Below are 72,089 nucleotides of genomic sequence, written 5' to 3'. Positions count from 1 at the left end.
TAGGTGGAAACAAGGTATGAAGAAATGGAGCAGCAAGCCCTCTCTTTGGTGTTTTCGGTTCTCGGGGGGGTCACTCATCATATGTAACCCTATCACGTGAGTTCAACAGAAGGATTTTTTTTATTTCTAAAATTTACATAATTAAATATACATAAGGGTTTATTTAAAATAGTTTTGGAAAAAATTTACAGATTTGTATAGAAAAGGGGTACATTTTATTCATGAAATTTTTTACAGATTAGGGACTTTAAATATAGGCCTTGAACGCACATGATATAGAGGGTTTATGTGAAGATTGTGGGAGAGAGGGAAGGAGTCTCACTTGCGGCTTTCTCACATGCACAATGGTGGAATACACACAAAGGTGGAGGCTGAAAACAGTTTTCCTCTTCTTAGTTGTGAAAGCCAAAAGAACTCTAGTACAAAGAAATAGAAGAACCCTATATGTGGGTCTCAAACCAAACTCAACTAACTAAGGTGGCATACTAACTGAGCCACGAACTAGTGTAGATAAGGATAGCTGTCATCCAGCTATTATTCGTGGGCGGTGTACCAACCACATCTCCAGCTAACAAGTCGGTGACATAAATGCACAACAGTCACCCTGGCATATCGCGAGTGGAGCTCGATATCTCAACACTCCCCCTCGAGCTCAATCCCAATTCCTGCACACCAAGCAGGTCTGTGAACTTGCGCAGCTTCTCTGCGCCCAATGCTTTTGTGAAGATGTCAGCTACCTAATCCTCTGTGCTGACATAAACTAGATCAATAAGACCTAGTAACACTTTCTCTCGCACATAGTGATAATGCACCTCAATGTGCTTTGTTCTAGCATGAAAGACTGGGTTCTTTGCCAAGTGTATACTGCTCATGTTGTCATAATAAATGACAACTGGCCCATCTGTAGACTGATGCATATCATAGAGTAGCTTATGCAACCAAGCTACCTCACATGCAGCCATTGCTGCACCCCTGTACTCAGCCTCTGTGCTCGACAAGGCAACTGTAGGCTATTTCTTGCTGCTCCAAGTGACTGCAGCACTCCCAAAAGAGAACACATATCCACTGGTAGATCGTCTATCAGAAATACTACCAGCCCAATCAGTATCAGTGTATCCATGCAACTGTATCTGAACCCCAGCCTCATAAAATAGTCTATACTACAATGTGGACTTCACATACCTGAGTATGCGTCTAGTCGCATCCAAATGCCGTTTCCTTGGAGCCTGCATAAACTGACTTACCAACCCAACAGCATAGCTCAAATCTGGCCTGGTAATAGTCATGTAAATCAAACTTCCTACTTTGCGTCTGTACATAGTAGGGTCTTCCAGAAGCTCACCTGCATCTGCGCTCAACTTCACATTCTGCTCCAAAGGAACTGAAATAGGCTTACAGCCTGTCATCCCATATTTGGACAGCATGTCCAGTCCATACTGCCTCTGCAAGAGCTGTATCCCACTTGGTGATCTAATCACCTCAATGCCCAAGAAATAATGCAGCTCTCCCAAATCCTTCATCTCAAACTTTTGCCTCAATAGCATTTTCACATGAAGGATATCTTCATCACTATCACCTGTGATGATCAAATCATCAACATAAATGACCAGCAGCATAATCCCTTTCTCTGTTTTTCTCACATAGAGTGAGAAATCTGCCTTGGAAATCTGAAAGCCAATAGTGACAAGATACTGTCCTATCTTATCAGACCATGCTCTAGGTGCTTGCTTCAAGCCATACAAGGCTTTCTTCAACCTGCAAACAAACTCAGGATGAGTAGCATGAACATAACCTGCTGGCTGCTCCATAAAGACCTCTTCTTGCAAATCACCATGCAAGAAGGCATTCTTTACATCCATCTGATGTAAAGACCATCCCTTTGATGCAGCCATAGCAATGGCTGCTCTTACGGTTGCCATCCTTGCAACCGGGCTAAAAGTTTCTTCATAATCAATGCCATATGTCTGTGCATACCCCTTGACAACTAATCTTGCCTTGTATCTATTCACAGAACCATCTGCATTGTGCTTGATCTTATAAACCCACTTACAGCCAATTGCATTCTTGTCTTTAGGCAAAGGCACCAATTCCCATGTAGCATTTGCATCCAAGGCATCCATTTCTTCATCCATGGCTTTCTCCCATTTTTCATTTCCCATGGCTTGCTCAAAAGAAGTGGGTTCTGGTTCCTGTATCACTTTGATGATATAGGCATAGTGAATGGCTGTAAATCCATCATATTTCAGCCTATCCACAGGATACCTGACCCTGGTAGACCTGCGCAAAATAGGCTCACTTCCAGGTGCTCTCAAAACATCCCTGGTCTTCCTTACTCCAGGTGTAACAACAGAAGGAATACCCAACTCATCATCAATTCTCTGTTCTGAGCCACTGGATTCACCATCCACACAAGAGTGACCTGCATTCACATCAAACATGGGCTGATCTACCTTCTCTTTTCCTTTTCGTGATACTGCGTACCACTCTCTGCATTGCTTTGAGGGGATTCTCCTGATCTCAAACTACCTATCCATGGCGAAGTATGTGAACCACTGGTAGAGGACACTCCAGGTCCACTGATATTTTGTGATTGCTGCTGTGCATTCTGTGCAGCATTACCATTTTGTGCATCTACATCAATCATCACATTTACTGGTTTATACCAGCTACTCATCTCATCAAAAACAACATCTCTGCTCACTGTGAACTTACGTGTAGAAGGGTTATAGCATCTATACCCTTTTTGCTACAGAGAATAACCAATAAAGATGCACTTCTCAGCTTTTGGATCCAACTTGGACCTCAACTCATCTGGCACATGGACATAGGCAATGCAACCAAAAATCTTCAAATGAGAAATATCTGGTTTCCTACTAGTATACATCTCCTCTGGTTTCATGCCATGTATTGCTGCAGTGGGAGTCCTGTTCATTATATAGACTGCTGTAGCAACTGCTTCAGCCCAATAATAATCTGGTAGATCTTTTTCATTTAGCATAGCCCGAGATACCTCTCCAATATGCCTGTTTTTTCTTTCTGCAATTCCATTTTGCTGTGGGGTATGACTGCATGAATATTGCTGCTTTATACCATGCTCCTGCAAGAACCTTGCAAACTCATTTGAGAGGTACTCTCCCCCTCCATCTGACCTTAGGCATTTTATTTGCAGGCCTGTTTCTTTTTCAACCATAGCTTTGAAAGCTTTGAAGTGCCCAAACACTTCACTTTTCTTTTTCATAAAATACACCCACAGTTTTCTGCTGAAGTCATCAATAAATGTGACAAAATAGTGACAGCCTCCAATAGATGCAGCTTTTGTAGTCCACACATCAGAGTGGATTAATTCCAATGGCTTTTTACTCTCTTGAACATGCCTAGGAAATGGTTTCCTTGCCTGTTTCCCAAATTGACAGGCTTCACAGACCTTGTGCATTTCTGCAACCAATTTAGGCAATCCTGCAATAATATTTTGGGCTTGCATTGATTTAAGTCGCTGTATATTAACATGACCAATGCGTTTGTGCCAGATATCAATATCTGCAACTACATCGGTCCCATGTGCAAACATTGCTACACTCAATTCAGGCATGTCTACATCCAACGTAAACATCCTGCCCTTCTTCTTTCCTTTTGCTATCAAGCGACCATTATTTTTCATATCCTCAACAAAGCATCCATGAGGATTAAATCTGACCTGCAAGCCCTGCTCAACCATGTGACCAACAGAAACTAGGTTCTTGGTGATGTTCGGAACATGAAATACATCAGACAAGTATTTCTTTTTCCCATCCTGCATAGACAAAGGAATTTTGCCAATCTACACAATAGGATGTGCAGTATCGTCACCAGTCTCCACAAATCCTGGTTTTTCCATTTTTCTTGCATCTTGCATCCATTCAGCATGACCTGTCATGTGGTTTGATGCACCTGAATCAACATACCACACATCATTGCTTTCTTCTGCACTTGTTACAGAATTTGTCATATGCTGCACCATAAACAAATGCTCATTTCTGTCATCACCCTGTCTACTAGAGGATGCATAATTGCCTTGCTACAATTTTCCATTCATAATGTCATTCTGCTTTTTGTAGCAGTCTTTAGCCATATGACCCATTTTGCCACAAGAGTAGCATTCAACATTGCTGTTTGCATTTTGGCCTCTCTGCCATCCACCACGGCCTCTTTGGCTCCCCCTACCTCTAGAGTTACCACGTCCCCCTACATAGGACTGGTTTTCTTGCGTTTGCTGCATATTCTGATTTCTACCATGACCTGCAGATCGGCCTCCTCTACCTCTGCCTCTACCTCTGCCAGCATTTGAGTAGAAGACAGTTTCTTTTGAAGTTCCTGCTGAAGAAGATGCACCACCATTTCTCTGCTCTTCGGAAATTAGAAGAGCAATCAACTCCTCAAAATCAGGAAATTTTTCACGGACGGCAATGGATGTCCGGAACTGTGCATAATCCTTTCCTAGACCATTCAAGGTCACAGAGACCAAATCGTCATCATCTACTTGCGACCCAATGGAAGCAAGTGCATCTACAATTTTCTTCACTTTCATGTGGTAGTCATTTATGCTCAAATTTTCTCTCTGCACATTGTGCAACTCCTGTTTGAGTTGCATTTTCCTGGCTTGCGTATTTGTGCTATACATTTTTGCCAAAGTATCCCATGCCTCCTTTGGCATATTTGCATCCTGAATATGCACAATCATGGAGTCCGAAATACTGATAGACAGCCAGTACATAACTTTCCTGGCTCTCTCATGCCATCCTTTAAATGCCTGCATTTCCTGTTGACTGGGAACATTAGGAAGAACAGATTCTTCTTCATTTCCTGTAATGAACTCCCAATAGCCTTTTCCCATCAAGAAATTCGTCATTCTAAACTTCCATGCCTGGAAGTTGTTCTTGTCAAGCTTTTCAGTGACAATTTGTGAAAGAGAATCAGATGCCATTACAGAGCACTGCAAAATATTATGTCACTGCAAAAAACATAGCTTTTGCCTCACACGGGCAGATCTGCAAAACTGACGAAAGTGGTATTTCATGACACAGTCACTTCCTAATGACGATTTTGCATCAACAGGCAACAAGCATGAATCTGCAACTCCCAATGTCTCTGCGCACAGGCATACGATGCAATTTCTGCGGCAACTTTTCACCGACCTGCAGAACAGTGGTCGCACAGCAAAAACAGGGCCTTTTTCTAAGCGCCTGCGCAGAACTTCCGCCTCCAAAACGGGCCCCGAAATGACCTCGAATCAGAAAAATAAAGTCACACCGAAATGTACCAACCGCATCTCCAGCTAACAAGTCGGTGACATAAATGCACAACAGTCACCCTGGCATATCGCGAGTGGAGCTCGATATCTCAACAGTTTATACATAGTGACCCCCCCGAGTTTCGGTTAGAAAGTTTCACTCCTATTTATTACCTCTGCCATTTTTCTTCCTTAACTCTTAGTTTGTATTAGCATATCTAGTTCACAAGCCTAATCCTAGGGGGAGATATGCGAGATGGTTGTCAGAGCTTTAAGAGCTCTCTCTCTTTTGTCACTGAAAATACCACTAGGTCCACTATGGCAGATTTGCTCACAGGACGGTAGGATCTAAGAGAAGAAAAGAAATATAAGGAGCCTCAAGACATTAATGATGAAAGGGAGACACCACCAACAGCTTTTGTCTTGTATTTTGATGGGAACCACCTTGAGGGCCAGCAGACCCTCTCTATCATCACTAGAGAGGATTTGCTGGGGGGGAAAGATGTGATGCCAAAAACTGATATTTTTTATTTGGCATTGGTATTGTTTTCTTCTATGTTTGAAAAGAGTTTGAGTATCAAGTGATAGCCTAGCAGCTCTCACTTATTTCTATTTTCTAAGATATTGTATGGGAATGAGAGGATGAGTGGAATGGATCATTGTAAATACCATGTGTATGAATGATACATTACTTGGTATGGGGTGAGAGTTATTTGTGTATGGGATATTATGGGGTTTTTAAAAAATAGGAAGAGTGAGTCATATAAAGACTCGGTGGGCTCATGTCCATGTGTTCCAATAATATAAGACCTCCCACAAAGCTTACAAGCTTACAAGTGTCATGGGACACATGTGCGAAACGCCCAATCATAATTTACATGGCTGGTGGATATATAACACAAGCAAGCACATCTTGAAAAGTGCTAAAATTGTGCTTCCTTAGCACATGATTTTAAGCACAAAAGGCGTACCGACCAAACGTGCTACCACCCATAGCTGGGCTACTAGAACACCCATGCAGGTATTTAAAAGTACTTAAAAAATGCTAATGTTGTAAATAAAGAAGATTTTTCATACATTGATACTTGTTGTCCCTCGTTTACAAGACCCTGGGAGTATTGAGGAGGAAGAAGGCAATGAAGAAGGCTCCAAGGGTGGCAGGAGCGGTGACGGGAGCGATGATGAGGATGCCTCTGATTAGTCATAGAGGTAGTGCTAGCTAGCTAGTATTGTTTTTTGTACTTGAAGCCACAAGTGGCTTGGCTTCATGCTATATGTATATCCAAACACTTTTTGGGCTATGAATTAATATACACTCCTCTTATTTTTATGGCATTCAATTTCCTTGTGCAATGTTTTATCCATGAATTCTTTGTGATGTAAATGTTTTGGAGTTGTAAGTTTTATTCAAAATTATAATCATCGGCTTGTATATGACTTTAAATTTCAGTACTTCGTCCCTTAACTCGTTTAATAATATACAACAAATTACCAATAGTTATAGATGTGCACGGAAATGTGCAAATTAAAATGTTGTTGGCTATAGGAATTCCATTTCACACTGTAGAAATGGGATTCTTGCAATCACATAGCATTCTATTGTTTCAATAAAATTTTTCTGCAGAGCGTCTATAAGCACGGCTAATAGCGCTATTATAAGTGCATCCTCGTGTTTTTTAATTTTCCATAGAGTCTCTATAAGGGTTTCTATTACCACGTACTCCTATTATATAAATGCACATTTAGACGCGAGTTTGTGGATGTGCTAATAGACATGCCCATCACATTTTATTTTAATTCAAAAAATGTGTCTAAAAATGTGCCTATGATCCCTTTTTCTTATTGTGATGTCTACGTCTCCAAGGTAATGTTTTGCACTCTTATCTATGTTGTCGTGCATATGATTAGTTTGGGTGAACTTATTTGCATTTCAGATTCATTTCTTTTGATTAGGAGGGGACTTTCAATGACTCCTTGTGTGGAGCATAGGTTTCTCACTAGTCTTCATAAAGAAGAGCATTTAAAAAAAAAAGAAATTTGAAGTTATTTTCATGAAAATTTTAAAAATAAATATGTTTTTATAGATAGTTTTTAAAATTTAGTGGAAAAAAAAGATGTTATTGGTAGCCAGAAGCCATATAGTTTTTAGTATTTATAAACTTGTAAAGAAATCACATGCCATAGTAGTCATTAGCTATATAGTCTACAAAAAAATAGTAACAAAGATAGATGGTTTGGAAAGCAAGTAACTACTCGCATATGGATACATAATATCTTTGAAACATGTGCCAATGGGTGGTCCACATATGTAGACCAGTAACTACTCTCACATGGATGTGAAATAGTAAATGATATATTATATTTTTATAGGTACTTATTAGGAAAAAAGAAATACTTAGCTTTGATCGACATTGTGGCTCGCATTCGTTAGAGCTGATAACAACCCATTGAAATTATAGCCGGTTGTGTAGCTTACAATTGCTAGCTTGTATCAACCCACAAATTATGTGCTAGAGAATGTTACAGAGCACACTTATTTAGTTACTAGTAAGATGAAACTTGTGGTATACTATACCATGCATTTATGTGTAGTTTGTAATACTTTCTTTTTCAAAATAATTAGTTGAACTTATGTAGGTATGTTATGTATGTCTAAACTTGTGTTAGGAATGTCTAAGCTAATCTTGCAATTGGATGGAAAATGCAAATGAGACATTGCAATTCACACTTCTTTTTTTTCATCAAGTGAAATGTTGCAATTGTTTTAAAATGCAATTTATTTAAAAAGATATTGTTCTAAAATGCAAATACATGACATTGCAAATAGTAGGTGGTGGAGCGATGTGTGCTAGCCAGTGATGAAGTTAAAAATCTTTCCTAACTCAGGGAGCTTAAACATCATCAAAGTCTGCAGGAAAGATTTATACTTTCATGAATGGATAGTTTTTAAAGGAAAACTTGCAACTTGTCGAACAATTTGTAAAACAAAATCAGACTATATTTTTAAAGTATAGGTTAAGTAACCATGCCAATTTACATTCTAGTGGCATTCAATGGGCATGTAAAAGGGGTGGATCTACCGATCGACATGTCACATGTGCATTACGATAGTAGAGCCTAAATTGCTCCTTGTTCAAAAAAGGAATGCGCCAATGAGGTTGAAGGCCGGCGTCAGAGTCCGTGAGGGGGGCAAGCACATTGGGAGCAAGGTGGTACCCTCGATGCGTGTGCGCTTTGGATGGGTCTGTCACCAATCTCGTCGTTGAAGGAAAGTGTAGTAAACTAGGTAAGGGGGAAAACTTCCATAATTTCGTAGAGGTGGAGGCAAGAGCCTTTGATCTGCATCTTCCAGTAATACATTTGGGCATTGTTGGGTGGCAGATCTTGGAAGGACTGCACATCGGGTCACCATTGGACATCTTCGAGTGGGGAGGAAGGGGGTGCTAGAGGGACATCATCGTCGTCCATAGGCATGGGTTCCTCTTTAGTAGTCTACATGGATCGATGGGCGTATAACACTTATTTCATTAATTTTTGACTTGTCAGTATACAAATTCATTTTTACATATGCGTTTGGACTAGTGTCTGGATAAAATTTAAGAAAAAAATCCAATCTTCAAATCACATATGAAAAAATAAAAACAAGCAAATCTTTAGAGATTTTTAAAGGAGATGAAATTAAAATTATAAAATTTAACGTGACACAGATAAGTTACACAAAAAATTAAGATTCATCAGTTGTAAACTCTCTTAATATTTATAATGGTGTTAACAAACACCTTCAAAAGTTACAGTATTAAGCAAACTCTCACAATATTTATAAAGGTGTTAACAAACACCAAAAGTTACAATAAGCCTCTCACTGGAAAGCATTAATATTTGCTATTGATATCCTAGATTCAACCCATTCAAAGGCTGAGACCATCTCATCATGATCAATGTAGTTAAAACTACAGAGAAGAGAAGTAAGGAATTATAATTTTTCTCCTGTATAGCACTTTCTTGATTCCGTATGGCTTGCGCTTCTTGGGTGGAAATCTCCCATAATGAGCCACACGTGAAGTAGCCTCACTTAGATATTCTGTTAGCTCTCTCCTATATGAAAGTAATCTATCTATTTTGCTAGTATACCTACTTATTTTTCCTCTCTCCTCCTTCTCTAGGTGCTTCTGAGTAGCAAACTCCTCCTTTTTGTTCTGGGTTAATGGGGCTCGCTGCCTCTTTCTCTGCTTCTTGTTCGCCTCGTTCTCGGCGATCCAATCTTTGTTGGTGCAAATGGCTTCCTCCACAGAATTGATGACTTCAAAAAGATCCATAAAGCTTTAAGGTATGGGAATATAGACCATAGGAACAAGAGATAGTGAGGGAGTAAGGCAAGATGGAAGAAGAGTTTGAGAGTAAGGCAATGAGATGAGTGCAAGAATGATAATGGGAGTAGAATCAAGTTCCAGAGTAAGGGTGCGGGCAAAGATGGAAGGAGTAAGCTTGAGGAGAGGAGGAAGGTAACAAGAGCAAAATGGAAGAAGTATTTAGCTATAAGGCTATGGGCAAGATGGAAGGAGTAAGCTTGAGGAGAGGAGGAAGGTAACAAGAGCAAAGTGGAAGAAGTGTTTTGCTGTAAGGCTGTGGGAAAGATGGAAGGAGTAAGCTTGAGGAGAGGAGGAAGGTAATGAGAGAAAAGTGGAAGAGGTGTTTGGTTGTAAGGCTACGGGCAAGATGTAGAAGACAAAATATTAGAGAGGGATTTATAGAACTGTAAATTCATAATGTGAGATGAAAGATTTAGAACAAAGAATTGGAAGAGGCTAAGATGTCGCTAAGATGATGGTTGGAGAACGCTAGACTACTAGATTGTGTGAAGTGTAACAGATGATTAGATTCTCATCATGAGATATTATTTTACATACATTAGGGGAGAATTGGGGTCTCAAAAGGGCCTCCAATTAGTGTTTCCTAATTTCAAGGGATTAGAGAGTGATTTGAGGTGTAACAATGAGAGTGCTAGAAGGTGAGGGGCAATGGTATGTTGAATTTCTCCCCTTACACTAGGGGCCACCCAAACCATCCCTCCCCCCTCTTAACCCATGTTTGACCCTCCTACTAGGTGCATCTCCCCCACATGAGCCCAAAACTACCTTCAATGGGATGGTAGGTCCCTTCTGGTGAATTTTCCTTCTCCCCTCCCTCTTTCTAGGGCCTCTGCCCCCCACTGTTTTGGTCCAGCCTGCCAAATCACTCCATTTGAACCAAATCCCATCCATTTTCCCTCTTTCCCCTCTTTCTCTACTCCCTCATGCTTTGGCCTGCTTGCTGTAGCTCCTCTCTCTCTCTCTCTCTCTCTCCCCTCTCCCTCTCCTGTGCCTTTGTTAAAGCTACTCTGTCCCTCTCCTTCTCCCTCTCTTGTGCCTCTGTTGTTGCTGTTGCTCTGTCCCTCTCCTTCTCCCTCTTTTGTGCCTCTGTTGGAGCTGCTCTATCCCTCGCCTTGTCCCTCTCCTATGCCTCTGTTGCTGCTGCTCTATCCCTCTCCTTCTCCCTCTTTTGTGCCTCTGTTGGAGCTGCATTGTAGGAGCCCATTCTTGCTGTTGCAACCTCTATAAGCATGGTGAGGAGCAAGGCTACAAGACCACGCAATGTTGTGACCTCTTCTGTCTTTCACAACATCAGAAAAGCATTGGATGAGTGGATCCCTTGCACCTATAGCTTAATGATTGGATAGTGATGAAAGGATCGACCAAATGTCGACATACGCTTCTCAAACTACTCCAAACAATAGACCAAACCCAACCCAACCACTCAAACACTAATAACTTTTGTTCTACTAAATGGAACTAATATCTAAATACATCAGTAGATATATCTTGAAAAGAAGAAGATTCTGATATAAGTTTCATTCAAAACGGAGCTTGGAGTAGAAAGTTGTGACCATTTTACGGAAGACTGTCAAAATTGTCCATACTCGACTACAGTTATGGAAAGGGCAATGATCTCCTTCAGCAGAGAAGTACCTTCCAAGATACATGGCAAATTGAGGTCGCCCAGGGCAGCAAAGATATTCTTAAAACAAATCTAGAAATGACTCACTCATGTGGGTACACTAAGCTTTAGAGTGAGGAGAGAGGAGATGGAAGAAGGATGAGGAAAAAGAAGCATGAACTTTATTCAAAACATCAGAAGCAAGAAGAGGGATACAAAGTGAGAGCCTAATGCTCTAGGGAGAAGGCAAGAGATAGGCAAAGCTAGATACAAGTGATGGCATAACTACAATGAGAAGAATTAGATGCTGGAGAGGGAGGAGAGAGGTCTCTTTTATAGAGCAATTCTCACCCTCCTTCACCTTGTTACATTTTCAGCCAGTAGATTCCTTCAGCCCCTGGTGACATAAGGACATGGGTCACCATCAAATGTCCTTTTGGGCACATTTTGACAAGTTTCCCATCGCAAGATCCTCATGACTCTTTAAAAATTGAGAAAGTCAAGAGTCTTTCCCCTTGGAGCCCATAGGGACCCTCTCTTTTCCATATGTCAACATCCTCCATATACCACCTTGGAATTCTAGAAGGATTCCTCTTGACTTTACACTCTTTCACACTCCTCCACATGCCCTCCATGTGCTTGGCATGTGCTCTCTATATGATTTTAGTACATTATGGAGGCCATGCAATCATCTGGCCAACTCAAAATACATGACTCATTTCTATTTTCCCAATTACAAAGCAAATAATATATCTCTCAAACCATTCTATCCCTATACCAAGGTATTTATAATTCATACCCGTGGTATTTACAATGATGCACTCCACTCATAATCACAATTGCAATCATTTTCACTAATTATTATAATTAGTGTCAAACCTACATTAATGATTACATGAAATAAAGTAGTCGACATCAGAAGATTGACAAGCTGCAATGAGAGTAGCCGCAAAGAGCCGTCTCCCGCCACCAACTTCTCCGTCACACTTCTTGGTTCTTTGTCTCCATGGCTAGCTTTTGTCACCTTGCAGGCCCCACAAATTCTCCCATAGGTTTCGAAACAAAATATCATATTTTGTTGTCACACTATCATTGTTGTTAATTGATCTCTCCACTGCATCGTATTTGTATGGCCTCAGACAAGCCACAACTCCCACGACCTCAAGCGCTGCCTACCTACAGCTCATAGGCCTCCCACCTCAAGCACCTATCTATAGCTCGCAGGCCTCCCATCTCATCTAATGCAAATGGTGATGCACAAGCCTCCGATTCCATTGACGAAAGCTTAAGAGCTTATGTCAGAATCTCTACAGATTTTGGTATACCTACATGGCAGAGAGGGAGGATCACCCTTATCCTCAACCTCACCACACACTGAGGTGTGGTCAGCCAGCTGTGACACGACATACTGCTGCATTAGTGCCACATCAACAAGAAGGCCCATAGTGCCATGTCACCATTGCCACCACCACGTCAGCATCATCGGCATGCTTTGCCACATCAGCATCGGACACAGTGCCATGTCACCATTGCCAACACAGACTACCACATCATCATGGTGCCACCTAAGATACTAGCTCATCAAGCCACTGCCATGTAAACCCTAGAGCCACATCTGTGAAGATAGTGGGAGAGAGGGAAGGAGTTTCACTTGAGGCTTTCTCACAAGCACAATGGGGGAATACACACAAAGGTGGAGGCTGAAAACAGTTTTACTCTTCTTAGTTATGAAAGCCAAAAGAACTCTAGTACAAAGAAATAGAAGAACCCTATATGTGGGTCTCAAACCAAACTCAACTAACTAAGGTGGCATACTAACTGAGCCACGAACTAGTGTAGATAAGGATAGCTGTCATCCAGCTATTATCGTGGGCGGTGTACCAACCGCATCTGTAGCTAACAAGTCGGTGACATAAATGCACAACGGTCACCCTGGCATATCGCGAGTGGAGCTCGATATCTCAACACTCCCCCTTGAGCTCAATCCCAATTCCTGCACACCAAGCAGGTCTGTGAACTTGCGCAGCTTCTCTGCGCCCAATGCCTTCGTGAATATGTCAGCTATCTGATCCTTTGTGCTGACATAAACTAGATCAATAAGACCTAGTAAAACCTTCTCCCGCACATAGTGATAATGCACCTCAATGTGCTTTGTTCTAGCATGATAGACTGGGTTATTTTCCAAGTGTATACTGCTCATGTTGTCACAATAAATGACAACTGGCCCATCTGTAGACTGATGCATATCATAGAGTAGCTTATGCAACCAAGCTACCTCACATGCAGCCATTGCTGCACCCCTGTACTCAGCCTCTGTGCTCGACAAGGCAACTGTAGGCTGTTTCTTGCTGCTCCAAGTGACTGCAGCACTCCCAAAAGAGAACACATATCCATTGGTAGATCGTCTATCAGAAATACTACTAGCCCAATCAGCATCAGTGTATCCATGCAACTGTATCTGAACCCCAGCCTCATAAAATAGTCCATACTGCAATGTGGACTTCACATACCTGAGTATGTGTCTAACCGCATCCAAATGTGGTTTCCTTGGAGCCTGCATAAACTGACTTACCAACCCAATAGCATAGCTCAAATCTGGCCTGGTAATAGTCATGTAAATCAAACTTCCTACTATGCGTCTGTACATAGTAGGGTCTTCCAGAAGCTCACCTGCATCTGCGCTCAGCTTCACATTCTGCTCCAAAGGAACTGAAATAGGCTTATAGCCTGTCATCCCATATTTGGACAGCATGTCCAGTCCATACTGCCTCTGCAAGAGCTGTATCCCACTTGGTGATCTAATCACCTCAATGCCCAAGAAATAACGCAGCTCTCCCAAATCCTTCATCTCAAACTTCTGCTTCAATAGCATTTTCACATGAAGGATGTCTTCATCACTATCACCTGTGATGATCAAATCATCAACATAAATGACAAGCAGCATAATACCTTTCTCTGTTTTTCTCACATAGAGTGAGAAATCTGCCTTGGAAATCTGAAAGCCAATAGTAACAAGATACTGTCCTATCTTGTCAGACCATGCTCTAGGTGCTTGCTTCAAGCCATACAAGGCTTTCTTCAACCTGCAAACAAACTTAGGATGAATAGCATGCACATAACCTGGTGGCTGCTCCATATAGACCTCTTCTTGCAAATCACCATGCAAGAAGGCATTATTTACATCCATCTGATGTAAAGACCATCCCTTTGATGCAGCCATAGCAATGACTGCTCTTACAGTCGCCATCCTTGCAACTGGACTGAATGTTTCTTCATAATCAATGCCATATGTCTGTGCATACCCCTTGACAACTAATCTTGCCTTGTATCTATTCACAGAACCATCTGCATTGTGCTTCACCTTATAAAACCATTTACAGCCAATTGCATTCTTGTCTTTAGGCAAAGGCACCAATTCCCATGTTGCATTTGCATCCAAGGCATCCATTTCTTCATCCGTGGCTTTCTCCCATTTTTCTTTTCCCATGGCTTGCTCAAAAGAAATGGGTTCTGGTTCCTGTATCACTTTGACCATATAGGCATAGTGAATGGCTGTAAATCCATCATATTTCAGCCTATCCACAGGATACCTAGCTCTTGTAGACCTGCGCAAAATAGGTTCACTTCCAGGTGCTCTCAAAACATCCCTGGTCTTCCTTACTCCAGGTGTAACAATAGAAGGAATACCCAACTCATCATCAATGCTCTGTTCAGAGCCACTGGATTCAGCATCCACATAAGAGTGACCTGCATTCACATCAAACATGGGCTGATCTACCTTCTCTTTTCCTTTTCATGATACCTGTGTACGACTATCTGCATTGCTTTGAGGAGATTCTCCTGATCTCAATCTACCTATCCATGGCGAGGTATGTGAACCACTGGTAGAGGACACTACAGGTCCACTGATATTTTGTGATTGCTGCTGTGAATTCTGTGCAGCATTACCATTTTGTGCATCTACATCAATCATCACATTTACTGGTTTATACCAGCTGCTCATCTCATCAAAAACAACATCTCTGCTCACTGTAAACTTACGAGTAGAAGGGTTATAGCATCTATACCCTTTCTGCTGTAGAGAATAACCAATAAAGACGCACTTCTCAGCTTTTGGATCCAACTTGGACCTCAATTCATCTGGAACATGAACATAGGCAATGCAATCAAAAATTTTCAAATGGGAAATATCTGGTTTCCTACCAGTATACATCTCCTCTGGCATCATGCCATGTATTGCTGCAGTGGGAGTCCTGTTCATTATGTAAACTGCTGTAGCAACTGCTTCAGCCCAATAAAAATCTGGCAGGTCTTTTTCATTGAGCATGGCACGAGATACCTCTCCAATATGCATGTTTTTCCTTTCTGCAAGTCCATTTTGCTGTGGAGTATGACTGCATGAATATTGTTGCTTTATGCCATGCTCCTGCAGGAACCTTGCAAATTCATTTGAGAGGTACTCTTCCTCTCCATATGACCTTAGGCATTTTATTTGCAAGCCTGTTTCTTTTTCAACCATAGCTTTAAAAACTTTGAAGTGCCCAAACACTTCACTTTTCTTTTTCATAAAATACACCCAAACTTTTCTGCTGTAGTCATCAATACAGGTGACAAAGTAATGACAGCCTCCAATAGATGCAGCATTAGTGGTCCACACATCAGAGTGGATTAATTCCAATGGCTTCTTACTCTCTTGAACATGCTTTGGAAATGGTTTCCTTGCCTGTTTTCCAAATTGACAGGCTTCACACACCTTATGCATTTCTACAACCTTGAATTTAGGCAATCCTGCAGCAATATTTTGGGCTTGCATTGATTTAAGTCACTGTACATTAACATGACCAATGCGTTTATGCCAAATATCAATATCTGCAACTACACTGGTTCCATGTGCAAACATTGCTGCACTCAATTCAGGCATGTCTGCATCCAGCGTAAACATCCTGCCCTTCTTCTTTCCTTTTGCTATCAAGCGACCATTATTTTTCATATCCTCAACAAAGCATCCATGAGGATTGAATCTTACCTGCAAGCCCTGCTCAACCATTTGACCAACAGAAACCAGGTTCTTGGTGATGTTCAGGACATGAAATACATCAGACAAGTATTTCTTTTTCCCATCCTGCATAGACAAAGGAATTTTGCCAATCTGCACAATAGGATGTGCAGTATCATCACCAGTCTCCACAAATCCTAGTTTTTCCATTTTCCTTGCATCCTGCATCCATTCAGCATGACCTGTCATGTGGTTTGACGCACCTGAGTCAACATACCACACATCATTGCTTTCTTCTGCACTTGTCACAGAATTTGTCATATGCTGTACCATAAACAAATGCTCATTTCTGTCATCACCCTGTCTACTAGAGGATGCATAATTGCTGCAATTTTCCATTCATAATGTCATTCTGCTTTTTGTAGCAGTCTTTAGCCATATGCCCCATTTTACCACAGTAGTAGCATTCAACATTGCTGTTTGCATTTCGGCCTCTCTGCCATCCACCACGACCTCTTTGGCTCCCCCTGCCTCTAGAGTTACCACATCCTCCTACATAGGACTGATTTTCTTGATTTTGCTGCATATTCTGATTTCTACCATGGCCTCTAGATCGGCCTCCTCTACCTTTGCCTCTACCCCTTCCAGCATTTGAGTAGAAGACAGTTTCTTTTGAAGTTCCTCCTGAAGAAGATGCACCACCATTTCTCTGCTCTTCAGAAATTAGAAGAGCAATCAACTCCTCAAAATCAGGAAATTTTTCACGGACGGCAATGGATGTCCGGAATTGTGCATAATCCTTTCCTAGACCATTCAAGGTCACATAAACTAAATCGTCATCATCCACTGGTGACCCAATGGAAGCGAGTGCATCCTCAATTTTCTTCACCTTCATGTGGTAGTCATTGATGCTCATATTTTCTCTCTGCACATTGTGCAGCTCCTGCTTGAGCTGCATTTTCCTGGCCTACGTATTTGTGCTGTACATTTTAGCCAAAGTATCCCATGCCACCTTTGGTGTACTTGCATCCTGAATATGCACAATCATTGAATCTGAAATACTGATAGACAGCCAGTACATAAATTTTCTGGCTCTCTCATGCCATCCTTTAAATGCCTGCATTTCCTGTTGATTGGGAACATTAGGAAGAACTGGTTCTTCGTCATTTCCTGTAATGAACTCCCAGTAGCCTTTTCTCATAAGGAAATTTGTCATTCTAAACTTCCATGCTTGGAAGTTGTTCTTGTCAAGCTTTTTAGTGACAATCTGTGAAAGAGAATCGGATGCCATTATAAAACACTGCAAAATATTCTGTCACTGCAAAAACACAGCTTCTGCCTCACAATGGCAAATCTGCAAACCTGACGAAAGTGGTTTTTGACCACACAGTCACTTCCTAGTGACAATTTTGCATCAACAGGCAATAAGGATGATTCTGCAACTCCCAATATCTCTACACACAGGCATACGATGCAATTTCTACGGTAACTTTTTACTGACCTGCAGAACAGTGGTCGCACAACAAAAACAGGGCCTTTTTCTGAGTGCCTACGGAGAACTTCTGCCTCCAAAACGGGCCTCGAAATGACCTCAAATCAGAAAAATAAAGTCTCAATCTGAGACAGTGCACTCTTGCACTTCCGGCTCTGCTACCTGCAGAGATTTGCTCCCAAACTCAAAAAAGGAAAGCAACACTGGTCCTCTTACCAGGACACTACGAACTTGGTTTGCTTTCTTGAGCTCCTTACCACGAACAAGGCTCTAATACCATGTGAAGATAGTGGGAGAGAGGGAAGGAGTCTCACTTGAGGCTTTCTCACAAGCACAATGGGGGAATACACACAAAGGTGGAGGCTGAAAACAATTTTCCTCTTCTTAGTTGTGAAAGCCAAAAGAACTCTAGTACAAAGAAATAGAAGAACCCTATATGTGGGTCTCAAACCAAACTCAACTAACTAAGGTGGCATACTAACTGAGCCACGAACTAGTGTACATAAGGATAGCTGTCATCCAGCTATTATTCGTGGGTGGTGTACCAACCGCATCTGTAGCTAACAAGTCGGTGACATAAATGCACAACGGTCACCTTGGCATATCGCGAGTGGATCTCGATATCTCAACAACATCATCATGCCCAATCAACATGCCACATGGTAATGCCATGTCATCATTGTCTTTTAGGCATAGTTTCCTCTATACAAGCACATTTTGTATTCTGCATGTGACACTCAGTGCCATGTCACTACAGTCCAGTTAGCGTCCAGTTAGCTTACACAATCACCATGTGCCAGATAAGTAGTATGCCATCTTAGCTTGCACAGTCTTAGCAATGCCACATGGCACACCCTCCTACTAGGCATTGTTCTCTATCCACATGCACACAATGCATTTAGCATGTGACCTCCATTGCCATATCATCATTGGACACATCATCATTTTGACCACTCCCATTGATCAAAGTTTGGCCTATTATTCTGAGAGCCATAACTTTTGATCCAAGTGGAATTTGGAAGTGATCCAAATGCAAGCATCTCAAATCTTCATCCTAGATTATTCATAGGTCGACATCGTTGAATCTTCATCATTGGAATGCCATGATCCAAATACTACCAACTATGAACTCTATTGGAGGACTTCTTCCAACCCATAGACCAACTAAAAGGGTGTCATTCTTCTGCTGACTTTGTACCCTGTTCAAAATGCCCACAATACGAAATCAAGCTTAGTGTCCCAATCCATCTTGTTTTCTATCATATGCATTGATGTTAGTTTCTTCATTGATCTTCCTAGGAAGTGGCTGCCCTGATCAAGCACCAACTCAATCGAACATCCAAAATGAGTGATGATCTTTTGATACAAAAATTTTGCCGTGCTACTCGCAAAATTGTCCCTGAGTGCTTGAGCCTCCACCCATTTCATGCACTAATCGATCATTGCTAGGATATATTTGTTCCCCTTTATACACTACAAGGCATAGGCCCTTTTTCGATGAAAATATCGACGCTTTTTACATTATTATTATTTTTTAACGGGCACAAACATCGTTATTAAAGTCGTTAAAAGCGTCGGAAAAGAACTGTCGCTATAAAGCATCGCTATATAGCGACGCTGATAAACGTCGCTATATAGCGATACTGATAATCGTCACTATATAGCGACACTAGTAAACATCGCTATATAGCGACGATTAATAGAACTAAAAAAAAAGCATTAGTGGGGCTAAACAGGGCCATAGCAAGCCCTGTTTTGCCCCACTCATGCTTTTTTTTTTTGTAATTATAAAAAAAACTTTTTAATTATAAAAATTCCCTTGTGAAAAGGGTGATACAAAATCGCTCAAATGAAATGATCGAGCAACAAAAGCATATACATGTTGAACATATACAACATTGTTTGCTACAAGATTACCCTTTCGAAAGGGTGATACAAAATTACTCAAACGAGTGGATATACAAAATGACATACATGGTGAAGTATATGCAAACTGCTACTACTACTACTACTACTACTACTACTCATTCAAATCGTCCTCATTGTCCTCATCTTATTGGTCTGATCCTTGGCCCTTGTGAGTTGCACCTTCTCCCTGATCCTCATCACGTGCGTCTAATCCCTGGCCTTGGTGATCGCTCGCCTCCGGTGATGGGACGCTTGAGCTTTGACCCTAAGAGTGAACCATATAAATTGAAAATTAGATTGAAACTTAAAGAATAAAACAATTTAAAAAGTGAGATTACAAGGAGTAGACTTATACCATGTGAGCAGCCACCTCAGCCCAATCGACCGTCGCTCCCATTGCCTCTTGCTCAATAAACCACGGCTTTGTTCCTATGTGAAAATGCGCGTCGCGTCTCTACATCTGTAGGAAGACGACCCATCGTAGCTTGCTGTGGATCCAATTTACGAGAGTTAGAGTTAGCTAAAGTGCATGTAATATGTAGTAAAACAAATAGAACAATACATTAAATGAGAAGAAGTAGACTTACCACGGTTGCCTCGAACGCCAACCGTCCGCTTGCACCAAAGTGCGAAGTACCTACGATGTCTAGCCGTCTCTTCGCAGCCCTCCTCTGACCCTCAAACATTTCAGGATGGTCCCTATTCTGCTTCTTGAAGAACTTCCAATCAGCTTTGTCTACTCAGCTGGGTTTATCCAACCCCTTTGTGATGGAAGTATGCAAGGTTGATCTACGATGCTTCAAGACCAAACCCATGCGCTCTCGCATATAATTCTCATTAGACTCTCGATTTGGCGGGTTAGGGTATTTTTGTTTTAATTCATCGATGATCGCCTGCTTCTTTTGGTCATCTTGATACTTCCAATCGGTAGTAATGCCGCTCTTGAAGTGATGGCTCATCAACTACCTCATGGTGGCCATCACTGCTTTGCCCTTTCTATCTTCTATTATCTCTCTGGAAGTCATGATTTGATAGGATAGATCCTCTGATGAGTAAGGAGTACTGATGGTAGCAAAGTCAGAAGGAGTGGAAGCTGTGCGAGTGCTTCCGGAGCAAGGAGTAGCAGTGGGAGTAGGAGAGGAAAAGGGATTTGACTGATACTGTGTCTCCAGACCAAGTGGAGACCTGTAGGGATGTGAGTGTGTTGACTCGTCTACATCTCCCAAGTCAGCAGAACATAAGTGGCCCCTCCTACTCTTCCTTCCCTTTTGAGAGGCACGTGCAGGTGATGACCCCTCAGTCGAAGGGGCATGAGGGGACGGCTAGGCAGTAGGTCCAATCGTCGGTGTAGGGGAGGGAATTACTGAGGTCCTTTGAGATAGCAGAGAGAAGAATCTCGCTGCCTCCTCATCGCTCATCTACACTACAAACTCATCGGGACTCCCGACAAAGCCATGCACGGCTAGCAAAGGAGTTCCCCAAGGGGTAGTCGCAGTGCTACGTCCGAGAGGAGTCACTTGTACAAATGTTTACCCTACTATTCTAGGAGGGGTATTCCAGTGATCATAGGAGAGTGGTGTCGCATTCCATTCCACATGTGAGTTTGATGATCTCAGTGTCATTATGTAGTTGCCAACATGAGATTGGCATCACTCCCATTGTCTCCTAGTGGTAATCTAGAAAAACTGAACCTATAGATTGACATTCCACTGATTTTATTGGCTGCAGTAGGATAATGGCAAAAGTGCCAATGCTTATGTGAGTTTAGGATTCCTTGTGCATGTTTTTAGGTCCTGGTATTAGATTGGCACCACTGCCATTCTCCATTGGTGGCATTCTCCACAGAGATTGACACAAATCCATATGATCTCGACAAAGCGGAGATAGTGATCACTACATAGAAGAATGCACATGTGAATTTAGGCTTCTCAATGCCATTTATTAGGGCCTAATAAGAGATTGGCACCACTGCCATTCTCCACTTGTACAAATGTTTACCCTACTATCCTAGCAGGGGTATTCCGGTGATCATAGGAGAGTGGTGTCTGATTCCAATCCAAATGTGAGTTTGATGATCTCAATGTCATTATATAGTTGCTAGCATGAGATTCGCATCACTGCCATTCCCCACTAGTGGTAGTCTAGACAAACTAAACCTATAGATTGACACAATTCCATGTAATCTCTACACAGCGGAGACAGTGATCACTTCATACAAGAATGCACATGTGAGTTTAGGATTCTCAATGCCATTTCTTAGGGCAAGCATGAGATTGGCATCACTGCCATTCTCCGCTAGTGGTAATCTAGACAAACTAAACCTATAGATTGACATTCCACTAATTTTATTGGCTGCAGTAGGATAATGGCAAAAGTGCCAATGCACATGTGAGTTTAGGATTCCTTGTGCATGTTTTCAGGTCATGGTATGAGATTGGCACCACTGCCATTCTCCACTGGTGGCATTCTCCACAGCGATTGACACAATTCCATATAATCTGTACACATCAGGGACTATGATCACTACATAGAAGAATGCACATTACCACTAGCTGAGAATGGCAGTAGGATAATGGCAAAAGTGCCAATGCACATGTGAGTTTAGGATTCCTTGTGCATGTTTTGAGGTCATGGTATGAGATTGGCACCACTTCCATTCTCCACTGGTGGCATTCTCCACAGAGATTGACACAATTCCATATGATCTCTACACAGCGGAGACAGTGATCACTACATAGAAGAATACACATGTGAGTTTAGGATTCCTTGTGCATGTTTTCAGGTCATGGTATGAGATTGGCACCACTACCATTCTCCACTGGTGGCATTCTCCACATAGATTGGCATAATTCCATATGATCTCTACACAGCGGAGACAGTGATCACTACATAGAAGAATGCACATGTGAGTTTAGGATTCGTTGCGCATGTTTTCAGGTCATGGTATGAGATTGGCACCACTGCCATTCTCCACTGGTGTCATTCTCCACAGAGATTGACACAAATCCATATGATCTCTACACATGTGAGCTTAGGCTTCTCAATGCCATTTCTTAGGGCCTAATAAGACATTGGCACCACTACCATTCTCCACTTGTACAAATGTTTACCCTACTATTCTAGGAGGGTTATTCCAGTGATCATAGGAGAGTGGTGTCCTATTCCATTCCACATGTGAGTTTGATGATCTCAGTGTCATTATGTAGTTGCCAGCATGAGATTGGCATCACTGCCATTCTCCGCTAGTGGTGATCTAGACAAACTGAACCTATAGATTGGCATTCCACTAATTTTATTGGCTGCAGTAGGATAATGGCAAAAGTGACAATGCACATGTGAGTTTAGGATTCCTTGTGCATGTTTTCAGGTCATGGTATGAGATTGGCACCACTGCCATTCTCCATAGAGATTGACACAATTCCATATGATCTCTACACAGCGGAGACAGTGATCACTACATAGAAGAATGCACATGTGAGTTTAGGCTTCTCAATGCCATTTCTTAGGGCCTAATAAGAGATTGGCACCACTGCCATTCTCCACTTGTACAAATGTTTACCCTACTATTCTAGGAGGGGTATTCGAGTGATCATAGGAGAGTGGTGTCCGATCCCAATCCAAACATGAGTTTGATTATCACAATGACATTATATAGTTGCCAGCATGAGATTGGCATCACTGCCATTCCCCACTAGTGGTAGTCTAGACAAGCTAAACCTATAGATTGACATTCCAGGCCCTAATAAGACATTGACACAATTCCATATGATCTCTACACAACGGAGACAGTGATCACTACATAGAAGAATGCACATGTGAGTTTAGGATTCCGTGTGCACCACTGCCATTCTCCACTAGTGGCATTCTATAATGGCAAAAGTGCAAATGCACATGTGAGTTTAGGATTCCTTGTGCATGTTTTCAGGTCATGGTATGAGATTGGCTCCACTGCCATTCTCCACAGAGATTTGTTTCAATCTCTGTGGAGAATACATAGAAGAATGCACATGTGAGTTTAGGCTTCTCAATACCATTTCTTAGGGCCTAATAAGAGATTGGCACCACTGCCATTCTCCACTTGTACAAATGTTTACCCTACTATTCTAGTAGGGGTATTCCAGTGATCATAGGAGAGTGGTGTCCCATTCCATTCCACATGTGAGTTTGATGATCTCAGTGACATTATGTAGTTGCCAGCATGAGATTGGTATCACTGCCATTCTCCACTAGTGGCATTGTCCACAGATATTGACACAATTCCATATGATCTCTACACAGCGGAGACAATGATCACTACATAGAAGAATGCACATGTGAGTTTAGGCTTCGCAATCCCATTTCTTAGGGCCTAATAAGAGATTGGCACCACTGCCATTCTCCACTTGTACAAATGTTTACCCTACTATCCTAGGAGGGGTATTCCAGTGATCATAGGAGAGTGGTGTCCGATTCCAATCCACACATGTAAGTTTGATGATCTCAGAGATTGACACAATTCCATATGATCTCTACACAGCGGAGACAGTGATCACTACATAGAAGAATACACATGTGAGTTTAGGATGCCTTGTGCATGTTTTAGGTCATGGTATGAGATTGGCACCACTACCATTCTCCACTGGTGGCATTCTCCACAGAGATTGACACAATTCCATATGATCTCTACACAGCGGAGGCAGTGATCACTACATAGAAGAATGCACATGTGAGTTTAGGATTCCTTGTGCATGTTTTCAGGTCATGGTATGAGATTGGCACCACTGCCATTCTCCACTGGTGGCATTCTCCACAAAGATTGACACAAATCCATATGATCTCTGGACATGTGAGTTTAGTCTTCTCAATGCCATTTCTTAGGGCCTAATAAGAGATTGGCACCACTGCCATTCTCCACTTGTACAAATGTTTACCCTACTATTCTAGGAGGGGTATTCCAGTGATCATAGGAGAGTGGTGTCCTATTCCATTCCACATGTGAGTTTGATGATCTCAGTGTCATTATGTAGTTGCCAGCATGAGATTAGCATCACTGCCATTCTCCGCTAGTGGTAATCTAGAGAAACTGAACCTATAGATTGACATTCCACTAATTTTATTGGCTGCAGTAGGATAATGGCAAAAGTGCCAATGCAGATGTGAGTTTTGGATTCCTTGTGCATGTTTTCAGGTCATGGTATGAGATTCGCACCATTGCCATTCTCCACAGAGATTGACACAATTCCATATGATCTCTACATAGTGGAGAATGTGATCACTACATAGAAGAATGCACATGTGAGTTTAGGCTTCTCAATGCCATTTATTAGGGCCTAATAACGGATTGGCACCCCTGCCATTCTCCACTTGTACAAATGTTTACCTCACTATTCTAGGAGGGGTATTCCAGTGATCATAGGAGAGTGGTGTCCGATTCCAATCCACATGTGAGTTTGATGATCTCAGAGATTGACACAATTCCATATGATCTCTACACAGCAGAGACAGTGATCACTACATAGAAGAATGCACATGTGAGTTTAGGATTCCTTGTGCACCACTACCATTCTCCACTGGTGGCATTCTATAATGGCAAAAGTGCCAATGCACATGTGCGTTTAGGATTCGTTGTGCATGTTTTTAGGTCATGGTATGAGATTGGCACCGCTGCCATTCTCCATAGAGATTTGTGTCAATCTCTGTGGAGAATACATAGAAGAATGCACATGTGAGTTTAGGATTTTCAATGCCATTTCTTAGGGCCTAATAAGAGATTGGCACCACTGCCATTCTCCACTTGTACAAATTTTACCCTACTATTCTAGAGGGGTATTCCAATGATCATAGGACAGTGGTGTCCGATTCCATTCCACATGTGAGTTTGATGATCTCAGTGACATTATGTAGTTGCCAGCATGAGATTGCCATCACTGCCATTCTCCACTAGTGGTAATCTAGACAAACTAAACCTATAGATTGACATTCCACTAATTTTATTGGTTGCAGTAGGATCGTGGCAAAAGTGCAAATGCACATGTGAGTTTAGGATTCCTTGTGCATGTTTTCAGGTCATGGTTTGAGATATGCACCACTGCTATTCTCCACTGGTGGCATTCTCCACAAAGATTGACACAATTCCATATGATCTCTACACAGCGGAGACAATGATCACTACATAGAACAATGCACATGTGAGTTTAGGCTTCTCAATGCCATTTCTTAGGGCCTAATAAGAGATTGGCACCATTTCCATTCTCCACTTGTACAAATGTTTACCCTACTATTCTAGGAGGGGTATTCCAATGATCATAGGAGAGTGGTGTCCGATTCCAATCCACATGTGAGTTTGATGATCTCAGAGATTGACACGATTCCATATGATCTCTACACAGTGGAGATAGTGATCACTACATAGAAGAATGCACATGTGAGTTTAGGATTCCTTTTGCATGTTTTCAGGTCATGGTATGAGATTGGGACCACTACCATTCTCCATTGGTGGTCCCAATTATTAGGCTTCTCAATGCCATTTCTTAGGGCCTAATAAGAGATTTGCACCATTGCCATTCTCCACTTGTACAAATGTTTACCCTACTATTCTAGGAGGGTTATTCTAATGATCATAGGAGAGTGGTGTCCGATTTCAATCCACATGTGAGTTTGATGATCTCAGAGATTGACACATTTCCATATGATCTCTACACAATGGAGATAGTGATCACTACATAGAAGAATGCACATGTGAGTTTAGGATTCCTTGTGCATGTTTTCAGGTCATGGTATGAGATTGGGACCACTACCATTCTCCATTGGTGGCATTCTCCACAGAGATTGACACAATTCCATATGATCTCTACACAGCGGAGACAGTGATCACTACATAAAAGAATGCACATGTCAGTTTAGGATTCCTTGTGCATGTTTTTAGGTCATGGTATGAGATTGGCACCACTGCCATTCTCCACTGGTCGCGTTCTCCTCAGTGACATTATGTAGTTGCCAGCATCAGATTGGCATCACTGCCATTCTCCACTAGTGGTAATCTAGACAAACTAAACCTATAGATTGACATTCCACTAATTTTATTGGCTGCAGTAGCATCATGGCAAAAGTGCAAATGCACATGTGAGTTTAGGATTCCTTGTGCATGTTTTCAGGTCATGGTTTGAGATATGCACCACTGCCATTCTCCACTGGTGGCATTCTCCACAGAGATTGACACAATTCCATATGATCTCTACACAGCGGAGACAATGATCACTACATAGAACAATGCACATGTGAGTTTAGGCTTCTCAATGCCATTTCTTAGGGCCTAATAAGAGATTGGCACCATTGCCATTCTCCACTTGTACAAATGTTTACCCTACTATTCTAGGAGGGGTATTCCAATGATCATAGGAGAGTGGTGTCCGATTCCAATCCACATGTGAGTTTGATGATCTCAGAGATTGACACAATTCCATATGATCTCTACACAGTGGAGATAGTGATCACTACATAGAAGAATGCACATGTGAGTTTAGGATTCCTTGTGCATGTTTTCAGGTCATGGTATGAGATTGGGACCACTACCATTCTCCATTGGTGGCATTCTCCACAGAGATTAGTGGAAGAGGAGAGCACACACACAAAGGGATAGGAGACACCAAAAGTGGTGGAGCAAAAGCTACTCCAGCTTATTCCTCTTTCATATATATATATGAGTATACATGGGCACTGTACAAGTGGGTGGGCACACTGCTCTTTACCCCAACAACCTCCCACTTAAAGGCAGTGTGCCTTTAAGGGAGTATAGTACACATATAATACAATCAGCCATAGGCTGAGAAACAAGATGACCAGACCGTCATCCTATGCCCATCGGCACTTTACAATGTGCAAAGTGCATAGAGGATAAGCTGCTAGCAGACATCAGGTTTGCAGGATAGAAAATGACAAGCTGTAGATGCCTGTCAACCAAGATCTCATGCCAGATCTCACTGGGAGAGTGAACTCTCACCACCACGTGCTCCTGTGCTAAGTCCATAGCACCCGAAGTGTCACTGTGCAAAGAAAATGTTTCTGTACCACCTGTGACCATAAGCACATGCCCTACAATAGACCTCTGCTGGTCTACCCAACCTGCATCACCTGCATGCTGCTCCTCGAAGCATAAGGACCTGATGTCCACAACCGCTTCCCTACTGCCAAAATCTACCATAATCATGCTACCAACTCCCACTGCAACGGAAGCAAGAACCGGAAGTGTAGCCCCAATGGCAAACATGTGAGAACCAAGTCTCAACACAGTCATGGATGCATGAAGTACTATGGCTACCATATCAACCATAACTTGCTGCTCAACTGATCTATGATCATCAAACCTACCTTGTTTCAAGTATGGAGCCAATACAGGCAATGGAGTACTCAGTAACTTCCCCCTGTCCATACTGAAATAACCAAGTATCTGACAAACATCATCAAGATCATGCAGCTCCCACTGGAAAGCATCCCTATCCATAAGGAACCATATGGCAAGTAACCTCAGAAGGATAGCAACCTCCTGAATACTGAGACCATAACCTGTCTCATTGCGCATCACATCCTAAGCTCTCATAACGGTATCAAACCTATGAAGCCAAGCTCGAGGGGATTGCTTCTGGCCATGAAGGCACTTATGAAGCAAACATATCAATGATTCCTGCCCATGCACAATATGACCCGAGTCAATAACTGCAGAAACCACATCTGTCCTGGCATAACCAGCCAATGGATCATACCGGGCATCATTAGCCAAGGTATCCTCCTCACCATGCATAGCCTCATCCTCATCTGCAAGAGGCACTCGGCATCCTGGGAGTAAACTGTAACTGTCCATAGAAGATGCATCAACAATCTCCATAGGAGTATAAACCTGTGGAATACTTGAGACATCTGATCATCTCTGACCAAAATCAGGAAGTAATCGTGGCTGTCCCAACTTTATAACCTGCTCACTGTGGGAAAAACCTCCCACTCTAAGGGATATGGGCTGTCCCTGCATAGAATTCAAAGGTATCAGTGCACTTACACCCTCCTAGAACACCACTCTCCTGCTATCCATAGTCCTGGGTTGTCCAAACATAGCATCCTCTCTAAAATAGACATTATGGCTGCGTATCAACTCTCTAGTTGAAGAATCCCATAACCTGTAGTCCCTACTGGACTCACTGTATCCAAGAAAGATACACCTCCTCAATCGGGAACCATGAGCATAAGCCTCGCAGCCAAACACACGTAAATGCTCATAACATGGTGCCCTGCCTGTCAAGAAGTCAAATGGCACTCTACCATTTAGAGATCTCCTGGGTGACCTGTTAAGCAAGTATGCAGCTGTCTTACATGCCTCAGCCCAATAGCATTCGGTAAGACCTGCATATCGTAGCATGCTACCAATCCTGTCCAATAGAATCCGATTTATGCCTTCTGCCAAGGCGTCATGAGCAGAAAGAGGAGGAATGGTCGACACCCTCCTGATACCAAGTGTATCACATAGATGCTGAAATCTAGAAGAGGTAAACTCTGCATCACCATCAGTCATCAAGCTCAATAGCTTCTTTCCTAACTGATTTTCAGCATTACCCAAGAAGCGCTGAAATATATCATATACATCATGCTTCTGCCGAATCGGATAGACCCATATGTATTTTGTAGTAGCATCAATAAATGTCACAAAGTAAGAGGCGCCACCCAGTGAAACAGTAGGCATAGGCCCATAAATTGCACTATGAACCAATTGCAATGGCTCAACATACCTCTCACTGACTGTCTTCCTTACAAAAGAGGATCCTGATTGCTGATCATCATCACAATCATGACATAAAATTTGAGAGACATCCATAACAGGAATGTATCTCAATGTTTTAAGGGCTTCCATACCTACAGTAGACATATGTCCAAGTCTGGCATTCCATAAACTAACCGATGGCTGCTTACTAATCATAAGCATCTTATCCTGGATACCTGATACATGCAATGCATCAGAGAATCCAACCCGTGATCCCCTAGCCATAACCAGATTGCCTCTAGCAATCTTCCATGCACGATCACCCAAAGAGACATGATAACCTGCCTCAACCAACTGTCCAGTACTGATCTTGCTTGTAGCAAGTCCTGGTATATGTCTAACCCTCTGTAGAACAAGAATAGAGCCACTAGGCATAACAAGGTGGATATCCCCATAACCATAGACATCCATAGAATGATCAATGCCCATCAAACTACTCTCCACAATGCATTCCTGATATGCACTGAACCATGACCTATGAGGGGTCATATGACATGAAGCACATGGATCTTATTTCCAATCACCAAGAATGGGTACATCAGTGGCCAAGAAGGAGGTGTCAGACATAGACAAAAGAATGCCTTCATCACTGCTACTGTCAGTGGAAACCCTGGCATCCACGCCTTGAAGCTCAACATGCTTCTTCTCCTTCTTCCTGTCATTCTTAACCTTGCTCTTCTTCTTGCATTTTCTTAGCCATTTCCAGGGCCATACTTTCCACAATAGAAACATCTTACACGAGCTAGACTTGCTCTTGGACCCCCCCCCTTTAACATGACCTGTTTCTACCAAATGATCGACCTTTGGAGTGCATATCAAGGCTGTAATTCAGCCTATCAGTACATTTCAGCCCATCATGTCGTAACATAACACTATCATGGTCATACATCCGGCATATACGAGTATAAAACTCATATGCATGGTAGTCTACACCTTGTACACCATCCTGTACCTGCAAGTAGACTGACTTCAAGAGTGATGACTGAATGATAGAGCATGCTTGCTCATCCATGTCATCCCAATCACTCTGTTTAATGCTATTAGGCTTGACACCTTTGCATTGAATGGGCTTATGCTGCCTCTTCTGCACTAACACGTCATAAATCTGCTCTTTCCAATACTGAAAGTTTGATCCATCCAACCTCTCAATATCAAAGAGGGCACTACCAGCTGTAGATGCCATATCTGTGGCACAATAGGTCACAACCAAAGAGCAGTATAGTGCAATAGGCAACCCAAATGACCAAAAAATATAGTGTTGTCCAGACCAATCAGGTCTCCAAATAAATTGGCTGATCCAATGCTCAAAAGCACTCAGCCATAAAGAGGCATAAACAAGAATATATGCAGCCCAGTAACTTGCTAATGCCTGGCAATCCAAGTAAGAAATGCACTGAACCAAATGAGCAATGCCTGCTCAACCAATGGCAATAGGAGCCCAGCTCAACTATCCATACACATCAGTGCGGCATCCATTAATGCAAATCCATAATGCATCGAAATGGCATTTACTGCAACACCAATGCATCACCTCAAGTGTGCAATCCTTTGGCAACAAAATCAAGCATTCACCACTTGCCAAATGTGCCAAAGTGATTTGCCAAAATGCCAATAATGCCCTTGGACTGAAGTGAGATCCCAATCACTTTCTGTAATTTACTGTGAGTTCCCAATTCACTGTTGTGCAAGAGAAATCCCTACAACAATACCTCACAGCCACTTTGGGCAAAATAACACGTTGTCCCTGTTTTTGAACAGTGATATCTTTTCATTGAAAGACCAGATGCCAAAGTTGTAAACAGAAAAGTTGTAGCTGGTAGAAAGACCTACAACTTGTCAGTTGACCTCAAGAGCCAAATCCTTGTGGATTCTCATATATTCTCACCTGAAAAACAGCTTCCTGCACATTAGTCACAAATAGACAGTAGACTGCAACTTTTTGTGGTTTTGCAGAGGCTGTAACTCCTGCAGCTTATACCAGATCAACTTGTTTCCAAAAGCAAAGTTGTAGTATGCTCTGTGAAATACAACTTTCTAGTTCGGCACAAAGTGTAATTCCGCACCAGGAAAGAGATATTCAGTCCTGAAAATGACTGTTTTGTCATAAAAACAGTAACAACAGCTTCCTTGTATGTTTGCTGCCCTTTACAGCACTCATCTGCTCCAGCAAAAAATAGCCCCAAAAAATGGTCAAAATACATCCAGCAGATCATCCCATATGTCAACTGCAACACCAGCAAAATGGCAAGTACAATGCCCAACCAAATCAGTGCAAAGTGACTATCAATGTCACTGAACGCAGCATCAAGACACCTCACAAATGTTACCAAGGCTGTATTTTCTGCTCAACCTTGAGACCTCTCACAGCATGTGAGGGATGATGCATCCAAAATGTGTCAATTGACAACCAAAATGGCATCCAAATGGCATGTACCACTATATCATTTGTGCATCCAAGTAAGCGACAATATCATGCATCCGTTGTACCCTTGTGACATCTGCAAAAAGAAAAATGGCATTGTACTTGTGCTGTCACTGTCTTTAAACAGCAATATCTTTTGATCCAAAAATTGGATCAACTTGCGTCCAACAGAAGTTGTAGTGTTTTAAAGGATCTACAACTCTCTAGTTGAACACAGCGGTAGATTCTGCACAGGTGAAAAGATATACAGTCTGCAAAATGGCTGTCTGCACACTGATCACGAACTGTCCCTATTTTGGACAGTAAATAACTCTGTACTGTAAACTCGGATGACCGAGCTGTCAACAGAGAAAACGTAGCCCTTCCAAAGTTCTCCGACTCCTCTGTTGGGCACCGAGCCTAAATCCTTATGCATTTGCAAATACTTGCTGTCGAAAATGGCATTCTGCTCACTTTTACTGTCTGAAATACTGTCAGATTTCCAGACTAAAAACAAAGAACTCACTCTTTTTCTCCAAAGTGGATGCTATCACTGGGCTGCTCTTCCTTTGCTCACGGGAAGGATAAGGGTATGGAGAGAAAGAGACTCCTATCTACTCCATCTAGGAGCTCGCAGTGGCTCATGAGCCATCTACAGCAACTGCATCTACAAAGAGCTTCCCTACAGCCCTCTCCAAACAACGCTCTCCAATGAAGGCTCAGCCTCAAGAGTGCATCGCTCAAAGCTCCAGCCTTCCTAAACGGTGCTTTTACGACCGACCTCCAAGACACAAGCTGCCTCTAAGACTCATACGACAGCTTCCAACGATATCCACTCGTGAGTTGCGAAACACCAATGTCAACGATCTCCAGCAAGTATCTACGAAGCAATGCCTCCAACAAGCACACAACAGCCAGCCACTTGCTGCAAACGATGCATCAACAGCCAACGATAGGCTCCCATGAGACAACGTTAAGACCAATGAACAGCGGTCTCCTTCCAACGCTAGGTTGCTAGAGCACTGGAGCGCTTGAAGATAACCCAAAGTGATTCTTGCAGCTGCATTGTAGAGCAAACAGATATGATGTCTACCCAATCTCTCCATGAATGAGAGAATAAAGCTCTCCAAAGCTCCCGTAGATCTCTCGAAGCAGTGCCCGTTCTTCTCTCACCGAGCTCCTCGTAGATCAAACGCCATGGGCTCTGATACCAGTAGTGGAAGAGGAGAGCACACACAAAGGGATAGGAGACACCAAAAGTGGTGGAGCAAAAGCTACTCCAGCTTATTCCTCTTTTCATATATATATATGAGTATACATGGGCACTATACAAGTGGGTGGGCACACTGCTCTTTACCCCAAGAAGATTGACACAATTCCATATGATCTCTACACAGCAAAGACAGTGATCACTACTTAAAAGACTGCACATGTGAGTTTAGGATTCCTTGTGCATGTTTTTAGGTCATGGTATGAGATTGGCACCACTACCATTCTCCACTGGTCGAGTTCTCCACAGAGATTGACACAAATCCATATGATCTCTGCACATGTGAGTTTAGGCTTCTCAATGCCATTTCTTAGGGCCTAATAAGAGATTGGCACCACTGCCATTCTCCACTTGTACAAATGTTTACCCTACTATTCTATGAGGGGTATTCTAGTGATCATAGGAGAGTGGTGTTAGATTCCAATCCACATGTGAGTTTGATGATCTCAGAGATTGACACAATTCCATATGATCTCTACACAGCGGAGACAGTGATCACTACGTAGAAGAATGCACATGTGAGTTTAGGATTCCTTGTGCACCACTGCCATTCTCCACTGGTGGCATTCTATAGGGGCAAAAGTGCCAATGCACATGTGAGTTTAGGATTCCTTGTGCATGTTTTCAGGTCATGGTATGAGATTGACACAATTCCATATGATCTCTACATAGCGGAGACAGTGATCACTACATAGAAGAATGCACATTACCACTAGCGGAGAATGGCAATAGGATAATGGCAAAAGTGCCAATGCACATGTGAGTTTAGGATTCCTTGTGCATGTTTTCAGGTCATGGTATGAGATTGGCACCACTGCCATTCTCCACAGAGATTTGTGTCAATCTCTGTGGAGAATACATAGAAGAATACACATGTGAGTTTAGGCTTCTCAATGCCATTTCTTAGGGCCTAATAAGAGATTGGCACCACTACCCTTCTCCACTTGTACAAATGTTTACCCTACTATTCTAGGAGGGGTATTCCAGTGATCATAGGAGAGTGGTGTCCGATTCCATTCCACATGTAAGTTTGATGATCTCAGTGACATTATGTAGTTGCCAGCATGAGATTGGCATCACTACCATTCTCCACTAGTGGTAATCTAGACAAACTAAACCTATAGATTGACATTCCACTAATTTTATTGGCTGCAGTAGGATCATGGCAAAAGTGCAAATGCACATGTGAGTTTAGGATTCCTTGTGCATGTTTTCAGGTCATGGTTTGAGATATGCACCACTGCCATTCTCCACTGGTCGCATTCTCCACAGAGATTGACATAATTCCATATGATCTCGACACAGCGGAGACAATGATCACTACATAGAACAATGCACATGCGAGTTTAGGCTTCTCAATGCCGTTTCTTAGGGCCTAATAAGAGATTGGCACCATTGCCATTCTCCACTTGTACAAATGTTTACCCTACTATTCTAGGAGGGGTATTCCAATGATCATAGGAGAGTGGTGTCCGATTCCAATCCACATGTGAGTTTGATGATCTCAGAGATTGACACAATTCCCTCTACACAGTGGAGATAGTGATCACTACATAGAAGAATGCACATGTGAGTTTAGGATTTCTTGTGCATGTTTTCAGGTAATGGTATGAGATTGGGACCACTACCATTCTCCATTGGTGGCATTCTCCACAGAGATTGACACAATTCCATATGATCTCTACACAGCGGAGACAGTGATCACTACATAAAAGAATGCACATGTGAGTTTAGGATTCCTTGTGCATGTTTTTAAGTCATGGTATGAGATTGGCACCACTGCCATTCTCCACTGGTCGAGTTCTCCACAGAGATTGACACAAATCCATATGATCTCTGCACATGTGAGTTTAGGCTACTCAATGCCATTTCTTAGGGCCTAATAAGAGATTGGCACCACTGCCATTCTCCACTTGTACAAATGTTTACCCTACTATTCTATGAGGGGTATTCTAGTGATCATAGGAGAGTGGTGTCAGATTCCAATCCACATGTGAGTTTGATGATCTCAGAGATTGACAAAATTCCATATGATCTCTACACAGCGGAGACAGTGATCACTACGTAGAAGAATGCACATGTGAGTTTAGGATTCATTGTGCACCACTGCCATTCTCCACTGGTGGCATTCTATAGGGGCAAAAGTGCCAATGCACATGTGAGTTTAGGATTCCTTGTGCATGTTTTCAGGTCATGGTATGAGATTGACACAATTCCATATGATCTCTACATAGCAGAGACAGTGATCACTACATAGAAGAATGCACATTACCACTAGCGGAGAATGGCAATAGGATAATGTCAAAAGTGCCAATGCACATGTGAGTTTAGGATTCCTTGTGCATGTTTTCAGGTCATGGTATGAGATTGGCACCACTGCCATTCTCCACAGAGATTTGTGTCAAATCTCTGTGGAGAATACATAGAAGAATGCACATGTGAGTTTAGGCTTCTCAATGCCATTTCTTAGAGCCTAATAAGAGATTGGCACCACTACCATTCTCCACTTGTACAAATGTTTACCCTACTATTCTAGGAGGGGTATTCTAGTGATCATAGGAGAGTGGTGTCCGATTCCATTCAACATGTAAGTTTGATGATCTCAGTGACATTATGTAGTTGCCAGCATGAGATTGGCATCACTGCCATTCTCCACTAGTGGTAATCTAGACAAACTAAACCTATAGATTGACATTCCACTAATTTTATTGGCTGCAATAGGATAATGGCAAAAGTGCAAATGCACATGTGAGTTTAGGATTCCTTGTGCATGTTTTCAGCTCATGGTATGAGATTGGCACCACTGCCATTCTCCATTGGTGGCATTCTCCACAGAGATTGACACAATTCCATATGATCTCTACACAACAGAGACAATGATCACTACATAGAAGAATGCACATGTGAGTTTAGGCTTCTCAATGCCATTTCTTAGGGCCTAATAAGAGATTGGCACCATTGCCATTCTCCACTTGTACAAATGTTTACCCTACTATTCTAGGAGGGGTATTCCAGTGATCATAGGAGAGTGGTGTCCGATTCCAATCCACATGTGAGTTTGATGATCTCAGAGATTGACACAATTCCATATGATCTCTACACAGCGGAGACAGTGATCACTACATAGAAGAATGCACATGTGAGTTTAGGATTCCTTGTGCATGTTTTCAGGTCATGGTATGAGATTGGCACCCCTACCATTCTCCATTGGTGGCACTCTCCACAGAGATCGACACAATTCCATATGATCTCTACACAGCGAAGAGTGATCACTACATAGAAGAATGCACATGTGAGTTTAGGATTCCTTGTGCATGTTTCAGGTCATGGTATGAGATTGGCACCACTACCATTCTCCACCACTACCATTCCCGACAGAGATTGACACAATTCCATATGATCTCTACACAGCGGAGGCAGTGATCAGTACATAGAAGAATGCACATGTGAGTTTAGGATTCCTTGTGCATGTTTTCAAGTCATGGTATGAGATTGGCACCACTGCCATTCTCCACTGGCGGCATTCTCCACAAAGATTGACACAAATCCATATGATCTCTGGACATGTGAGTTTAGTCTTCTCAATGCCATTTCTGAGGGCCTAATAAGAGATTGGCACCACTGCCATTCTCCACCTGTACAAATGTTTACCCTACTATTCTAGGAGGGGTATTCCAGTGATCATAGTAGAGTGGTGTCCTATTCCATTCCACATGTGAGTTTGATGATCTCAGTGTCATTATGTAGTTGCCAGCATGAGATTAGCATCACTGCCATTCTCCGCTAGTCGTAATCTAGACAAACTGAACCTATAGATTGACATTCCACTAATTTTATTGGCTGCAGTAGATAATGGCAAAAGTGCCAATGCACATGTGAGTTTAGGATTCCTTGTGCATGTTTTCAGGTCATGGTATGAGATTCGCACCATTTCCATTCTCCACAAAGATTGATACAATTCCATATGATCTCTACACAGCGGAGATAGTGATCACTACATAGAAGAATGCACATGTGGGTTTAGGCTTCTCAATGCCATTTGTTAGGGCCTAATAACAGATTGGCACCCCTGCCATTCTTCACTTGTACAAATGTTTACCTCACTATTCTAGGAGCGGTATTCTAGTGATCGTAGGTGAGTGGTGTCCGATTCCAATCCACATGTGAGTTTTATGATCTCAGAGATTGACACAATTCCATATGATCTCTACACAGCGGAGACAGTGATCACTACATAGAAGAATGCACATGTGAGTTTAGGATTCCTTGTGCACCACTATAAGTCTCCACTGGTGGAATTCTATAATGGCAAAAGTGCCAATGCACATGTGCGTTTAGGATTCCTTGTGCATGTTTTTAGGTCATGGTATGAGAGTGGCACATTCTCCACAGAGATTTGTGTCAATCTCTATGGAGAATACATAGAAGAATGCACATGTGAGTTTAGGATTTTCAATGCCATTTCTTAGGGCCTAATAAGAGATTGGCACCACTGCCATTCTCCACTTGTACAAATGTTTACCCTACTATTCTAGGAGGGGTATTCCAGTGATCATAGGAGAGTGGTGTCCGATTCCATTCCACATGTGAGTTTAATGATCTCAGTGACATTATGTAGTTGCCAGCATGAGATTGGCATCACTACCATTCTCCACTAGTGGTAATCTAGACAAACTAAACCTATAGATTGACATTCCACTAATTTTATTGGATGCAGTAGGATCATGGCAAAAGTGCAAATGCACATGTGAGTTTAGGATTCCTTGTGCATGTTTTCAGGTCATGGTATGAGATATGCACCACTGCCATTCTCCACTGGTGGCATTATCCACAGAGATTGACACAATTCCATATGATCTCTACACAGCGGAGACAATGATCACTACATAGAAGAATGCACATGTGAGTTTAGGCTTCTCAATGCCATTTCTTAGGGCCTAATAAGAGATTGGCACCATTGCCATTCTCCACTTGTACAAATGTGTACCCTACTATTCTAGGAGGGGTATTCCAATGATCATAGGAGAGTGGTGTCTGACTCCAATCCACATGTGAGTTTGATGATCTCAGAGATTGACACAATTCCATATGATCTCTACACAGCCGAGATAGTGATCACTACATAGAAGAATGCACATGTGAGTTTAGGATTCCTTGTGCATGTTTTCAGGTCCTGGTATGAGATTGGCACCACTACCATTCTCCACTGGTGGCATTTGCCACAGAGATTGACACAATTCCATATGATCTCTACACAGCGGAGACAGTGATCACTACATAAAAGAATGCACATGTGAGTTTAGGATTCCTTGTGCATGTTTTTAGGTCATGGTATGAGATTGGCACCACTGCCATTCTCCTCTGGTCGAGTTCTCCACAGAGATTGACACAAATCCATATGATCTCTACATAGCGGAGACAGTGTATGATTCCAATCCACATGTGAGTTTTATGAGGAACCACTACCATTCTCCACTTGTACAAATGTTTACCCTACTATTCTAGGACGGGTATTCCACTGATCATAGGAGAGTGGTGTCCCATTCCAATCCACATCTGAGTTTGATTATCTCGGAGATTGACACAATTCCATATGATCTCTACACAGCAGAGACACTGATCACTACATAGATGAATGCACATGTGAGTTTAGGATTCCTTGTGCACCACTGCCACTCTCCACTGGTGGCATTCTATCATGGCAAAAGTGCCAATGCACATGTGAGTTTAGGATTCCTTGTGCATGTTTTCCGGTCATGGTATGAGATTGGCACCACTGCCATTCTCCACTGGTGGCATTCTCCACAGAGATTGACACAAATCCATATGATCTCTACACAGCGGAGATAGTGATCACTACATAGAAGAATGCACATGTGAGTTTAGGATTCTCAATGCCATTTATTAAGGCCTAATAAGAGATTGGCACCACTGCCATTCTCCACTTGTACGAATGTTTACCCTACTATTCTAAGAGGGGTATTCCAGTGATCATAGGAGAGTGGTGTCTCATTCCAATCCAAATGTGAGTTTGATGATCTCAATGTCATTATATATTTGCCAGCATGAGATTGGCATCACTGCCATTCCCAATTAGTGGTAGTCTAGACAAACTAAACCAATAGATTCAGATTCCAGGGCCTAATAAGAGATTGACACAATTCCATATGATCTCTACACAGTGGAGACAGTGATCAGTACATAGAAGAATGCACATGTGAGTTTAGGATTCTCAATGCCATTTCTTAGGGAAAGCATGAGATTGGCATCAAGGCCATTCTCCGCTAGTGGTAATCTAGACAAACTAAACCTATAGATTGACATTCCAATATTTTTATTGGCTACAGTAGGTTAATGGCAAAAGTGCCAATGCACATATGAGTTTAGGATTCCTTGTGCATGTTTTCAGGTCATGGTATGAGATTGGCACCATTGCCATTCTCCACTTGTAGCATTCTCCACAGAGATTGACACAATTCCATATGATCTGTACACATCGGAGACTATGATCACTACATAGAAGAATACCAATTACCACTAGCGGAGAATGGCAGTAGGATAATGGCAAAAGTCCCAATGCACATGTGAGTTTAGGATTCCTTGTGCATGTTTTCAGGTCATGGTATGAGATTGGCACCACTGCCATTCTCGACTCGTGGCATTCTCCACAGAGATAGGCACAATTCCATATGATCTCTACACAGTGGAGACAGTGATCACTACATAGGAGAATGCACATTACCACTAGCAGAGAATGACAGTACGCGATAATGGCAAAAGTGCCAATGCACATGTGAGTTTAGGATTCCTTGTGCATGTTTTCAGGTCATGGTATGAGATTGGCACCACTGCCATTCTCCACAGAGATTTGTGTCAATCTCTATGGAGAATACATAGAAGAATGCACATGTGAGTTTAGGTTTCTCAATGCCATTTCTTATGGCCTAATAAGAGATTGGCACCACTGCCATTCTCCATTTGTACAAATGTTTACCCTACTATTCTATGAGGGGTATTCCAGTGATCATAGGAAAGTGGTGTCCGATTCGGTTCCACATGTGAGTTTGATGATCTCAGTGACATTATGTAGTTGCCAGCATGAGATTGGTATCACTGCCATTCTCCACTAGTGGTAATCTAGACAAACTAAACCTATAGATTGACATTCCACTAATTTTATTGGCTGCAGTAGGATAATGGCAAAAGTGCAAATGCACATGTGAGTTTAGGATTCCTTGTGCATGTTTTCAGGTCATGGTATGAGATTGGCACCACTGCCATTGTCCACTGGTGGCATTATCCACAGAGATTAACACAATTCCATATGATCTCTACACAGTGGAGACAATCATCACTACATAGAAGAATGCACATGTGAGTTTAGGCTTCTCAATGCCATTTCTTAGGGCCTAATAAAAGATTGGCACCACTGCCAATCTCCACTTGTACAAATGTTTACCCTACTATTCTAGGAGGGGTATTCCAGTGATCATAGGAGAGTGGTGTCCGATTCCAATCCACATGTGAGTTTGATGATCTCAAAGATTGACACAATTCCCTATGATATCTACACACAGCGGAGACAATGATCACTACATAGAAGAATGCACATGTGAGTTTAGGATTCCTTGTGCATGTTTTCAGGTCATGGTATGAGATTGGCACCACTACCATTCTCCACTGGTGGCATTCTCCATAGAGATTAACACAATTCCATATGATCTCTACACAGCGGAGACAGTGATCACTACATAGAAGAATGCACATGTGAGTTTAGGATTCCTTGTGCATGTTTTTAGGTCATGGTATGAGATTGGCACCACTGCCATTCTCCACTGGTTGAGTTCTCCACAGAGATTGACACAAATCCATATGATCTCTGCACATGTGAGTTTAGGATTCTCAATGCCATTTCTTAGGGCCTAATAAGAGATTGGCACCACTGCCATTCTCCACTTGTACAAATGTTTACCCTCATATTCTAGGAGGGGTATTCTATTGATCATAGGAGAGTGGTGTTGGAATCCAATCCACATGTGAGTTTGATGATCTTAGAGATTGACACAATTCCATATGATCTCTACACAGCGGAGACAGTGATCACTATGTAGAAGAATGCACATGTGAGTTTAGGATTCCTTGTGCACCACTGCCATTCTCAACTAGTGGCATTCTATAGGGGGAAAAGTGCCAATGCACATTTGAGTTTAGGATTCCTTGTGCATGTTTTCAGGGCATGGTATGAGATTGACACAATTCCATATGATCTCCACACAGCGGAGACAGTGATCACTACATAGAAGAATACACATTACCACTAGCGGAGAACGGCAGTAGGATAATGGCAAAAGTGCCAATGCACATGTGAGTTCAGGATTCCTTGTGCATGTTTTCAGCTCATGCTATGAGATTGGCACCAGTGCCATTCTCCACTGGTGGCATTCTCCACAGAGATTGACACAATTCCATATGATCTCTACACTGCGGAGACAATGATCACTACATAGAAGAATGCACATGTGAGTTTAGGCTTCTCAATGCCATTTCTTAGGGCCTAATAAGAGATTGGCACCACCGCCATTCTCCACTTGTACAAGTGTTTACCCTACTATTCTAGGAGGGGTATTCCAGTGATCATAGGAGAGTGGTGTCCGATTCCAATCCACATGTGAGTTTGATGATCTCAGAGATTGACACAATTCCATATAATCTCTACACAGTGGAGACAGTGATCACTACATAGAAGAATGCACATGTGAGATTAGGATTCCTTATGCATGTTTTCAGGTCATGGTATTAGATTGGCACCACTACCATTCTCCACTGGTGGCATTCTCCATAGAGATTGACACAATTCCATATGATCTCTACATAGCGGAGACAGTGATCACTACATAGAAGAATGCACATGTGAGTTTAGGATTCGTTGTGCATGTTTTCAGGTCATGGTATGAGATTGGCACCACTACCATTCTCAACTGGTGGCATTCTCCACTAAGATTGACACAATTCCATATGATCTCTACACAGCGGAGGCAGTGATCACTACATAGAAGAATGCACATGTGAGTTTAGGATTCCTTGTGCATGTTTTCAGGTCATGGTATGAGATTGGCACCACTGCCATTCTCCACTGGTTGCATTCTCCACATAGATTGACACAAATCCATATGATCTGTGCACATGTGAGTTTAGTCTTCTCAATGCCATTTCTTAGGGCCTAATAAGAGATTGGCACCACTGCCATTCTCCACTTGTACAAATGTTTACCCTACTATTCTAGGAGGGGTATTCCAGTGATCATAGTAGAGTGGTGTCCTATTCCATTCCACATGTGAGTTTGATGATCTCAGTGTCATTATGTAGTTGCCAGCATGAGATTGGCATCACTGCCATTCTCCGCTAGTGGTAATCTAGACAAACTGAACCTATAGATTAACATTCCTCTAATTTTATTGGCTGCAGTAGGATAATGGCAAAAGTGTAAATGCACATGTGAGTTTAGGATTCGTTGTGCATGTTTTTAGGTCATGGTATGAGATTCGCACCACTACCATTCTCCACAGAGATTGACACAATTCCATATGATCTCTACATAGCGGAGAAAGTGGTCACTACATAGAAGAATGCACATGTGAGTTTAGGCTTCTCAATGCCATTTCTTAGGGCCTAATAAGACATTAGCACCTCTACCATTCTCCACTTGTACAAATGTTTACCTCACTATTCTAGGATGGGTATTCCAGTGATCATACGAGAGTGGTGTCCGATTCCAATCCACATCTGAGTTTGATGATCTCAAAGATTGACACAATTCCAAATGATCTCTACACAGCGGAGACAGTGATCACTACATAGAAGAATGCACATGTGAGTTTAGGATTCCTTGTGCACCACTGCCATTCTCCACTGGTGGCATTCTATAATGGCAAAAGTGCCAATTGACACAATTGCATATGATCTCTACACAGCGGAGACAGTGATCACTACATAGAAGAATGAACATGTGAGTTTAGGATTCCTTGTGCACCACTGCCATTCTCCACTGGTGGCATTCTATAATGGCAAAAGTGCCAATGCACATGTGCATTTAGGATTCCTTGTGCATGTTTTTAGGTCATGGTATGAGATTGGCACCACTGCCATTCTCCAGAGAGATTTGTGTCAATCTCTATGGAGAATACATAGAAGAATGCACATGTGAGTTTAGGCTTCTCAATGCCATTTCTTAGGGCCTAATAAGAGATTGGCACCACTGCCATTCTCCACTTGTACAAATGTTTACCCTACTATTCTAGGAGGGGTATTCCAGTGATCATAGGAGAGTGGTGTCCGATTCCATTCCACATGTGAGTTTGATGATCTCAGTGACATTATGTAGTTGCCAGCATGAGATTGGCATTACTGCCATTCTCCACTAGTGGTAATCTAGACAAACTAAACCTATAGATTGACATTCCACTAATTTTATTGGCTGCAGTAGGATCATGGCCTCGGCGGGGTCACTATGTATAAACCCTCTATATCACGTGCATTCAAGGCCTATAAATAAAGTCCCTTATCTGTAAAAAATTTGATGAATAAAATGTACCCCTTTTCTATACAAATCTGTAAATTTTTTCCAAAACTATTTAAAATAGTTCCTTATGTATATTTATTTCTGTAAATTTTAGAAATAAAAAAAATCCTTCTATTGAACTCACATGATAGGGTTACATATGATGAGTGACCCCCCCGAGATCATGGCAAAAGTGCAAATGCACATGTGAGTTTAGGATTCCTTGTGCATGTTTTCAGGTCATGGTATGAGATTGGCACCACTCCCATTCTCCACTGATGGCATTCTCCACAGACATTGACACAATTCCATATGATCTCTACACAGCGGAGACAATGATCACTACATAGAAGAATGCACATGTGAGTTTAGGCTTCTCAATGCCATTTCTTAGGACCTAATAAGAGATTGGCACCATTGCCATTCTCCACTTGTACAAATGTTTACCCTACTATTCTAAGAGGGGTATTCCAATGATCATAGGAGAGTGGTGTCCAATTCCAACCCACATGTGAGTTTGATGATCTCAGAGATTGACACAATTCCATATGATCTCTACACAGCCGAGATAGTGATCACTACATAGAAGAATGCACATGTGAGATTAGGATTCCTTGTGCACGTTTTCAGGTCATGGTATGAGATTGGCACCACTGCCATTCTCCATTGGTGGCATTCTCCACAGAGATTGACATAAATCCATATGATCTCTACACAGCGGAGATAGTGATCACTACATAGAAGAATGCACATGAGAGTTTAGGCTTCTCAATGCCATTTATTAGGGCCTAATAAGAGATTGGCACCACTGCCATTCTCCACTTGTACAAATGTTTACCCTACTATTCTAGGAGGGGTATTCCAGTGATCATAGGAGAGTGGTGTCCGATTCCAATCCAAATGTGAGTTTGATGATCTCAATGTCATTTTATATTTGCCAGCATAAGATTGGCATTATTGCCATTCCCCACTAGTGGTGTTCTAGACAAACTAAACCTATAGATTGACATTCCAGGGCCTAATAAGAGATTGACACAATTCCATATGATCTCTACACAGCGGAGAGAGTGATAACTACATAGAAGAATGCACATGTGAGTTTAGGATTCTCAATGCCATTTCTTAGGGAAAGCATGAGATTGGCATCACTGCCATTCTCTGCTAGTGGTAATCTAGAAAAAATAAACCTAAATATTGACATTCCACTAATTTTATTGGCTGCAGTAGGATAATGGCAAAAGTGCCAATGCACATGTGAGTTTAGGATTCCTTGTGCATGTTTTCAGGTCATGGTATGACATTGGCACCACTGCCATTCCCCACTAGTGGCATTCTCCACAGAGATTGACACAATTCCATATGATCTGTACACATCGGAGACTGTGATCACTACATAGAAGAATGCACATTACCACTAGCGGAGAATGGCAGTAGGATAATGGCAAAAGTGCCAATGCACATGTGAGTTTAGGATTCCTTGTGCATGTTTGGAGGTCATGGTCTGAGATTGCACCACTGCCATTCTCCACTGGTGGCATTCTCCACAGAGATTGACACAATTCCATATGATCTCTAGACAGCGGAGACAGTGATCACTACTTAGAAGAATGCACATTACCACTAGCGGAGAATGGCAGTAGGATAATGGATAATGGCAAAAGTGCCAATGCACATGTGAGTTTAGGATTCCTTGTGCTTGTTTTCAGGTCATGGTATGAGATTGGCACCACTGCCATTCTCCACAGAGATTTGTGTCAATCTCTGTGGAGAATACATAGAAGAATGCACATGTGAGTTTAGGCTTCTCAATTCCATTTCTTAGGGCCTAATAAGAGATTGGCACCACTGCCATTCTCCACTTGTACAAATGTTTACCCTACTATTCTAGGAGGGGTATTCCAGTGATCATAGGAGAGTGGTGTCCGATTCCATTCAACATGTGAGTTTGATGATCTCAGTGACATTATGTAGTTGCCAGCATGAGATTGGCATCACTACCATTCTCCACTAGTGGTAATCTAGACAAACTAAACCTATAGATTGACATTCCACTAATTTTATTGGCTGCAATAGGATAATGGCAAAAGTGCAAATGCACATGTGAGTTTAGGATTCCTTGTGCATGTTTTTAGGTCATGGTATGAGATTGGCACCACTGCCATTCTCCACTGGTGGCATTCTCCACAGAGATTGACAGAATTCCATAGGATCTCTACACAGTAGAGACAATGATCACTACATAGAAGAATGCACATGTGAGTTTAGGCTTCTCAATGCCATTTCTTAGGGCCTAATAAGAGATTGGCACGACTGCCATTCTCCACTTGTACAAATGTTTACGTACTATTCTAGGAGGGGTATTCCAGTGATCATAGGAGAGTGGTGTCCGATTCCATTCCACATGTGAGTTTAATAATCTTAGTGTGATTATGTAGTTGCCAGCATGAGATTGGCATCATTGCCATTCTCCACTAGTGGTAATCTAGACAAACTAAACCTATAGATTGACATTCCACTAATTTTATTGCCTGTAGTAGGATAATGGCAAAAGTTTCAATACACATGTGAGTTTGATGATCTCAGTGTCATTATGTAGTTGCCAGCATGAGATTGGCATCACTGCCATTCTGGTAGTGCCAATGCACATGTGAGTTTAGGATTCCTTGTGCATGTTTTCAGGTCATGGTATGAGATTGGCACCACTACCATTGTCCATAGAGATTGACACAATTCCATATGGTATCTACATAGCAGAGACAGTGATCACTACATAGAAGAATGCACATGTGAGTTTAGGCTTCTCCACTAGTGGTAATCTAGACAAACTACATATAGATTGACATTCTCTACTTGTACAAATGTTTACCCTACTATTCTGGGAGGGGTATTCCAGTGATCATAGGGGAGTGGTATCCGATTCCAATCCACATGTGAGTTTGATGATCTCAGAGATTGACACAATTCCATATGATCTCTACACAGTGGAGACAGTGATCACTACATAGAAGAATGCACATTTGAGTTTAGGATTCCTTGTGCATGTTTTCAGGTCATGGTATGAGATTGGCACCACCACCATTCTCCACTGGTGGCATTCTCCACAGAGATTGACACAATTACATATGATCTCTAACAGCAGAGATAGTGATCACTACATAGAAGAATGCACATGTGAGTTTAGGATTCCTTGTGCATGTTTTCAGGTCATGGTATGAGATTGGCACCGCTACCATTCTCCACTGGTGGCATTCTCCACAGAGATTGACACAATTCCATATGATCTCTACACAGCGGAGACAGTGATCACTACATAGAAGAATGCACATGTGAGTTTAGGATTCCTTGTGCATGTTTTCAGGTCATGGTATGAGATTGGTTCCACTACCATTCTCCACTGGTGGCATTCTCCACAGAGATTGACCCAAATCCATATGATCTCTGCACATGTGAGTTTAGGCTTCTCAATGCCATTTCTTAGGGCCTAATAACAGAGATTGGCACCACTACCATTCTCCACTTGTACAAATGTCTACCCTACTATTCTAGGAGGGGTATTCCAGTGATCATAGGAGAGTGGTGTCCTATTCCATTCCACATGTGAGTTTGATGATCTCAGTGTCATTATGTAGTTCCCAGCATGAGATTGGCATCACTGCCATTCTCCGCTAGTGGTAATCTAGACAAACTGAACCTATAGATTGGCATTCCACTAATTTTATTGGCTGCAATAGGATAATGGCAAAAGTGCCAATGCACATGTGAGTTTAGGATTCCTTGTGCATGTTTTCAGCTCATAGTATGAGATTGGCACCACTGCCATTCTCCACAGAGATTGACACAATTCCATATGATCTCTACACAACGGAGACAGTGATCACTACATAGAAGAATGCACATGTGAGTTTAGGCTTCTCCATGCCATTTCTTAGGGCCTAATAAGAGATTGGCACCACTGCCATTATCCACTTGTACAAATGTTTACCTCACTATTCTAGGAGGGGTATTCCAGTGATCATAGGAGAGTGGTGTCCGATTCCAATCCACATCTGAGTTTGATGATCTCAGAGATTGACACAATTCCATATGATCTCTACACTGCGGAGACAGTGGTCACTACATAGAAGAATGCACATGTGAGTTTAGGATTCCTTGTGCACCACTGCCATTCTCCATTGGTGGCATTCTATAATGGCAAAAGTGCCAATGCACATGCGAGTTTAGGAGTCCTTGTGCATGTTTTCAGGTCATGGTATGAGATTGGCACCACTGCCATTCTCCACAGAGACTTGTGTCAATCTCTATGGACAATACATAGAAGAATGCACATGTGAGTTTAGGATTTTCAATGCCATTTCTTAGGGCCTAATAAGAGATTGACACCACTGCCATTCTCCACTTGTACAAATGTTTACCCTACTATTCTAGGAGGGCTATTCCAGTGATCATAGGAGAGTGGTGTCCAATTCCATTCCACATGTGAGTTTGATGATCTCAGTGACATTATGTAGTTGCCAGCATGAGATTGGTATCACTGCCATTCTCCACTAGTGGTAATCTAGACAAACTAAACCTATAGATTGACATTCCACTAATTTTATTGGCTGCAGTAGGATAATGGCAAAAGTGCAAATGCACATGTGAGTTTAGGATTCCTTGTGCATGTTTTCAGGTCATGGTATGAGATTGGCACCACTTCCATTCTCCACTGGTGGCATTCTCCATTGAGATTGACACAATTCCATATGATCTCTACACAGGGGAGACAATGATCACTACATAGAAGAATGCACATGTGAGTTTAGGCTTCTCAATGCCATTTCTCAGGGCCTAATAAGAGATTGGCACCACTGCCATTCTCCACTTGTACAAATGTTTACCCTACTATTCCAGGAGGGGTATTCCAGTGATCATAGGAGAGTGGTGTCCGATTCCAATCCACATGTGAGTTTGATGATCTCAGAGATTGACACAATTCCATATGATCTCTACACAGTGGAGACAGTGATCACTACATAGAAGAATGCACATGTGAGTTTAGGATTCCTTGTGCATGTTTTCAGGTCATGGTATGAGATTGGCACCACTACCATTCTCCACTGGTGGCATTCGCCACAGAGATTGACACAATTCCATATGATCTCTACACAGCGGAGATAGTGATCACTACATAAAAGAATGCACATGTGAGTTTAGGATTCCTTGTGCATGTTTTTAGGTCGTGGTATGAGATTGGCACCACTGCCATTCTCCACTGGTGGAGTTCTCCACAGAGATTGACACAAATCCATATGATCTCTGCACATGTGAGTTTAGGCTTCTCAATGCCATTTCTTAGGGCCTAACAAGAGATTGGTGCCACTACCATTCTCCACTTGTACAAATGTTTACCCTACTAGTCTAGGAGGGGTATTCCAGTGATCATAGGAGAGTGGTGTCGGATTCCAATCCACATGTGAGTTTGATGATCTTAGAGATTGACACAATTCCATATGATCTCTACACAGCGGAGATAGTGATCACTATGTAGAAGAATGCACATGTGAGTTTAGGATTCCTTGTGCACGACTGCCATTCTCCACTGGTGGCATTCTATAGTGGCAAAAGTGCCAATGCACACATGAGTTTAGGATTCCTTGTGCATGTCTTCAGGTCATGGTATGAGATTGGCACCACTGCCATTCTCCACTGGTGGAATTCTCCACAGAAATTGACACAAATCCATATGATCTCTACACAGCGGAGATAGTGATCACTACATAGAAGAAGATTGGCACCACTAGCATTCTCCACAGAGATTGACACAAATCCATATGATCTCTGCACATGTGAGTTTAGGCTTCTCAAAGCCATTTCTTAGGGCTTAATAAGAGATTTGCACCACTGCCATTCTCCACTTGTACAAATGTTTACCCTACTATTCTAGGAGGGGTATTCCAGTGATCATGGGGGAGTGGTGTCCAATTCAAAACCACATGTGAGTTTGATGATGTCAGTGTCATTATGTAGGTGCCATCATGAGTTTGGCATCACTGCCATTCTCCACTAGTTAGTTTAGGATTCCTTGTGCATGTTTTTAAGTCATGGTATGAGATTGGCACCACTGCCATTCTCCATAGAGATTGACACAATTCCATATGATATCTGCACAGCGGAGACGGTGATCACTACATAGAAGAATGCACATGTGAGTTTAGGCTTCTCCACTAGTGGTAATCTAGACAAACTAAACCTATAAATTGACATTCCACTAATTTTATTGGCTGCACATTGAGTTTAGGCTTCACAGTGCCATTCTCTAGGGCCTAATAAGAGATTGGCACCACTGCCATTCTCCGCTTGTACAAATGTTTATCCTAATATTCTAGGAGGGGTATTCCAAGGATCATAGGAGAATGGTGCCCGATTCCAATGCCCGATTCCAATCCACATGTGAGTTTGAGGATCTCAGTGTCATTATGTAGTTGCCTGCATGATATTGGCATCACTTCAATTCTCCACTGGTGGCAGTCTAGATAAACTAAACTTGTAGATTGACATTCCATAAATTTTATTGGCTGCAGTAGTATAATGGCAAAAGTGCCAATGCACATGTGAGTTTAGGATTCCTTGTGCCATTTTTAAGGTCTTGGTATGAGATTGGCACCACTATCATTCTCCACTGGTGGCATTCTCCACAAAGATTGACACAAATCCATTCTCCAGTGGTGCCAATCTCTTATTAGGCCCTAGAAAATGGCATTGAGAAGCATGCACATGTGTGTTTAGGCTTCTCAATGCCATTTTCTAGGGCCTAATAATAGATTGGCACCCTGCCATTCTCCACTTGTACAAATGTTTACCCTACTATTCTAGGTGGGGTATTCCAGTGATCATAGGAGAATGGTGTCCGATTCCAATCCACATGTGAGTTTGTTGATCTTAGTGTCATTATGTAGGTGCCTGCATGAGATTGGCATCACTACCATTCTCCACTAGTGGTAATCTAGACAAACTAAACCTATAGATTGACATTCCACTAATTTTATTGGCTGCAGTAGGATAATGGCAAAAGTGCCAATGCACATGTGAGTTTAGGATTCCTTGTGCATGTTTTAGAGAATGGCACCACTGCCATTCTCCACCGGTGGAACACCGACCACTCCCTGAGTCTCTGTTCAGACTCTGTGAGAGCCTTGAGGAAAAGCTACGCACGAGGAGATTGTGAGAGCTTGAGGAATCTATGCGCACGAGGAGATCCATAGCACGGCATACGAGGCAATCAACATAGGGCAATGAGCGAAATGAAAGAGAAGGTACTAGGGTTTTTCAAATTTTTACCCTTCATTAGTTTAACCTTTTGCATTTCGTTAAAAAACAAATTTAACAAGTTTAATATATTTAACCTATCCTACCTATGCACTTTTTTTTAATGTAACCTATTAAAATCACTGTCATTAAACTAGGATCTAAGAATCCTCCCTACACCCTTCTCAAGGGATATTAAAATTGGCTTATGATCAGAGAATAAGAGGGACGTTAAAGTAGTGGTGTCAGCCAAAATCCTTCGAGAGAAATAAGCTCTATCGAACTGAGCTTTTCTGTGGAAATGACCTATCTGAATTTTGTCTAGGTGAAGACGTGTCCTCTTAGGTATCAATTAAGACATCTTGATCCTTGAGGCTATTCAAGTGGTGAACTCACTCTGCCTTATGACATTACCTATTTTGTTCCATCTATCCCTTCTGCCTTCGACCATATTAAAATCTCCCGAAAGAATAGTATTGTCTCAAGAAGAATCTTACCACTCCAAAGGAGTGCTCTATCTCTTGCAGAGTTAGGCGTGTAGACTAAAAACATTTGGCACACTAGGTAGGAGTTAATGAATTCTATTCCTACTACATTGCAATAAAAGCTGGTTAGAACCCCCTTATTTCTTGAACTAGGTGCTTAGCAATGCCCAAAGCTGCACCCCCTCTACCCTCTTTGTGTTCTATATAGACCCACACTCTCTTGTCATCAATCTAGTTAAGTTGCCACCTTATTTTTAGGCCTCCTACTTTGACTTTCTATGAAGAGATAAGAAATCAGGATTGAGTGCTCTAGCACACAACCATCTTCTAAAATTTTGTGGTTTTAGGTCGTATACACTTAGGAATGAAAATTTGTCTTGACTATTTTTTTTCCTCTTCTTTTTCTTTTATATGACTATTCCTCTTCTTTTTCCTTTATATGACTATTCTAGGAGGGACATTCCTTAATAAAGTGTCTACCCAACCCACACAGAAAGCAAGAGTTTGGTATATTCTTGTAGAGAATCTTTTGGAGCAGTTCTATGCCATCTCCGTCCCACACACAAATAGTGTTTGGTGTGTGAAGCTATTTAATCTATGAAGCTCCTTTTCTTCCCTTCATCCGCTCCTTTTCTATACATTATCTTAGCATATTATGCGTCTAGATGTCTAGACCGTGGGTAGTAGTAGTTCATCTACACCAAGTTTGTCTTTTGGATCTATTTCTAATGCTACTAATGTTTTATAATATCTGAATCGATTTTGAATGCAATTTTAAAAGTATAATTAAAAGCATCAAGGGACATTTTGGGGTCACAAAAGGTCCCCCTGAAGCTTTTCTTCCAGCTATTTAATCTATGCCACTATTTTTCTTCCACCTATTTAATCTATGCCTCCTTTTCTTCCACCTATGCACTCCTTTTATTTTAACCTACGCTTGCGATCTAATGCTTCCAAAGCCGATATTTTTTGTTAAATGTTGAGAAAAATTGGACGCTCGTCAACTAATTCAGTTTGCAACTTAAAAATTTACTTTTATTGGACCTTTACTTCGGAATCTTCCAAAGCATAACTAAGCTAACATGAAAGAACTCACACAACTGAAGTACTATCGATCAAGTATTTAGCTTATGCTTGTCTTTTATTTAACATATTTCTTTTATTTAGCCTATGCATATATCTTGTTTAACATACTTAACCTATGCATTTCTTTTATTTAACATATTTCTTTTATTTAGCCTATGCATATATTTTGTTTAACATACTTAACCTATGAATTTCTTTTATTTAACATATCTAAACTATGCATTTCTTTTATTTAACATATTTTCCCTATGCATTTATTTTATTTCTTTCATTTAACATATCTAACGTATGCATTTTTTTTATTTCTATTTTACATTGTCCACACTCATTTTCTTCCTTTTTTACATTGTCCTCATGCCTTTTATTTAACCTATTCTCATCTTCCTTTAAAAAAATCCATAGCTTGCGATCTAATGATGAGCATGATTACAATTTTTTTTAACATGGAGAAAAATCACATGCTCGTCAACTAATTCAATCTACACCTTAAAATTTTACATTACTTGGACCTTGATCAAGAAAAACATACTCTAACATAAAATTTTGTAACTTAACCAACCTAGCATAACCAAACTAACATGAATAAACTCACATAACGAGCTAGGTTTCATAAAGTAATATCGATCAACTTTACCACATACATGAATAAATGGAAGTAAAATAGTGTATGGTTTCAAATGAATACCACGTTCACACACACACACACACACACAAAGTCTATGGTCTCAAGTTCTGGCATTGCAATGGGAGAATGGCACTACTGCCATCCTCCAATCTCCCCATTTTGCAAAGCTAAAAATTTTTAAATTTGCTCCACTTCCATTCTCACGTTGCAATGTCCCAATTCAAAACTTTGGCTTTGCAAAGGGGGAATGGCACCAATGCCATTCTCCCATTGTGATTTCCCGATTCAAATCTTGGCTGTGCAAAGAGGAAATGGCACTAGTGCCATTCTCCTAGATTCAAAGTTTTAGCTTCACAGAGTCAAAATGGCACCAGTGAAAATATGAATCAGCGTATTGCATTGGGAGAATGGCACCAGTGAGTGTTCAATTCCATTCTGTAGTTGCCAGCATGAGATTGGCATCACTGCCATTCTCCGCTAGTGGTAATCTAGACAAACTAAACCTATATATTGACATTCCACTAATTTTATTAGCTACAGTAGGATAATGGCAAAAGTGCAAATGCACATGTGAGTTTAGAATTCCTTGTGCATGTTTTCAGGTCATGGTATGAGATTGGCACCACTGCCATTCTCCACAAAGATTGACACAAATCCATATGAACTCTATAGAGCAAAGACTGTGATCATAGGAGAGTGGTGTCCAATTCCATTCCACATGTGAGTTTGATGATATCAGTGTCATTATGTAGTTGCCAGCATGAGATTGGCATCACTGCCATTCTCCGCTAGTGGTAGTCTAGACAAACTAAACCTATAGATTGACATTCCACTAATTCCAATGGGAGAATGGCACTGGTGCCCTTCTACTTTTGTGAAGCCAAAATTTTGAATCAGGACATTCCATTGGGAGAATGGCACTAGTGCCACTCTCCATTTTCCTATTACAAAGCCAAAATTTTTAAATTTTAAATTTGCACCACTGCCATTCTCCCGTTGCAATGTCCCGATTCAAAACTTTGGGTGTGCCATTCTCCCCATGCAATGTCGTGATTCAAAATTTCTACTTCACAAAGATAGTATGGCACTAGTGCCATTCTCCCATTGCAATGTCACGATTCAGAATCTTGGCTTTGCAAAGGGAAAATGGCATGAGTGCCAGTCTCCCAATGCAATGTCTTGATTCAAAGTTTGCCTTCATAAAGGGAGAATGGCACCAGTGCCATTCTCCCATTGCAATGTCCTAATATAAAATTTTGGCTTTGCAAAGGGAGCATGGCACCATTGGCATTCTCCAAGGCAAAGTCCCAAGTCAAAATTTTGTCTTCCAAAGGAAGAATGGCACTAGTCTGTTCTCCTCTTATGAAGACAAATGTTTTTCTCAAGTCAATGCATGGGGAGAATGGCACTGGTGCCATTCCCCTTTTCAAAGATGGGATATGCAATTCATTATAGGAAAGCCGAATTCACATGGAGAATGGCACCAATGCCATTCTCCACAATCCCACATGGAGAATGGCACTGGTGCCATTCTCCCCCCACTACAAGGACAACTTTGTTGGTCTTATGAAATTCTTTGGTTGTAGTTTGTTCATAATCAATTTTCTGTCATCGTAATGAGAGGGGATGGCTTCTATCAGATGCATGAATCAAGTCATGACGATGGTGAAAATAATTCATGCTTTAGAAAAAGTTTTATCAAATTGCTAAAATTTTTAGGGAAATAATTCATGCTTTCATGAAAATTTTGTATAGACTCATTCATTTATTCTAGAGATTTGCACCAATGCCATTCTTCCCCTCTAGAAGGACATGTTTGATGGTCTTATGAAATTCTTTGGTTGTAATTTGTTCATAATTAATTCTCCGTAATCGTAATGACAGGGGATGGCTATCAGAAGCGGGGATAAGGTCATGATGATGGTGGGGAAAGAAGTGGTTGGAATTGCTGGAGTGTGTGCAATAGATCCGGAGGCCTATTGTAGTGGTGTGAAGATTGGGACAGAAAATGTATCGGTGATAGTGGAGAAGTCTATCAATAGTGAAATGCTCTTGCCATTTCCCACTATGGATGCAGTGCTTGTTGGTGAGGCAATTTGGAGCATTGTCAAGTGGCCTAAGGGCTCTGTAAAACATGTTGGTGATTCTTTAGATGATGCGGTAACTGAAGAAGCTGCACCAAGTGAGCCTGAGCGACCTTATGTTGAGGCAATGCCAGTTTCTTCATTGGAAATTGACAATTTCATTCATGAATCTTGGAAAGAGAAAAAGGTTGTCTTATGGGATGAGAGCAAAACAAAGACCATGGGGGAAGGTGTGATCTTATATGTTTTCCCGGGAGACTCTATAAACTCTGACCTATTGGGTAACGATTGCATTGGTGTGGGTATTGAAAAGAAAGAACAAATTAGAGGAAGTGACTTAGGGTCTTCTATGCAAGATGTCGGCTCTCTCAGCCTAGTAAAGTGGCCCATCAAGCAGATTACCTTACTTGAAGGAAGCTCATTGCAACAATATGTGCCCATGGACCATGTTGCTGGTATAGATGAGTTGGTCAATGATCAAATGTTGAAAAGGGATGATCCAACATCAAAGAAAAGAAGGTACACTTTCATTAACAGGGTGCCTAAACAAAGAGAGCCTCCAACACCAATGTACAAAATGTCACTAGATTCAGTGCAGCAGGTTTCTTCCATCGATTGTTGTGGGAGTAGGTGTTGCCAACATGCAGAGCGAGATCTCTTAATGAATCTAAGGAAGAACTTTTGGGGCAGCTCCTTGGAGTCTCGTACAAACTTTATATACGATGTGTTGTCAACGGCTTGGCATCATGACTACACAGGGAGGATATGCTACAACTTCAGGATAAACGGTCGAGATGTCTATTGTAGAGCATGGTATGAGATGCATGGAATTCCAAGGACATCATTTTATCGATACAGGGAGCAATTTGAGAGTGGTGTGCAGCGATACGTGCATGGCAATTCAGGGATTATGAGGAGGAGTAGGGAGCACATAGGTATGGGAAGGGCTCTCATTCAACACTTTGTGGATAATAGCACAGAGCATATGCCTCACAAGAGTAGAACCATGTAGGATGGTTCTAGAGAGACACAGCAAGTGATACCTGAAGCGTATAAGAAGATAGACGTCCTACGTGAGGTCAACACTTCACTTAATCAACGTGGTTATCAGAGCCTATCCACATCCACATTTGGCAGGATTTGGAAATCAGACTTAAAAAATGTAGCCCTTGCTAAGACGAGTGAATTCTCTAAATGTAGCTTGTGCAGCCGGTCAATTGGCAGCCACAAAAAGTCAAGATGAGTGCAATTCACTGATGGAAGAGAGAAAGATGCATATGATATAGCAACAAAGTTGTAGGAACTTATACTATGCATGGCGTAGGTACTCCGAGATGGATCCAAAAAAGTATGTATGCATAATCCATGATAAGATGGACCAAAAAAAGACGGCAATTCCAAGACTTCGGGTGAGGTCCAAGGACACCGATTCTGCATGGCAATACAAATTTCACTCATTGGAATGATTACCCATGGGCATGGAAACGGTCATTATGGACACTTCACCCTCAATGGTTTGTGGCCATCTGATCCCAACCTGACGATTGGATCGCTCTCAATTTGTTTGCGCAACCTCGAGAGGATGGATATGCATGACCTTGGAGACCTTGCTACAATGGGATTCCTAGAAGCAATGCTCGCCTTTTGAATGCTCTATGTTCAAGAAACGCTTTGGACTCCCATTATAGTTCTAAAGGTGCACATGTTTCCACAAGTGGAGCTAGCTTGTCTGAAAATGTAGATGTCATGATCACAAATGCAAATCTAGAAACTGTATCGGAAAGTGACCCGAAGTCTGTCACAGAGGCCATGACAACTTCCATTGCAAGGGCTACAGACACATGTATGAATTTTTTTCCGTCAAATACAAGAGAAAACCCACCCTCTTTAGAGGGGAGTGTTGCTATTGAGCCACCATTCCAAAAGTTGCCAGAGAACTTGCTACTCCAACTAGATAATTGTGTGTCTGAGAACAAAAATAGATACTTGTTTGCATACCTTTCTCTTCTTGTAGCAAGGGGCATTTTCAAGACAGTTCAATTGGGCTTCTTGATGGTAGGGCACACACATGAGGACATTGATGCAATGTTCAGCAGGTTTTCTGAGAGCTTGCGGGTGGGACAAACATTCACTTTCCCGCATCTGATGGATACATTCAAAAAATGTACATCATCTTCACTGGCACCATTTGTTCTTACACGGGTTCCTAACTTCAAGGATTATGTGGATGGCTACCTATGTGATGGGCAAGAAATGCTAGTTGGACATGTAAAGCCATTACAATTTCGATTTTACATGCAAGGTGACAGACCAATGATGCAATACAAGATGCATCCAAAATCATCGAATTGGATGCCCATTGAAGGGGGAATTGAGCTATGGAAGAAAGATAGTGAGGGTCGATCATTGTTGCCAACAGGTTGTCCGGATATACTGCCAATGGTTGCATTTGTGAGAGATCACTTGCAAGTAATATCAGGAATAAAGGATTACATTAAGTTTTGGGACACATGTGTAAGCGGAAAGAATGCATCCTATGAGTCCTACATTAGGCCAGTGATAGACTATTGGAAAACCATGATCGGTGAGCTCGAACAAGAAAACATCTCAGAGATAGGAGTGTACAGAGAGTTTTGGCCAAGAACACAATCTCCTGATGAGGAGGATGTTATAGATGCTTGCATTAATGATTTCCAAGTCTATAGGAATGGAATGATCACTATTGTGGGCCTCTAAAAGGTAAGCTGAGGGAAGAGTTTAGACCAATGGTGGATGTTAAGCAAGGTGACTTCGTCTTGGTGAGGCCATCAGATCCTATATAGCCCATATGGCTTGGGGTTGCCATATCAAGTGCCGAGATGGATGCTGCTTCTCCTAATTTCAAGAAATCATTAATTCAGTATTGGGCACCATTAGTTAAGAGAAAGGGGCTCAGTGATGCAGATGCCTATGTTGATTGCTGGAACAAGTATTGGGCAGAGAATAGGTTGGATCCACAGGTATGGGAGTGTATTGATGCAATTGTCTGGTCATGGACATCAAAATCCATAAATAGACCCAAGAAGATCAAGATTCCATAGAGTGTATGTATCAAAGCACAGGAGAGCTTGCTTGGTATCAGAGCATAGAAAATGGTGTCGATTTTCTCCCTCTTAATCTCCAAAACTTCCATTGTAAGGTGTGTTCTCATGTGATGTTTCTCAATTGTTGTTATCTTGTCAGTGGGTATTTGCATATTATTAATATGACAATTTTCAGAGGCTGACCTTCACCAACAATTGCTTTGTTTCTAGTGGAACTCACTATGCATGGTGTTTGTTAACACCACCAACTGGTGTTTATTAACACCTCAAGTAAAATATACATGTTGTCCCTAGACGGTGTTTATTAACACCACCAAATACATGATTTTCAAACTCTGCCACAAATGCTTTGTTCCGGTTTTTATACGCAATGAACTGTTTCACAACCAATGAAGTTTTTCATAATCATTGGAATTCCAAATATTAGCTTATTCAATATTGGTAAAATTCCCACAATCAATGGAAATTTTCCCAAATTTAATGAAGCCTTTCCCAATTTTCATGAAGTCATTAATGCTCATATTTTCTCTCTGCACATTGTGCAACTCCTGCTTGAGCTGCATTTTCCTGGCTTGTGTATTTGTGCTGTACATTTTTGCCAAAGTATCCCATGCCTCCTTTGGCATACTTGCATCCTGAATATGCACAATCATAGAATCCGAAATACTGATAGATAGCCAGTACATAACTTTTCTGGCTCTCTCATGCCATCCTTTAAATGCCTACATTTCCTGTTGATTGGGAACATTAGGAAGAACTGGTTCTTCTTCATTTCCTCTAATGAACTCCCAATAGCCTTTTCCCATAAGGAAATTCGTCATTCTAAACTTCCATGCTTGGAAGTTGTTCTTGTCAAGATTTTCAGTGACAATCTGTGAAAGGAGAATCAGATACCATTACAGAACACTGCAAAATATTCTGTCACTACAAAAAACATAGCTTCTGCCTCACACGGGCAAATCTGCAAAACTGACGAAAGTGGTATTTGACCACACAGTCACTTCCTAGTGATGATTTTGCATCAACAGGCAATAAGGATGATTCTGTAAGTCCCAATATCTCTGCGCACAGGCATACGATGCAATTTTTACGGTTTTATGTGACGAAGTTTTTTTAATGATATTTTTGTTCATTCATAAATCAAAATTCATCTTTTTTCATATGAAAATTTCACTTTATTGAAGAAGATGATCAAGTACTTTTAGGTGAACGTACGATGCTAGAGTACGATGATGATATAGGAGATCAACTCGATATAGAGTTGGAGATAGACTTGTTTGGTGCCTTAGACTTGGCTCAAAATGAAACAGTTGATGTAAATGCTCTTCATTGATTTTTTTCATCTCAAACTTGGACATGAATATATGAGCTTCAAAGGCTTGATGTACATGCTCTCATATTTTTATTCTCTATGAGATCAAACATGTATGAAAATTTAAAAAAATTTGTCATTGGAAAAAACTAACTTTTAAGGCCTATATGAGTAAAAAACCTCTCTAGAAAACATCGCTATAAAATAGTATATCAGTGTCGCTATATAGTGACAGTTAAAAGTCGCTATATAGCGACCTTTGTAATAGTCGCTATATAGTGACGTTTGCCTAAAGTCGCTATATAGCGACGCTTTACGGGATGCACTTTTCATATCGACAATTATCGCCCCACGTGCACTAAACGTCGGTACGTAAACGTCGCAATAGGATCCGTGTGTAGTACTGAATTATGCCGTGCTACAGGTTTCAACAAGCCTACAAAATCCAAACCCATTTTGGAAATGGTTCAAGGTGGAGAATGTGATTCAAAGGCATTCGGTTAGTGTCATAGGTTGCCCATATCTCTAGCAATTCTAGCATTGTGCTGCAAAATTATGAGTCTTTGATCACTATCAACCACCAAAGTCCAACCTGAAAATTTTTCGATGATGTGAGGTCACCTACAAAAATGATCTCATGATGCTCCCTAATGGGGCTTTTGTAACATGACATGTTGCTCATGTTTTGAAATGCAGTGTCAGATGACCTGATCAATTTTGCATCTATACAATGCTCCTACAATTATCACAAATGGCTTACTTCTTAGTGCCAACCGGTATCTTTGGTTTTGTTAATGTTTTTGGGCATGCTCCATCTATGAGGAGCTGCAACATCTGATCATACCAGTCTGTGATGCTCATAGCCTGTATGAAATAGTGAAATGTCTGGTAAATCATTTGAAACTTCCCCCATTGGACTCTCTCCTTCTCTAGCCAACTCAGGTAATCTACCACCAAGTGCTGCCTCCCAGGAGTATATACAACCTTGTACTGGAATTCTTGCAACAACAATATCCAATGAGCTGACCTTCTAGACGGATGAGGCTTATTCTCATTAGGCACAATAAAGCTTGATGGGCTACATAAAACACCACTTGGCTACCCAAAAAGTAATGCTAAAACTTTTGCAAGGCATAAACCATTCCCAATCCTTCTCTTTCTGTGAATGAGTAATTTCTTTTTGCCGATGAAATGTTGGACTTGCATAGTAAACAAGCTAGTACCACCCAAACTTGTGTGTCTACATCAAGACTGCCCCAATGGTGATATCAGATACATACACAAAGACATGAAACTCCAAAATCCAGTCTAGTGGAACCAAAACTGGTGCTACGACCAACATTTTCTTCAACAATTGGAAAGCCTTTTCATGGTCCTCCTTCCATAGAAATTGTTTATATTTCTTTGTTAATTTTGTCAAGGTCAATTCTCAAGTTGATGGCCATAAGATTATACACTCCATGACTCACCATCAATACGTGCAGATTAGAAATTCATTAGTAGAAGTTCTAGTGCACCATGTTCAATACACAATTATTTTAACGATAAAAGATCAAAGGAGTAAATAGGAAAGAATAAAATTAAAGAAATATCATTCTAATACATTGAGCAAAATTTTAATGTAACCAAAGATAACTAGGATATATATATATATATATATATATATCAATACACACACACATACATGCATGCACGCATGCACACACGTATGTGTATTTATTTATCTATCAATAAATGTTTTATAATATAAATCTAGAGCACACGATCGATTATGAAAGAAACCTACATAGTTTTAAATCAAGAAACCACTTTAAACTATTTATTTGTAAATTTTTCTTTTACAAAAATGCTAATGACAACCAGCTAAATCCCAAATAAAAAGTGCCATAAAAGGAAGAAGCAATAAGGACTACCAATCAAACGACCAAGACTACATCAATTGAGAAAATTAATGAGAAACTAGACGAGCCTAAGAACTGGCCACTAAGAAATCCACCGGATACCAACCTGCCAAGTTCAAGAGAAATGAGTACAAAAAGAACCAATGCTGATGCCCAGGGACCCTAGTTTCAAGCTAGAAAGCACAGCATATGATGAAACAATCCCCTTCGCAGGCTCAGCTCCAAAGGACCAATCAGGAATGCCAAGCCACCCTACTGAGGAAAAAGGGGAAATGGTCGTGCAACAAACTAGTGGTCCCCTTCCGAGCAAGGAGGAAAGGAACCTGAACATACACTGATTGGTTGATGAGCTGACAGCCATCAACCAGAGCATGATCCTATTAGGACAACGACAAGGGCACATTGAGAATCGACTAGATAGTGCGTTGAGGGAAACCTAGATGAGAGAGAGAAGAATCAACTCAATGAACAAGCAACCGAAATGCCTAAGGATATAGCTAGGGGTATCCTCCCCATCATCTTCTCCAAGTAGGCGATGGACCCCTCAGTGCGAGCCATCAATCAACTTATGGAGGGTCCCTGACGATCGCCATCAGTCCCCATCCGATCCAACCGTCGAAAATTCTCACGCCTTCCATGCACCATGCATGGAGCATTGATGGCTCATGCAAACTTGACTCCCAATGCTGAGAGGACATTTACTGCACACCTAGTCCAGTTGGATGGAGCCAGATCCCAGACGCGCGCCTCCAGCTACATGACGATGACGAAGCTCTAAACACGCCTTGTTCACGAGACGATGCCACACGATGGAACGTTTACACTCTGGAGGTGGAGGTTGTGAGGTACATCGACAGCTCCCCCCAAAGGCTCCTCTGCTAGCATAGACGACCCAGGCAGTCGACGAAGGTGTTCTGTGAATGACCCAGGTAGTCAACGGTCTCGTGAACGCTCCACAGGTACGTCGATGGCTTGCTCTTTCTGCTTTTGCTTTTGCTTTTGCTGCCTTTTGCTCCATGGTCATAGCCTCGCATCTCTCCATGGTTCTAGGCTGCTCATGCTCCATGGTTGTAGCCTTGTTCTCCTCTCCGCCCTCCTCTCCCACATGTCCGGCCAAAGTTTTCCTAACCAGCTGCTCTGACAGCAATGCAGAGGCCTGCCCTTCAACAGATACTCCTGGCTGATGACCCATTGCTTATTCCATTGTTAAGAGACTCCTGGACCCGAGCTCTATAGATTTTTGAAATGGCCTCTCCTACAAGAAACTGTCGGGGCTAGTCTTGACTCCGATTCCTTAAGTGCTCACCGAGATGCATCGCACTTTGTTGCATCTCTCCTCAAGGAGCTCCATGTATGGATGGAATTCCCTTGAGAATCTTCAAAGGCCCTGCTGTAGCCATAGTTAATGGCTTGATTCAGGCCTCTGCTACCTTTATCACCTTGAGAAGAGGCCATGTCTCCAAAGGCTTCAAGCCATTAACTAGTTCTCTCCAGTTGTTGGTGATCATGTGCGCAGGTGTCTTTTACGTTCAATTTATAGTCAAGACGAATCTCTTCTCTCTACCCTTCATGGCCTAGGTGTTCCAGGGGAACAAAGGTGCATGGAGGAGGTTCCAGCCATGCAAGAACCATAGGCTTTCATTGCGCCTTGCACTATTCAATAGTGCACTATTGAGAGAGAGAGAGAGAGGCCCTTATTGAATGATTTTTTTCCCTTTTCTTAGTTGCATGGAGCATGGCATCGGAGGCATCAGAGGGCTACACCTACACCATATGTAGGCACATACATGGAGGATGTAAGTACCATGCTTGCAATTCCTTTATTTCAGTACCTTTTTTTGTGAAATCTTATTCGGTTGTAATCTGCCTCATTCTATGGTAATCTGGCTCATTCTATGGTATTCGGTTGTAATCTGGCTCATACTAGAATTTCTAAAATTACTGTTAATTTTTGTTTACTCCTCGGTGGAGGCATAGTATGGGTTTGTAAAATAATATATTGTCGAAGGTCACCCAACATTCCCAATACCTTTTCTTCCAAGATTAGGTTTGATGGTCACCGTGCTCAGGATCACCACTTGCCCCCTGCACCTTACCTTCATGCTACACAGGTTAGACGGGACCCCACTACACCACATGCCCCACGGCCACCTATGCCTGCACCACATGCTCCTCCACCTCCTGCAAACGAGGAGTTGGCAAGGGTAGAGACTCCGCGCTCCCATACTAGTCCTGGTATGCATTTTTAGTACCATTTGCTTTATGGATGTATGATTGCTTCAATTGTGTTTGCCTTCATGACATGTTTGCACGTGTTTACTACTAATCATCCATTGCTATACTCGTAGGGCTCCTCCACAGGGGACATCAAGAAGGCGGCCTTGAAGATGGCTGAGAGCATGAAGCATGTCCTACAGGACGCTTTCGAATATGCTCATGGTATGGTACTTCCCTTGGTTCAATTTTATTATGTGCGACGTTGTGCTTTTGATATTTTTGTGCACATTGTTAAATCATTGTTCTACTGTAATTCAATATGTAGCCACGTCCCCCATGACCCTCAAGTGGTGGACATGTTGAGACAGTGTCTCCTTACGTCCTTGAAAGATTCCAATGAGGGGGTGCCAATGGAGGAGCCAGTGGAGGGGGCATCCGAGGAGCGAGAGGAGGCAAAGGAGGAGGAGGGGGAGCAATGGACAGAGCAGGGGGAGGAGGAGGTAGGCAAGGATGTGGAGGATGGGAAAGATGAGGGGGACGATGATGAAGTGCAAGATATTGTAGAGGGGTAAGAGGAAGCATTGCATGATGTAGCAGAGGGGGCGGAGGAGACACCTTACAACAAGCACATGGGGCTACATGTGTTGGGCAACTTGGCATATGCGAACTTGCAAACACAGCCCATTGCTATTGCTACTCCTTGTGAGGAGTGTATCATGCATCGTTTGCGTTCTCACATGCGAGAATGTGAGGATGGAACTGACTCAGGTGCTAGTTATAGGGATTGAACTCTTTTGAAATTAAAGTACCTTAGTCTATTTAGTTGATAATCTCATTGAAATACTTTGGTAGAAATACTTTATTGGAATACTATTTCTCTCTGCTTAATCGGCTCTTTATTGGCATATGAATGCATGCATGAAGCGTTGAGAGGACGTGGCCCCTTGAAGAAGTCAAGATTTGATGCTGAAAACTATATATTTGGCTAGAGAACATGGGATTTGATTAGAGACTATTCATGTGGTTTTGAGGCTCTCTTTCATTTTTTGAGAACATGTTTTCTATTTTTGGAGCTACTATCTACTAAGTTCACATCATGTTTATACATATATTTTTTCACAATGATTATAGAGATATTCTTCGGCCAATGTTTAAAAATTCACTCAATCGAGCTTATTATTGGGCTGGAGTTTATGTTTTTATGTCCAATCACTTGGGTTTATGTTTATATGTACATACGCTCCAATTTATGTTGTGTTCATATGATGTTAAACATATGAACATATGATAAACTTATGAGCATGGATATATGAACATATGAGCTTATATTGCATATGAACTTATGAGCATATAAAAAATAACTTATGGACGTATAAACATGTGCGCTTATGAACGTACGAAGCATATGAACTTATGAGCATATAAAAATGAACTTATGAATTTATGAGCATATGAACATAGATATAAACATGAACATACAAAGCATATAAACATATGAGAATATGACTTCACAAACAATGCCCACTTATAACCAACATGTGCATATAAACGTGTGATCATTTGAGCATACAAACATAGATACAAGCAAGTAAGCATGAATACATATACTCTACATATAAGCATCAATATATGAGCATATGAACATAAATATAAGCATATGAACGTAAGGAACATATAAACATACAAAGCATATAAACATACGAAGCATATAAATACAAGCATATGACTTCACAAACAATGCCCACATATAACCAACATGTGCATATAAACATGTGATCATTTAAGCATACGAACATAGATACAAGCATGTAAGCATGAATATATATGATCATATAAGCATGAATATATGAGCATATGAACATAAATATAAGCATATGAACGTAAATATAATCATACGAACGTAAATATAAGCATATGAATGCCGAGAAGCATATAAACATGTGCACTTATGAATGTACGAAGCATATGAACTTATGAGCATATAAAAATGAACTTATGAATTTATGAGCATACGAACATAGATATAAACATGAACATATGAACATAGATATAATCATATGAATGTAAGGAGCATATATGAATGTGAGCATATAAACATATATACGAAGTGTATAAACATACAAAGCACATAAACATATGAGAATATGACTTCACAAGCAATGCCCACATATAAACAATATGTGAGCATATAAACGTATGATCATTTGAGCATACGAACATAGATATAGGCATATAAGCATGAATATATATGCTCACATAAGCATGAATACATATGAGCATATAAGCATGAATATAAGAACATATAAGCATCAGCATATAAACGTAAGGAGCATATAAACATATGAAGCATATAAACATACAAAGCATATAAACATATGAGATTATGACTTCACAAACAATGCCCACATATAACCAACATGTGCATATAAACGTGTGATCATTTGAGCATACGAACATAGATACAAGCATGTAAGCATGAATATATATATATGATCATATAAGCATGAATACATATGAGCATCAATATATGAGCATATGAACGTAGATATAAGCATATGAATGTAAGGAGCATATAAACACATGAAGCATATAAATATAAGCATATGACTTCACAAACAATGCCCACATATAACCAACATGTGCGTATAAATGTGTGATCATTTGACCATACAAACATAGATACAAGCATGTAAGCATGAATATATATGATCATATAAGCATGAATACATGCATATAAGCATGAATATAAGAACATATAAGCATCAATATATGAGCATATGAACGTAGATATAAGCATACGAACGTAAGGAGCATATAAACATATGAAGCATATAAACAAATGAGAATATGACTTCACAAACAATGCCGACATATAACCATGTGAGCATATAAATGTGTGATCATTAGAGCATACGAAGATAGATACAAGCATATAAGCATATGACCATATAAGCTCACAAACGAAGCATATAAACATATGACCATATGAGCTCACAAACAATATAACATATGGACAACGATTGAGCATATGAACATATAGGCATATAAGAACTAAATATATGAAGCATATAAACAATATGACCATATGAGCTTACAAGCAATATAGCATATGAGCATATGAACGTATGATCATTTTAGCATAAGAAACATGTGAGCGTATAGTCATGTGCATGCATGAATGTACGGAGCATATAAATTATAAACATATGAAGCATATAAACATATGAGCATATGAAGGGAAAAACATATGAGCATATGAACATATGGGCATATAATAATACGAACATATGACCATATGACCATATAAACATGTGAGCATAGGAAACATGTAAGCATATAAATATGTGCTCATATAAAAATGAACACGTTTATGTGCTCGTATAAAAATATGAAGCATATAAACTCGTGAGCATATAAACATGCACGCACATATAAACATGTGTGCATATAAACTCGTGCACATATAAACTCATGCACATATAAACTTGTGAGCATATAAACATGTGCGCATATAAACATGTGTGCATATGAATGTGAGCCTATAAACATTTGAACATAAGAAACATGTGAGCATAAGAAACATCTTACAAAAACATTTGCAAAAGGACTCTTGTATTTGAATATGTACAGACTATGCTCGTGAGCATATAAACTCATGAGCATATAAACTCGTGAGCATATAAACATGTGTGCATATGAATGTGAGCCTATAAACATTTGAACATAAGAAACATGTGAGCATAAGAAACATCTTACAAAAACATTTGCAAAAAGACTCTTGTATTTGAATATGTACAGACTATGCTCAATCCAAACCCAAAGACTTCTCATCCAAGTATTGCTGCATAGTTTGTTTGTTACGCTTTTGCTTTCCAACCGGCACTAGAGTTTTCTACTGTTGGTGTAGAACTTGTAGATCGGCGCTGGTGCTTCTCTATAAAAGGCTTCGCCCTTTGGATGGAGTTCCCAAAACCATCATTTATGGCTTGGAGGGTGGTCGAGGGATGCAATGAGTGGTCGTGAGCTCTTTCCTAATTTAGCACATGCAAGTTAATCACATCGTGGCCCACCATGGCCATGGCTTGAGACAACAAGAAATCATTTCCACGTATAGTATGGCATATCACAATTACGATTCACTCCACTGATGCTAATTCCAAAAACAATATTGATTTTAGTGGATGTACCTGCTATGTTTTCCATCATGGACATATACTCTCTAAGCCCACATTGAAGTCTCTCTATTGTTGTGTTTTTGTCGAGACTCTATGCACCTAGAATGCTCACAACATCTGGATGTGGATTAGAAGCACTAGCTTGGACTCCGTGTACGTCATTGTCCCCTCCTATAGGAGATGAAAATGCTCAATCAAAACCCCATAGATACGTAATTTACTTAAATAAAACGGTGTGAAGAGACCATCAAACCTTCACTAATCATGATTGTCAAACTCTATGAAATTGCCACTATGCTGGTGCAGTGCCCCAACTACGACCATCTCCAAGGGAATACCAGAGAGGAGCAAAACCTTAGCTTGGTGCTTACAAAAATTACCTTTGCAAGACCAATCACAATCACAATAAGCCCACTCACAGTTTGCATTGTAAACAATATATGTTTCCCCATCTCTAGACATGCTACGTACTGTAGCTATGAGTTGGTCTCCTTCCAAGAATGTGAGATACTCATTTGGTATGCTTTGCTCACGGATGGACATCATTCTCTATGATGCCTTCGATATTACAATTTCTTTTGAAGCCCTTGTGCTTCACCATGTCAACATACCAATAATATGGCAAGCACTTACATAGAAGCTTGTCTAATAACCAATCCATACATTTGCCATGAATACACTTCCTCCCAGCTAGAAATCTTGCTTTTAGTGTACTATGGCAGGACTCTATGGCACCATTAGTATCTTGGTTTGCATGAGGCAAGTGCCTTGCTGCTCATACCCACATATCTACATAACACGAGATTGAAGGGTTGTAAAAGTCTGAGAAAGCAATAAATTGCTTGTGTTCCTATGAAAATACAAAACTCACCCAAGTGGGATAACCATGTCTTTCGAAAATACGTCATGAAATCAGTCTGCTGCTCAAACTCCAACATGAAACTCGACACCAAATCCTTGGCATGCTCCTCTTGTGTCTTGGACATCTGCCCTGGTAAAACACGCATGTTCATTATGGCACCAAGGCTTTTAAACATGGCTGATCTGGTGGACCAATCATGCACTTTTTTTACCAAGTTCTTTAGCCAAGAATGTCGCACGTGCCACAAGCAAAGATATATGTCCATGCCAAATACATGCATGCATACAATGTGTGCAATGTTATTGTCCCATATTTTAATACCATGTATATAATACCACTGGATCATTCATTTGAACATACCTCAGTGAGAGCATCATCTGCAATGAAGGCATTAGGCTCCCAAGACTTGTGATCAAGGATACGATCTCATAAAGATTTCAACCAACTTTCAATATCCACCTTTGTAGCAAAGGAAGTTATTACCCATGCAATGGGAACACCATTCCGATGTTTGTCAAATACCATCATGGTATAAAGATGGAACTACATGTCATGAAAGAGCATGGATAAGACACGCATTACCTTGATTCCATCAACTAAGAATTAGACTAACATACCTAAAGTCGGGATGAGTACCTTGTATTGATTAGTGCCAAACATAGCATCCATTGCGATAAGGCCACCATTCCCATATGTGTTCAACATTTCAAGCTGCCATCTCATTTGTATGCCCATGATAAATGGCCTTGTGTTTGGTATATCTTGCTCACTATAGATGAACACGTGTTTTGCATTTAGTGTGGCCCAAATCCTCACGCTAATAGCATCGTCGTTGTGATGCTGGAAAGTAGTCGAGTCTAGCTTCTTTACAATGTTCAATATGTCCCGAATCATCAAGAAATCATCTCGTTGAACTGGCGCACTAGGATTCCCTTGGACACACTACTGAAAGTCTCTAATGTGTTGATCCCACACCTGTTGTGTAGTGAAACCCTTAGCCAGCATCGTGAGCACCCATCTTTTCATTTGCCATGAAAGCCATGGAGCAAATGACACATCTTAGAGATGCCATCATAACCTGACCCATGGGCTATGTGTCTAGTTTTTTCCACATGCTCCATATGCATGTACGTGATCAACGCCACATCCTGAAACATGTATAGCTTGCATATTGAGAAGTGGCATGTGCATCCATGGAAGTGGGTGCCTCGTATCTTTCTTGGCCTACTTCCCTTGCCAGTTTTAGGTGGGTTTGCTGCAACCATAACATCACGAGATTCATAATCTCGATAATCCTCAGGACCAAAGCTACACCAATAACTGTAGTAGAGGTAAAATATTACTAACACGTTTAAAACACATAATTAGGACAGAACATGCAAAGAGGAAGATGGAGGTGTGGAAAGCTTTACATGGTCTCGATTATGCAGCTTCGTTTCGAGGGATTCATCATGCTTCTAGGACTCCTCTTGTGATGAGAGACTTTCTTGAACATCATGGGATAGTCAAATCGGTTGCCTTCACCTACGATAAAATCTTGGACCCTAATGAATGGAACATGTGCCCGCCTTGACATGCCTTGTGCTCGGGGGTCTATCAGGGAAAACCACTGTAGGTTGTCATGGTCAAAAGGTCCATCAGGAGGGTTTTGCACACAAAGACGCCCAGGAGCAACTTGATGATGAAGAGGTCCTTTTGAAGATTGGTCTTTCGGTTCTAAAATAATGGGAGAAGTGCTCTCTTCTATAACAGGTCGCTTACCTTTGTTTTTAGACGTCTTGAGTGTAGATGAACTGGTGGACAGAAGGTTAGGTGTATGGAAAGCCATGGACTTCACACCTTGACTTCCGCTTCGAGAATGAATTGTCAAACCTATTGAAAATCACAACAATGTGTAAGATACGAAGACCTAATAGTGTGTGAGACAAAAAACAATTATACCCATCATGCATGATAGAATTGATCCATAGCATATAAATTCAAGAGTTCTTGCATATAATCTTGATAACATTAAAAATCTTTAGTATTGCATCAATCATTTACACATTAAAATAATAGCAAATGAGAGAGCTTAAGTTTCATTAATGTCATAACAATTTCAACATCCTTCAATCAAATTATACATGATTCATTGATCATCAAAACTCTCAGGCTCATCATAAATAGAGACATCTTTCTTTTTAAGGAAAGAGTATATCTCATCCTTCTTGATCTCTACCCGGGCCTCCATCCTGCGCTTTCTTATCTATATGCCCGCATCCCATTTTTAAATTTTCTCCTCAATCCTTGCATTTATTCAGGGCTCCATCTCCAATCATTCTTATTAGGAGCCACATCCCATGCTTTCATTGCAGCCTCCCTAGTCATATGTCGTGCTTGGTGGCAAGCATTGTCATACCTGAGCTCGGGATTCAGCAATCGTTTTAGCGAGCAATCTTGATGTCGATGATCGACCACGTGTCTTGGAGGACGCCTATCCTTAAGAATGGGCCCTCTTTGCAATGGCGGCATGGGACGCAGAGCATGCTCATTTTGCCTATGATTATTAAAAGCATGCCTACCACAAATCTCCTCGTTCTTCTTCGTACACTTTCACATTAGACACAAATACCAATGCTTGTGTGTGCGCTCATCATGATGCACCCTAAATTCCTTGGTTTTAAGAAGCACCTGTGTAAATACACAAATGAATCAATCACAAAGTACAACTATTTTAATGATTTATACACCATTGAAGGGACTACGTACCTTGGGTACAATCTGTCTTGAAGCCTTGGCTTGTTCCACGGGAGTGGAGATCGAAGCATCCTCATGTCTATCGACCTCTCCTATAGGTCGCTTACCCTTAGTTTGGGACTTCTTGGGTGGAGGCAAGGATGTTGCAAGGAGTGGAGATGAAGAGGAGGCCATATGGAGAATGCAAGTACATTGCAAAAACGTCAATGGAGCTCATTCAATAATGCATGGGATGATTTTTCCAAGGAAATGAAAATATTCTACTAGAAAAGTCAAGGGATATCACTAAAAGATAGATGTAAGACTCTAAGAAATGGATATAGATAACTCAATAAGAGGATTCATGTAAGTGTAATAGAAGGCAAGGCTTGGTTTTGGGGCACGCAGGGTCTCCATGGCCATTCTGATGAAGAAAGACCGTAACCCCGATCTCTGTGCTAGTAATCCCGTTGAGCCAGAAACCCGCGAACATAATCCCGTTCTCTGTGAGAGTAATCTCCATAGCCTGTAGCCTAAGTTTGCTGTGTTAACCACTGCTCACGCCATGGGAGCTACACCTGGGCCTGAGCCTCCACTTTGGTCGCGTCTGTA

Source organism: Dipteris shenzhenensis, chromosome 9 (genome assembly GCF_047967505.1).
Source record: "Dipteris shenzhenensis isolate YYH24624 ecotype China chromosome 9, Dip_SZ_1.0, whole genome shotgun sequence".
NCBI lineage: Eukaryota > Viridiplantae > Streptophyta > Polypodiopsida > Gleicheniales > Dipteridaceae > Dipteris > Dipteris shenzhenensis.
The sequence above is the reverse complement of the archived record's forward strand: the minus strand, read 5'-3'. Positions refer to the sequence as shown.